Here is a 72089-nt window from a genome sequence, read left to right on the forward strand (position 1 = left end):
TGGGAAGAATCTCTTCATCTAAAACTATACCTCTAAAAGTCCATTTACTAATATTTTATAAGTTTCCCATCTTTTATTGATAGATGGTCATTTATTAAATCAATATTAGATTTAAAATAATAAATAAATCAAATATACATTGTTGGATTAAAACTATATCCAATTTCCAAAAATTCTTAATTAAATAAACTAAGCTAATCTTTAATTTAAATTATTTTAATATTACTTAAATAACTTTTAAAAAAAAAAATCTAATTAAAATTCTAATTATATAATTATTTTTAATTTATAATAAATATTTTTAAACTAAGAAAATATTTAATAATTTAAAAAATAAAAAATTATTAAAAAAAAGGGACTTACCTTTTTCCTCACGCAGTCTATGAAAAGTAGCCACGGGCTGCAACCATGTACCTCAAGGCTGATGACCATGAGGGAAGGAGGAGGGGGGGTGTGGGTAATGATTTGCCTCCCACTTTTTTATATTTAAAATTTTTATATTAAATTTTTTTTTTCACAAACAAAACAAGAAACCCCAAATTCTATTTTAATATTATTACCACATTAATAATTTATCATTGCAATAACTAATATTTTATTTATTTATTTATTTTTAAACATTTCCAATTTAGATCTGATAAGGCGAAGAATTTGAAATAGTCAAATATAATAATTAAATCTAGTATTCTTTTCCAAACCCTATCATGATTCATAATTTTACTAAATCAATCCAATTTCCCAATGAGAGTTTCTCAAACAAGGGTTTCAAATCTGATTTTTTGTTTATAAACATTTCAACAACGAAAAATAATAAATTTAACAACCAAGTTTTCAACCAAAACTATTTTTGAAAATAGGTCCATAACCAAACATGAAGCAAACAGAGAGAAATTGGAAGGGAAACTACTGTGATAAGATCAACAAAGATCCTACATTGATCTGATGCTAACTAGATGAATGCTCAGAACTCTGCAAGAATTCTCATATTCACGAAAACCCTCTTTCTCAAAATTTTGTTCCTCCAAACCTATGTCTTGAGAAATGAGCTCTAATTTCTTAATAAAGAGCTTTCTCCCTTTAGGGTTTTGGTTTTATAAACATGCAAAACCTTTTTCTTTATTATTTTAATTAATTTAATTTTCATGTGCAATTTTTTTTGCATTTTAATCAATATAAAATTTATTAGATTTATTTTCTCTCTCTTTTATTAAATCACAAGATGTCTTTAATAATATATTTATTAATTTAAATAGTAGGAATATTTAGAGTTCATTAATTAAAATGAAACTCTTCAATTAATTATTATTAAATTAAATAGATATTATTACACCCAATTAGAACTTTAATTAAATGTTTTAAAGTTAATTCTTCTATTTAATTAATTTCTCATTTAATTAAATATAGTTAAAAATTAATTTTTCTTTATTATTTTTTTGTTAAATTAAATAATTTAATATTCTCTTAATTGAATTAATTATAACTAAAATCACTATATGAACATACATGTACCATCATCGAAAGAATAATCACGAACACATGAAATGACTAAGTATCAAGTAGCTCATCAAATATATGAACTAAGTATGAAATAACATCCAATCAAATTTGGTAACCAAGTACCGCTAATCGTAAAACATAAACATAAAGTTGGCCTAAAGAATTTTGGTAATATAACATGAAAAGTAAACTAGGGCTAGGCACTACACTAGATTAGAAGTCGAGGATTGTAGAATGGGATTATAATAGCCAATCAAATCAACAATTTGCAAGATATGGTCTTTTGAAGTTGGGCCAACCAAAATTTCCAAAATAAATGTCTTAATTGATTTTAGTGAACTCTATAGGTAATTTTAGAGTTTGTCAACCTCAAGGGTTACGGTTTGATGTCTAGAAACTTCCTAGGTAGTACAAAATTGCCAATATAAGGAAGGCCCATAGATTGTCTAGGATAGCTATGGGTGATAGTTCACAGTTCTTTCTTTCAAATTACTGTAACGAAGGCATCCATGTGGGTTTGTATATTGTATTTTGAAATTCTAAAATTTTACAGTTGTGGCAATAATAAGAAGCCCATATTTTGCTCTCACAAATTATTTTTATTTATTTATTTTTCTTATGTATTTATGGTATTAAGGGGAGCACTCTTCATCAAGTGGTATTAATGTAGGAGTTTTTCACTATGTACACAGATTGTTGACTTTGAGGAAGTTTACATCACAACCATGGTTTGGGCTGATCATGTACATAGATTAATGATTGTGAGGTAGTTTTCACTAGGGTTTTAGTGAAAGTGCAAAAATGCCTCCATGAAGAGAGCATGGTGGAAGATCCATAGGTGTTATTACTGAGGGTTTTAGATTTGTCTAGAGACAAATGAAATCATTGGAAGAAAATATATTCAAAGGAATAAATATTGTCATAAGAGATGAAGGTGAGGATGAAGGAGAAGAAGAAGAAAATGTTCAAGAAGAGGATGCTCAAAACACAAAAGAAGAAAGGATTTTCAGGAAAAAGAAGAAAGCCATTTCCAAGATTGAAAAATGACCTAAGTTTGAGGTTCTCACATTTTTAAGAAATCTTAACCCAAAGGAATTGATTGATTGCATTAATGAGTTAGAGGAATACTTTGAGTATGAAGATATTCAGGATTCTAATAGGGTCAAGTTTGGGAAGGCCAAACTGAAAGGTCATGCAAATATTTTGTGGCAAGAGATTCAATTGGAGTAAATAGAAAAGAAAATGATAAAATTACAAGATGAGATTGAATGATAGATAAATTTAAGAAACATTTCATTCTCATGGGTTATGAGCTTGATTTGTTGAAAAGAATGCAAGGGCTGAAGCAGGTAGGAAGATCTGTTCAAGAGTATACCAAAAATTTCTACTAAGTTATCATCAAACCAAGCCATGTAGAAGCTAACAAGGAGAAAATTATTCATTATCTTAATTTTTTAAGGCCAAGAATTTAGGAGGAATTGAGTCTAGTTTGAATGAATAATATTGAAGAGGCATACCATTTTTCCCTAAGAGTTGAGAAAAAATTCAACTAGAAGTTTTTTAACAAGAATAGTGGTAAAGATCATCTTGGAAGATCCAACAGATGGTTCTATGGAGGCTGAAATGAAGATCAAAATAAGAAGGATGAGGCCAACAATAGATGTTAGAACCAAAGGGGAAATCATTTCAATTATTTCCATGATTAGAATAATAGAGATCAAAGAGGAAGACGAAGAGGGGCATAGGGCATTTGAGTGTCCTCAGTACCAAGGAAGGAAAGACAAAAGAATCAAAGGTCAAGACATAGTTGTACATGTTGATGAAGATGCCAGATCATTATATTCTAAAGATTTTGAAAGAGGATAAATCTTGGTTAACAAAAGCATCCTTCTTTGTGGTGAGAGTGAACTTGATTGAAGGAGGAGCCTATTTTGCATAGTACAAGTGTGAAGATGATGGTTTTGATGTGATCATTGATGTGCAAGCAATGTAAAATCTAGTATCATAATATATGGTTAGAAAGTTAAAACTTAAGAGGTATAAATAGTTGCATCCGTACCATATTTCCTAGCTGTGGGATGACCAAAAGCTCATGGTCAATGAATAATGCCTAGTGAAGTTCAAGATTGGAAGCTACTAGGATGAGGTACTATATGATATCATACCTATGGACATATCATATATTTCTCGAAAGGCTATGGAAGTTCGATAGACACTTTGTACATGATAGACATGTGAATACCTACACTCTAACAATAGATGGAATGAAACATAAGTTGAAGCCATTGAAGGATATAGATAAAATGGTATGTAGTGCTACTAGAGTATGTTTATTTAGGAAAGAAGATCTTAGAGGGTATGAGGCATGAGCATATGTGTTTTTCCGTAATTTTAAAAGATGGTAAAGAAGAAGTAGAAGAGGTACTTGCATAAGTTGTAGAATTTTTGGAAGAGTTCTAGATATTGTATTTGATAATGTACCTGATGGATTACCATGGGTAAGGAAGATTAATCACTTGAGGACTTGATTCCATGAGCTAGTTTTCCAAACAAGGCATCACGTAGGATGACACTAGTAGAAACTGAAGAGTTGAATAGGAAAGTGCATGAGTTATTGCAAAAACTATTAATTCAAGAGAGTCTAATTCCATGAGCTATACCAATAGTATTAGCACTCAAGATAGCGAAAAGTTGTGTATTTCAAAAAGATAGATTTGAAGAGTGGATACCATCATATTTAATCAGAGAAGGATGTGAATGGAAGACTACCTCCAAGATAAGACAAGGATTTTACAAGGGGTTATCCATGCCCTTTGGGCTAACCAATGCATCAAGCACTTTCATTTGGCTCATGAATGGGGTACTAAAGGAATTTCTAGGTAAGTTTGTCATTGTTTACCTAGATAATATTTTGATCTTTAGTAATTCATTGGAGGAACATATAATTAATATTTTTAAGGTGTTTTAGAAATTGAGGGAAGAAAAGTTGTTGATAAATTTGAAGTGTAGTTTTGTGAAGGAGTTGGTGTACTTGGGATTTTTAGTTTCAGTAGAAGGTCTAAAAATGGACCCTAAGAAAGTGAAGGATATCCTTGAATGGGCTATTCCAAGGAGTGCTACAAAGGTAATATCATTTCATGGAATGGCTAAATTTTACAAAAAAATTATCAAAGGTTTTATAACCATGTGTAGACCCTTGACTAAAACAATGAGAGGGGATATGAAAGAGTTTAATTGGATTGTATGAGAACATAACAAAGTTTCAATCTATTGAAATGGAAAGTTATAGAAAAACCTATTTTAGCACTTAATGGTTTTAATAAGAGCTTTAAGTAGCCTATGATTCTAGTGGTACTGCAATAGGAGTTGTTTTGAGCAAAGAAGTTAGACTTGTTCCTTATTTCAATGAGAAGTTGAATGATGCCAAAAGAAATTATATTGTTTATGATCAGGATTTTTATGTTATAGTTTAGGTATTGAAGAAGTGGAGACACTATCTTCTTCCTGAGGAGTTTTTTTTGTATACTGGTCATCAAGCTTTGCAATATTTGAATAGTCGAGGAAATTTGAACTGAAGGCATTTGAAATGGACTAAGTTTTTGTAGAGTTATACATTTTTTTGAAACACAGGAGTGTGAATTCTAACTTTGTATATGCTCTTAGAAGAAGATAAATTTTTATGATAGAGATGCAGATTGAGGTGGTTGTTTTCAAGGAAGTCAACAATCTATATCCAAAGGATCCTAATTTTGGTGAATCCTAGAAATCTTGTACAAAACCAATTACACTTGATAGGATGAAGTGGTACTATTTTATAATTTAGGATGGTATGTTGTTCAAAGGAAGTTAGTTGTGCAATCCAATAAGTCCAATGAGGGATAATCTCATCAAGGAGAAGCATAGTAGAAGATTGGATAGATATTTTGGAAGAGATAAAACCATTGCATTGGTTGCTGAGAATTATTATTGGCTATCGTTTTAGTAAGATGTCAAGAAGTTTGTACAAATTTTCAGAGTATATTAGATGGAAAAATGAGTGAAGAATAATACAAAGTTGCATCACCCATTACCTATACCAGAGAAGCTATGAGAGGATGTTAGTGTGGATTTTGATCTTAGTTTACCAAGAACTTAGGGAGGGCATGATTTGATATTTTTAGTGGTTAACAAATTTTCAAAGATGGAACATTTTATTCCCTGCAAGAAGACTAGCGATATTGCTCATACGGTAGAGATATTTTTTAGAGAAGTGGTAAGACTACATGGTCTTCCAAAGAGTATAGTTTTAGATTGAGCTACCAAGTTTGTAGAGTATTTTTTGCATACATTGTGGAAGAAGTTGAAGACAAATTTGAAGTTCATCTCATCACATCATCCAAAAATGAATGGATAAATAAAAGTTGTGAATATGAGTTTGGGGAACTTTCTAAGATATTTGGTTGGAGATAAGACAAAAGGATGGGATCTGATTTTACCATAGGTAGAATTTGCATACAATAATTGTGTCAATAGAATATTGGTAAGTCACCATTCCAGATTGTTCATAGGAGGTGTCTGATAAATGCTTTTGAATTGAGGGATTTGGATAAATAAGAGATACATGGTGATAAGTTAGTCATAAAAGTTTGGAGTATCTTAATTTTAGAGGTGGAGGCTCATCTTGGATATAATAGCTTGCGAGTTGAGGCTCGGTGCTATATCATGAGTTTTCATGAAGTTATTATGGTTTTTTTAATATAATTTTGGTATAAAAACTTTATGCTTAGGTTTGAAGGCCTCAGAAGCTCCATATGAGATCTGAAATGAGATTAACTAGAGCTTGTTCGAGTTAGATGCTATAAATCACAAGTTGAGGATTCCAAAATGGAGTTATAGAATAGCCAATAAGATCAATGGTTCACAAGTTATGGTCTTCTAAAGTTAGTCCAATTGAAATTTCCAAAACAAATATCATAATTGATTTGAACTAATTCTATATATAATTTTAAGATTGGTCAACCTCAAAGGTTAGGGTTTGATGTCTAGAAACTTTATGTGCAGTGTAAAATTGCCTATTTAAGGAAGCCTCGTACATTGTCTAGGAAAGCTCTAGGTGATAGTTTGTAGCTTTATCTTGAAAATTATTGTAAGGAAGACACCCATGTGGGATTCCATATTATATTTTAAAAATTTTTAATTCTACATTTGCGTTGAATAAGAAGACAATATTTTGTTCTAGAAAATTATTTTTATTTCTATAATTTCATTATGTATTTATGGTATTAAGGGGAGCACCCTTTATCAAGGTTTTAAACCCCAAGGTTCTGGCCTGCTAAAGAATAGATTGTCAATAGCCTTGGGTTTCTTTCCTCAACTCACCTGACTTCTAGTGCATACAAGAATGAAAGAGAATGCCAAAAGTTTATAGAAGAACTATAATATTCTTTATTTCCAAACTAGGTAAGAAAAAGGTACACTTGTCCAAGTGATGATGTAAAAGAGAATCAATAACTTTCTCCAAGGTCTCCAAGATGGCCTAAATGCCCAATGGATGAAACTTGTGAATAAGAAAAGATAAGTTGACAAGAGATAAGAATCTATAAATTTCCACAAAGTGTCCAACATAAGGGCCTAGATGCCCAATGTACAATACTTGTAAGAAAGAAAAGATAAGATAAGAAAATTAAGAGATGATGAAGAGAGTGGATACACAATACAATTTACTAACCAAGATTTGTAGACAAGTAACCCAAGTTTGCTTTCTAATAAAAGGAATTCCTAACTTCTTGTGACAAGACCAAAGGACATAAAGAGCTAACGATAATAGTGAAAAATCTATGTTTTGCAACTTTTAAGCTTAGTTTGGAAAGTTTGAACCCAAAGGGTCATTCAACTTATTGTTATGATAGTTGACTATTTTGGATAGTTTGACTTGGAGGAAAATGTTTTTCTTTTATTTATTATTTAATTTTAATTTTTTTTTTCCATTTTATGATTTTTTGGAATTTTTAATGTAAAAAATATAAAACAGATAATAATATCATGCAAAAAGTAAGATTCCTAAAACTCAATTCAATTGATGTGTTCTATTATTGTTTCAAGTGGTGAAGGTTTTAAACATGCAAGCACATCCAACACACCAACAACCTATTCAAGTTTCAACTAGGATGTAGAATCTAAACTAAGGAATGTCCTCGATATACATAAGGTACACGAGGCACAAATTTGTAGATAAAAGAGAATATTGGAAAATAGTTGGGAGAAAATGGTCACCCAATCTCCATGTTCACTTCCAAAAGGTATAAATTTCTTTGGGGCTTTGTCAAGATTGACAATATTTCTACTTCCAAGAGGTATGTCTCTAAATTATAATCCATTAGAATACAGGTGTTGAGGTTGTCCCCTAGAGTGATCACTTTTCTAGGTAGCCCCCCTAAAATTTAAAAATCAAGATCCCTTATTTTTGTTCCCCTCAAATTACTTAACAAGGATGCATGAGGAAAACATCAATAAGAAAATTTGGGGGATTGAAAGACAAAGGGATTCATTTTAAGCCTAAATTCAAATGTGAATGATTAATTTTATATCATTTTTTCAATGTAAGGAAGAAACACTAAACAAGGTAACCAAAAGAAAGAAATGGTTTGATGATAAAAAAAGAAGACAATGATCAATTTTTACAATGAAATAAAGAAGGTTTAAAATATATGCACCTTGATTTCACACTTTCCAAAAAAAAAACCATGTTTTGCTCCTTTGAGCCACAATGATGAGTTCCAAGTTGTCTTGACAAACTCCAATCAAGTGTGTGAAATCATGAAAAAGTATGAAAATTCAAAGAAAATGCATTAAATTAGTTGATAAAAACTCATAATTGATTGATTTTATCATGCATTTAACTATGTTCAAATAAGTGCAAGCTAATCACAAAACAATTTTTTTTTAAAAAAATTGCTTTTGACCTTGTCAATAAGATGTGATTTGTTTTCTATGATCTTGACCCCAAAAATAGAAATCAAAAGAAGACAGCCCTACTAAAAATTGGAGATATTTTAAAAATTGAATTAATTTCATAAATATCCCTCAATTTGTGCCTTAGAGACATATTTTATAAAAATATACTAGTTTTCATAAATTGACTTATTCATTCACGCTACTGCATCTAAATTGAAAACACAAAGAAGCAACACCTTGTAGAATTCATAGAACTTTCTAAAATTGTAAATCCTTATAAAAATTCTTTGATTTGTGACCAAAAATAATTTTCATGAAAAAATGATCAAAAAAGTCTAATTTTTGAACTGAGACATATTAGATACATCCTTAACTTGCAAAATTGGTTTTAGATGAAAATACCAAGAAATTTGGAAGTATGACCAAATCTTTCAAAAGCCTAGGTTTTTTTCCTTCAACTCAACTTGCACAAAGTTTATCCTTAAAAAAACAAAGTGAGTATCCAAGATTCACAAGTTAGCTCAATGATGGGTGCCAAAAATTTGAGCAAAGTGTGGCCACTTCTATAAACCCTTATATCCAAGAGGTCTAATGAATATGGACTCTTAGAAGGTGTCTTATATCTTCCTATTCATGATTTGAGAGAATCAATTATATGATAATAGTAGGTCTCAAATAAGTAAGATCCTTGCAAGGTGCACAATGAAATGGAATATTCAAATAGATCGCATTTAATAAGAGTGTAAATATCCAAATATATTCATGAATTCAATATAAAGTAATCTAAATGAGATGCAAGAATGCAAGTAGGATGAGAAAGAATAACTCTAAACTAACATTGGTGAATAAAATTACTATTCCATTATAATCAAGATAGATTTTCTATTCTAAATGAAAGAAAATAAATATCATTCATAAGCTAAAATGATGGTGCAAAGAACTCAAGAAACAAAATGACAAAGAAATAACATAACAATAGATGATCTCTAGATGTCTCAAGAGTGAGGAGAGAACCTACTTTTAAAGAGATTAGGAAATGAGTGGATGATCAAGGTTAAGAGGCAAAATAAAGAGAAATGGTCAAGATTAAGCCTTGGTGGATCCATGTACTCATGTCTCAAGAGGAAAAATGAGTGGCTTGGATTAAGAGGAAAAATAATGAGTAGTTGAGATAAATAGGCAAAAGGCTATTTAAAATTCAAAAGATTCCATCTAATTGGAAAGTGTACCTTGGGTGGGATTTTCTTTCATTTATTATTTTAGAAAAAGCCTTTTTCATGTGCACTTAGGATTTTTTATTTAATTAAAAGGGGTAATATTATTTTAATTATTATTTTTTTATAATAAAGTGGTCAAACTTTAGGATATAATAAAAATCTATTGTGTGATGATTTGACCAAGAATTTTCTATTAATTAACTATGAAAAAATAATTTAATGAATAATAATGGTCTAGTATTTGATTTAAAGGAGAGGGGGTTATGTTTTGCTAGACCAAAATTGGGTAACTACAACATGTGAATATGATGATGTTATTAATGGATAGATAGATATAGAAAAAATGTTCTTTAATCTTCCTATAAGGGAGATGATAGTGAAATTGGTAGAGATTTATTATGTGCTTCAACTTTCCATCCATGGGGAGTATGTTTTGATGGAACTGGCTCTTGCCCAAAAATTATGAGAGAGGTAGCCATTGAGATTTTTTCATATAATAGGTGAATCTAGAGATATAAACCTATGATTACAAGAAAAGGGATGTCTCTCACTGCTCTTCTTCTATTGCATTCTCATTATGATGGTATATAATAGTTGGACACTAATGGGTAAGGCACACATTTATATCCAATCCATGCAATAAATTGGACACTTATACATTTGAGGCTACACCATACTATCTCATTTATATTATGGTCTAATTCATTATGTATATCATGAGTTCTATATTCCACTACATGTATGATCTTAGAGGTCTAGATATTGAAGAACATCACTTACAACTAGCCAATGGGTTACCCTATCATCTAATTCCCTTCAAATCATCCTTATTCCTTATTGTGGGGTGAGTGGAGATTCATATATTTTACCAGTTAGTACTTTATTTTAGGTTACTTAGGTATGGGAGAATTTTTTTGGCACCCATACTAATAAATGGTTGTCTAAAGGATAGGAAATTTGACATGTATGAAGCATTAACGTGACTATATCACAATGTTCTACTACTAGGTTTGGATTTGAATGGGTGAAAATAGTAATCAATGGTAGAATACCATTTTTACTCCATGCACTTGGAAAAGAGGATAAGGAGACCTCAATATATAGACTCTTTTAGATGAAAACCCTATCAACACTACCTAGGATGATGTAGGAGTGCTAATGCAAGATTCACAACTAAAAATATCTACTAAAACTAATATCTCTTTTTCTATTTACCATTTAGTGTAATGATATTTGACATGAATGTAAGAAAACTACAATAAATACCTATCTAATGATAAATAGAAATATATCTAGTCTAGCATATCAAAATAATTGCTGTGAAGTAGAGAGAAGGAATATAAACTCACATTGAGGGATAATAGAGGTATCAATTTCAAATATGAATATCTCTATGATGCAGGAACATCTTGGTGTTGAAAACAAATTGGTACAAGAAGATGAAAGTTGCTGATAGAGGGAGAGATTTCAATACAAGGAATTATTTTATGTTTGGTATTCTGTTGGTCATACTGATTAAGTATGGTCAGTTTGGTTTGCCATCAATGCCAAAGAGGGATATTGTTGAAAATAGATTGATACAAGTATGATAAATGTGTTTCAATCATTGTTTTGTCACTAATGTCAAAACTGCTACTTGTTGGTAAGATAATTTCTTATATGATTTGAGTGGTAGCATTTATTTGATTGATGAAGAGGATTTGATCAAATAAGGTAACAATGGCACTTATAGGAAATATTGAGTTATGATTTGAAAAGGAGTACAAGGATTAGCTAAGATAGTGATATTATAGTGCATTGATAATCTACTTAAGGTTGCAAAGGATGGTTGCACTGATTAAGTTCAAAAGAACATGTTAAATGAAGTTTGTCTGCTAAGCTTAACATTTTTCATAGTAGGTGTCAAGAAAAGTTAGTAAAAGCTGAGCAAAAAATTAGTTGGAGTTGAGAAAATTCAATTTTAGTGTAAGCCAAGTAAAGTTTAGTTGATGTAAAGCACCAACAAACTTTAGTTTGTGCCAAGTTATTTGATAAAGGATGCCAAGAAATGTAGTATGTGCCAAGAATCAAAATCTAGTTAATGTCGAGTGTCAATATGATGAGAAAGATCAAGGATTTGATGAATATGAGCCAAAAAATTTGATTTCTTGGATTGTGTGAACCATGTGAGATAAGATTGATGAGCTGGTAGCATAGAATTCATGATGAAACATTTTGAGGTGAATTCAAAGATGATTAAAGGAGAAGTTTCTAGAAGGGAATGAAATGAGATGAGGGGGAGATTCATTGAATCTTATCTAATATGACCTAACCCTAAAATGGACAATGGAGGATGAGAAAAAAAATTTCAATTCTCTATTTATAGAAATGGCTGGTCAAAAGCAAAGGTTGTGTGCGAGAACTTAAGGAAGCCAAGGAGTCTAGGGTATTGCTTCATTATGTGACCTAAGTAAAGAGACTACATTAACAAGAAAAGCAAGAAGGCTTAAGGGTATGGATGCCTGAAGGGTGAACAAGCTCTCAGAGATGAAGTGTATGAAAGCCAAGTAGAATGGAGGACTGAAACAAAGATTTGTAATCTACAAGTTTGTTTTAAGTTTTTATCAGATCAAGCCTTACTATTACTTTCTAATCATTGTATCACTCTAGGGTAAATCCTTTGGATTAAGATTGACCTAATAGTCATTTGTAAATCCTTTAACCTAGTGACATTCCAAGTGAATGATCTAGAGTCCTCTAACAAAGCTCACTTCTAATAGGGTGATTAAAATTCTTTAACCAGGTCACATTTAACAATGTGCACTATAACCTTTAACATGGTTGGCCTCTCATAGGGCATCGCTTCAGAAGAGTGAGAATGAGTAGCATGTTACTGGTAGTTTTTCCCAAATTGGATTTCTATGTTAAATCATTGTGTCAAATGTGTTATTGAATCTATTATGTTTCATGTTTACATTCCTGCAAAGTTGATTTGACAGTAACCTCCAAGTTTAAGTGATTGCATAATCTAATGGATGCATGCATGATGAATATGTTTCATGGATATGGGTTCATTAAGATGTGAAAAGTTTTAATTGAATATCTGGACCTTGGATAACTCATTCAACCACACCCCCCCACCCCAGAATTATTCTAAATAATTCCAACACTTGGGTGAATGAGCAATCTTGCATAGCACAAAAACATTTATTGTTTTATGTACATGGTTTTTGTTTGTGATGTAGTTGTTTCCACCTTGATTTTTGGGTTGTGGATAGTTGGAATATTGTTGAGGGCCTATTTACAGTTCTTACCCTAATAGCACAATGTTGATGTGTCATATTTCTCAAGTTTTGTGTTGTTCCCTATTTCCTATTGTTTGCATCTAGTGAAACATGTTGTTTCTTTTGGCACAATTTTCTATAATGATGTGACATCTTATGCAACTAGGAGAAAAATCCTAATGTGTGTGTGGAACTATTCTTAAGAATGCATGAAAAATTTATTCCCATTTCTTGGGTTATGGTTTATATTTCCAAGACTAGACCTATATTTTAATTAAATGTTCAATTGGTTGACTTGTGGATTAGTTGGCTATATAAGAACTTGGATCTGATGTAAGAAAGAATTAGGATGATGAATGTAGAGAAGTACTATGATTCGTAAGGACTGTATATTTGGAATTTTCTATTATAATTCATCGTATAAGGTCGCAACCCTAAAGGCCTCACAATCAGGCATGTTGGTTATTGTTATCCTATCAAATTAATTAATAAATCTATGAATTATGTGGTATATTTTTTGTAATTATATGTTTGGATTATTTTTGTACTCTAAGTAGGGTGTTAATAGTTTTAAGTTGAGTTTTTTCAACATGGAGCTCTGAGCCCTCCCCTATGTCAGGTTGTAATAGAGTCAAGTTCTTTCTTGTGGGTTGGACCATGGAGACTATTAATTGGATTGGTTGTAGGAAGGAAGATCTAAAATATGACCTATAACTTGTAGAAGCTTATGATCTTGCAAAAACTATTATCAAAATGGTTTGAGGAAGATTAAATTTAGACAATGCTAAAATGGACATGTTGAGGTGAATTACAATGAAACTTGAAGTTGTTGAGACAACCCTGCGAAGAGGTGTACATCTTGAGAATGTTTGTGATGATGAAGAAGCAATACCAAATCCTAATATTGAACCTAAGGTATAAAAAGATGAGGAAAGATTTCTTAGAGTCTTGTCTAGGGAAAATTCTAGATATGTTGTTGAATTTTCTTGCTATGATGGAAGACTTGAGACTAGTGTAGTATTGGATTGGATCTTTGAGATGGGTAAGTACTTTGTGTATGAAAGCACTCTTGATAACATGAAGGTAAAAATTATAGTCACATAGTTGAAGGGTCATGGGTCACTTTGGTGGGATCACTTGTAGACTAAAAGATTATAAATAGAAAAAGGAAATATCAAGACATGGGTGAAGATGATTGGGAAAATGAAGAACAAGTTCCATCTTATAGATTACCAAGTTAACACATTGAGTAGAATCTAGAATCTAAGAAAAAGGGACATGATTGTGAAGTTATATACTAAGGAATTTTACAAATTGGATATCAGATCTAGACATGTTGATGATGAAGTTGAAAAAGTAGCTAGATACCTAAATGGTTTGAGGACGTCAATTCAAGATGAGATCAATTATGTTAATATGGATAGTGTGGAGGAAGCATACAAATACACCTTGAAAATATTTAAATTTTGTCATAAAAATCCTTATGAAAGTATTTACTATAAATATGATCTTAATTTATCATACTTACCATGCAAGTGGGGTGAATAAGGGTACTATGAAAAGGAAGACTAGTAACCCTAGCGACAATGTAGGGAGGACCATTAGGTGCCTTAATTGTTTCAACATGATTAAAAGTAATACAACTTTGGGATTGAAGTTTAGGTTTAGGCTTAGGTTGGAATTAAGGTTGAACATTATCAACATTATTAACAAAATGGTTAGAAATTTCAAATTTCTCATGATAATCAATTTATATAGAAGAAGAAGTTTGGTCAATATTGTTGGTTGAGTGAGATGGTAAAGGATCATTGCATATTTCCAAATTATAATTAGGAGGTAAAATTTATATGTTCCCTTGGTTAATGTAAAAATTAATAGATATATAATTAGAGTCAATAAGGATTTGTATCACATGTTTCAAAGAATAACACATCTCTGTATCATGACCAATTTGATGGTTATATTAATAAAAAGATAGGATCAACAATTGAGAAAGAGGCTTAGAATGGCCAATTGGTTTAATAGGAAGAAGATTAATCATATTTTTATTCATTAGCTTCAACAAATCATAGTATGAAAATATGAATTTGAAACTCAATTAAAATTACAATAAAGTTGATAGGAAAAAGGATCCACACCTTTAGATGTTGTTGTCACTTGGTCATCTATTATATTGGAGGATTTTTTTATCTTGACATAGTTGTAGGACTTATTATATGTTTTGAAATGAAATGTGGTATCATGCTTATGAATGAGAAAAAAATTCATTGGAGTGTTTCTCTCAAATTAGCTCATTTGAAGTTGATAATGATGAAGCATGATACATACTCATGAGAAGGAAGAGAATTCAATAAGTAGAATCTTATCTATAATATGTTTTTGAAAATTTGAAACAAAATTAAGTAGTATAACAACATTAGGCCTAGAATAATAAATATGAGCATGTAAATTCTAATATCTACCAATAAAGTCAGTAATATTTTTTAATACCTTGTTTACAATGAATCAGATTGGTCAAAGAATTTTGAGGACTAATGTTATTTTTAATTTTTGAATGAAATAATTAGCAAAATTTTGAAAATAATCAATGTAATAAGGAGGAAAATAGCTATGTCATTTCAAGGATATTTCATGAAATTTTATGATGAACAACTTACTTATGAACCTATAATCATAAGAAAAATCACTATACAAGGTTTGGAAAGTTTTAACTTGATTCACACAATCACCCTTACCATTATAAGTCTCAAGATGTGGAATATCCATAGTTTGTGGGATAAAGACTTGAACAATGTCAAGGGACAACGGACTAGAAATATCAGAAGTAGGAATATTGAACTTGGATTGAGTCAAAGAAGAAAGTTGTTTTTGCAAAGAAGAAATGGTTTAAGCTAAGCCATTAGTGGAAGAATCAGTAGAAGAAATTAAATAAGAGGTAGTATTGGATTGTTGTGTGAAGAAAAAAGAATGGTTGAATAATTATGAATAATATTAGGAGGACTAGGTAAAGGAAGATTAGAATATGAAAAGGGAACACTATTGTATATGTGAAAAAGTATCATATTGGGATAGAGATCAAACAAGAAAAATAAGTTGAACAAACATATGCATATATCAACATCTAAGAATATTCAAATAAGCTAAATATTAGAGTTTTAAATAAAATGAACCCAAAAATAAATTTCTTCACACAACCTAACAAGTGCACTCAATAGAGTTTTTGGTTTACTTGACAAGAGGTTTGTGGATGTGTTCTCCAAAAACACAATATTGAGTCCCATAAACTTATGGTTATTTCATATGAATGCAAAGTGCAAAAAGATACTAGAATTAATAATGAATGATTAAATGATTCATGAGGTAGTTATTCAAAAAATACTCTTAAGCATTCAATTCATATGAAATGGAAACACATATGAAGATCTAATTTCAATATGAAACTAGTATTTAATCTACTAATGCAAAATAGGAGTTAACTATCAAATGAATGAAAACATACCAAAAGAAGGTTAGCTCAATAAAATATTTAAGAACCATAAATTATCTAAAATGAAACTATCATAGTAACTCTAATGCAAATGAGAGATGGATAATTCTTGAGACAAGGTCTCTATTTTAGTATTTTTTTGGGGAGGCTTGAGGAGGTGACATCTATGTGGCATCCCCACAAGGGATACACATAAACCATGCAAAGTTCAAGGTATTCTCACACATGTGTAAGAAAATTAGGATGTTGATCGGTTAAGTGTACTCTAAGTACACATGTGTAAGTGTGTGTAAGAGATGTGTACTTGAAGATGTCAACTTTCACATTTTTAGAATGTGTAAGAGGTGTAAGAAGGTTTTAGAGTACGTTTTTTGGAGCAAACAAGGTAAGTTGATGGAAAAGGTCATATTTGAATTTTTTAATCACATGTTGGAGAAAATAATTAGGACTAATTTATTCTAGGAAGATAAAAATTAGCCTAATTAACCTTAGTTAATTAGTGGGTAGGGTTATGAGATAGAAAGGAATTATGTTTGTAGGGTAGGATCTAGGGATTAATTATGTTTAAAAAATTATTTAATTTAATAATAGTTTAGGAAGAATCTTTTAGAATATTTAGAATATTAAATGAGGAGGGGAAGGGGGGTGAATCAATTATCCTTGGGTCTAGCTGTGCCAATTCAGCATTTAACAACTTTAAACAATTTAAAAAAATTCATTAATCAACTCAGTCTGTATAGCTTCTCATTAACAATTTATCATAATGTTAGTACTTAACTCTCTATTCTATGTATGTGTCAACCAATAGTAAAATAAACAACTGTAAAACTAGCTTGACATTCACACAAGTAAATGACACTAGGATTTAACATGAAAACCCAATTTGGGAAAATCACCAGTAACATGCTACCAACTTTTCACTCTTCTAAAGTGAGCTTGGTTAAGAGCCAACCTTGTCAAAGGTTACAGAACACACTATTAGTTTTGACCTTGTTAAAGGATTTAATCACCCTATTAGGAGTGGCTTGGTTAGAGGATTTTGGATCATTCGATTAGAATGTGACCTTGATTAAAGGATTTTGACTACCACAATGGTTAGAAAGTAACAATAGGTTTTATCTGTAAAACAAAATTCACTTTGAAAATTCTAATCTCCATTTGGCTCATGATGGTCCATTGACTAACCTCCATCATGTTATCCTTCTTTGATCTTCTTGGAAACCCTTAAAGAAATCACACTACATCAATCTTCAAGCTCTTTGTTTACCAAAAAATTCCTTCATCTCATATATAGTGCCCAATATACACAAATTGTGTAGTGCCTTCTGCCTTATCATTTCATATTTTTCTAAGGATAAGAGTCTTCTTACATCTAACTTATCATATGATTTATCTAGAATGCTACTTTTAATTTCTAGCAAGTTTCTCTTGAAGTTCAATAAATACCTAATGACTAAATATTCAAGTAACATATGATTAGTTTTTATTTGAGTAACTGCCAATGTTCCTCTTTGGGGTTTATGACATGGCTTAAATACCTTCTATTTTCTATATGTATAGTGGTTGTATCAGGCATTAAAAGGTCAATCTTTTGGTGTAATGAAAACTCTAGCTTATAACAAATGGTATAAGAGCTTAGTTATAGCTTTTCATCTCCTTAGGTAATATTGAGGGGGGGATTGTTGGACTAACTACCAATATTTCTCTTTGGAGCTCATGAAATGGTTTAACCGCTTCTTGTGTTTTATAATTCTAGTGGTTCTATCAAGCATTGATAGGTCAACCTTTTGGTGCAATGACAACTCTAACTTGTAACCATTTGTTCATTCCTGACATTGTATTTCCCCAACTAGTCTATCTTGCCTTAATTATATATTTTCTTCAACATCTTCTTCATAAAATCTTCCATTTCTTCATTTATTTTCTCAACAACCTCTAGTTTTTCTTTGGGTTTTTCTATTTCCTTGGGTTTGACAATATCTTCCTTCTTAGGACTAGGTCCTTGCACTTTATCCTTCTACCTTTTAGTCTTCACTAATGTAGGCTTATCAAGTTTCTCTACCTATAAGCTTTTAGATTCACATATCAGAAAAGATGTGAGACTTTTTTTAAAAGTGCACTTTAATGGAAGGAGAACCTAAAAGGTAAAATAACTAATCCTTTGAAGAGAGGTGTAAACTCTATTTACATTCAATAACTATATAGGAATAAACTCATTTTTAATATGTATACGTCACAAGGAAACCATTAATACCTAATGGTATCAGACCATTAGATCTTAGAAGATTTTTTTGTAAACCTAAAGTATTATGTTCAACTTTGATTAAAGATTTACCAAAGTTCTATGGAAGGTGGCAATAATTAGAAGAGAATCAATTGAATGATTTCTATAAATTCATAAGTAATAATCAGATATACCATGAATGCAATATAATGATCTTGTTTGCAAAATCATTGAGAGTCAATGTTAGAAATGAGTATGAATCTTTTGTCTCTAGGTGTATTTCATCTTGGGAGTAGTTTGAAGATTGGTTTTTATACACCTTTCAAAGTACCATGAAACATTGGGATCATGAAAAGAATGTCTTAGATGGTTATAAGCCTAAACAAACACAAGAGAGGTTCATGGGAGAAAAGGATTAAAATATCAATAAGGATGAAATTTCAAATTGGTTAGAGGAAGAATATGAGAAGAATGTCTTGATGAATATCACTATTTTTCTTTAATGGAAGATATAATATATGATGAGATAATTTATTACAGTGAAAAGGAAGATGATTCTATTTTATATGTTAGTGATCTAGTGTATGATGAGATTGAATCAGATAGTGATAGCACAAAAAAACATATAGAGGAGTATCAGTTTTCAAATTTCCCAAGGATTGAGAATAATAAAAAAACAAAAAACATGGAAGATCATTGCACTAATTAGAGTGACCAAAAGTCAGAGTCTAAGAAAATATTTTTGAAACAATCTAAACATGATATTGAGAAGATTGTTTCTTCGTGCAAGCAATACCTAGAATACCTTTCATATCTAAAATTTATTTGTGATAGAGAGAAAATTGAAGTAAAATATATATTATCAAAAGAAGACATAAAGATGTTGAAAGTTCTTCAAATGTATGTTGAAATAAGCTAAAATGATTTTCCTAACAATTGAACCTTACTCATGAAATATATCAAGAAAAGACACACACATATTATATTCAAAAAAGGAACAATGCTACACAAACAACAAAAAACATTTGACTAACAAAAATTCAAAGATTGTGGTTTGCTCCTCTAGATGATAACTGGGATCTCATCATGACTCAAATAGACATGTGTCCCAAGAAAGAGCTAGTGGTAGACCTTAAAAAATCCATTTACAAAATTCTAATTCTAATTCTTTTCACCATTTCAAAATAGATAAGTTGATCAATCAATGAAATAGAGAAATATCATAATATCAAGTAAGATAGAACAAAATGTTTTTAGAATTGTGATTTCACTAATGATTGAAGGAAGTGGTACAAAATTCATGATTTCAATGATGGAAGATTTAGAAGTTGTCAAAAGTACAATTTTGACAAAGATGCAGAATCCAATATTTGGTCATGGTTAAAATGACTTAAGAAGATTTCAAAGATCACAATTGTGGAAATGATTTTATAAAAAGGATGTGAGAGAGTGAAAAGAAAAACTATTAAATTAATGGTATGAAGTACAAACCAAGTACTTAATTGATGGGGAACATGGATAATTTGTGAAGTGGCTATATGTACATAAATTCATGAGCCATAAATGTGGAATAGGAGCTAGCGAGGAAAATTTAGGAGCACTCAAGGAGTTTGCAAAAATAGTAAGTTTGAGCTCTTTTATTTTCCTAGTTACTACTCATTTGATGAAAATGTCTATTAAAAAGGATATTGAAGAGTCTAAAGAGGTTCCTATTAAGAAGCATGCATAGAAAATGTTGTTAGATATCTTTCCTAATTCCTCACTCAGTGGTCAAAAGTCAGTTTTCCTAAATGAATTTTAGGAGTGTAGAGATTCCAACATTTTATTGCATGGTTGAGACTTGTTCTAGTGTTTTTATGCAAATAGTGATAAAAAGGAGCCTAGAAATAACCCACTAAGGCTTGATTTAGAAAAGATTGTGGTCCCAAATAGTATTGTAGATACTAAGTTAATAGATGTTGTAGCAAATAATTATGAGCCAACCACTATGAATTTAAGGAAAATTGATGGAATATGTTTGCTACTTATCACAAAGTCCTGTATTGAGAAATGTTTTGGACTGTGCACCCAAACCTTGACAAAAATTGATAGGGAACATTTCAAATTTGAGTATTAGAAGATATGAAGTTTAGAAAGTTCAAAGAAATTGCACATTTCATGTATATAGAGCATAAGAATAGGATTATGTGTGTAGATCATATGGGTCATCATTGAGTTGATTCCTTTATGGATTTTTTCAAGTACACATTTTATGCTTGGCTTCAATTATTTGGAGAGGATGAACAACATAAAATCCCTCTGGATTACATGTACATGTGCATGAAAATATAGAACCCTCGTATGTATTTGGAGTTTGATTTTGCTAGTGAAATTGAGAAGAATCTTCACATTCAATTAATTAAGTGGAATGTTGCCAAGTCTTTCAACAACTATTCCCTATTATGTTATTTAATTCTTCATCAAAATGTTAATCTGTTCAAAAATTCCATGAAGTTGGCCACAACTAATGAGGAAGGCATGTTAGTTTGGGATTTTTTAGAGTCATCATTTATTTGGTTTCTTTCTCTAATTCTCTCCTACTTTCAATGTTTAATTTGAACCATTGGTTTTGTCATTTGTTAGTCTAGTATTTTGAGATGCAATAAACAATTCCCAATGACCTATTAGTGAACCTTTTCCTAACAATACCTCTCTCTCTCTCTCTCTCTCTCTCTCTCTCTCTCTCTCTCTCTCTCTCTCTCTCTCTCTCTCTCTCTCTCTCTCTCTCTCTCTCTCTCAGCCTATTGTTGACTAAGTTTGACCTGTAAAGCCTTCATGGAAAATGTATTTTTTAATCATATTGAAAGGTTTAAAGTTTCTTGAAGTAATATTGAACCATTCTTAAATGGTATGAAGTAGTTCTAGACCTCTTTGTACCCCTTGAACCAGGTTCAATGGTTCAATGGTTCCTTTGGTTCAACTTATCTTTGGGTCTCATGCAACACTTTCTAGTGGGTCCTCACTATATGTGCTATGAAGTTCAAGGGAAAAATTGCATTATAGCTACATGACATTCTGGAACTGACACAATCATGTATAATTTGATCATTTGTGGAAATGTGATGAATAATTAGTACTTTGAGATAGGGTCATCCTTAATAATCATACCAATGTGCTAATTAAGAGAGTAAGAGTACAGATTTGGCTTGTGTAGGGGAAAAATATCACTTGATTTTCTTTCCTTGTAATTAATGTTTGACATCATAGTAGTCTCATCATCTCTTTTCTCATGGCATTTAAGGATTCATTATGCTCATCTCATAATTAATACCTTGTTCCTTGTTTTGAAGCCTATATGAGGTAGGACATCCCTTGTAAAGAAAGCATAAGTTTCCTTGGGTGATTTAAACACTAGCTATAGAATTTTGGATTGAGAATCAACTTTCATAGTTTCTCTCGTTGTTGTTTAGCAGGTATTTTTTGTATTTTCCAACTCCTTTTTCCTTTCATCTTTAATAGAAAGGGTGGTAACTACTTCTTTCATTTCCAAAGAAGAGATTATGAGTCATGAGGTCTACCCTGCATACATTTGGAAATACTCATAGCTTGTATAGTAAGTCACCCATCATATGAGATACAAACCTCCTAGGAGTTGGTTTCGAGGGAATAATAGAGAGGTTATGTGAGAGGCTTTCAGAAACCTTTTCCACTAAATTCTTGGATTATAATTTTCTATTGACTTCCACTTTCCCACTAGCATATTCCTATCCATAATTGATTCAAAAATGTATTCAAAAGTATGATGTACCCAACAAGAGTATTTTGAGGAAGGATGGGAGTGTATTGCTAAGCATCACTAGAGAATCTGTATTTAAATTTTTCTGTCTTAAAGAACAAGATTTTTATAACTTGACTCCTACCTCATCTTTGGTGAAGTTTTTAGGAACTTCAAACATCTATAGGAATGCCATTGCAAAGAGTTAGACTGTGTCATTTTACAAAGGTGGTTCTAGGTTATCAAAAACCCTTACAAAAGATCATATGTCTCCATGAGTGCATGATATAATTTTTTGCTACATAGAATATGTGGTTCTCTAGATGTGATGTTATTTGAAGATTGGATGTATTTTAATATCTAGATAGTGTTGTAAGGGTCACAGTTTTTAGACTAGGCTAAGTTAATTTCCAACTCTTTGAGGGATAGGCTTAAGTGGGCCTTGAACTTAAAGAAAGATTTTTATATATCCTCATATTTGATATATACATTAGCTAGTACCCAAGATTTACAATCTTTACCTCATAAAACCTGGACTGAAAACATCACTGTGTATAATTATTGTCATGTTTTGTGTAAGGATAAAGCTTTGAAAATTTTCAAAATGGTCCATGATATTTTCTTTGAGAAGCTATATTTTGAAATGATATGCTCTCATCATCGTAGATTCTATTTTGGGTCTCAGAAACCTTTTCAATCTTATGGAAGCATATACATTCAGTATCCTAAATTTTCTTATTCATATATAGGAGGCCTTGATGATGAATCCATATGACTTCCTAGATACACCCTTGATTTTTTTACCCTAGCAAAAATTTCTTGCCAACTAATTACTGTCATAAACAAGTTTTTCATTGAAGAAGCATCATATGTTATCTTCCCACTTAAATTAGGAGAATTAACTTAGAGGAGCATGAAAGATGCCATATGTATAGGTTCATATTTAGTCAACTTCTATTTTGGCTTTTATCAGGCTAGACCAGATTTTGATAGCAAGGAGATTTTTCATAACTTGTTTGTTGAAGACTTTTGGGAGGATTGTGCAAATGAGATGGAAGTATGGAGAAGATAATCTTCTAGGTTTACCATTTTTCAAATTAAGCTATATTAGTTGAGTATGGAAGTGGACACCATAGGTATTTAGGAAGATAAATCAAATCTTATTGACACTCAAGCAACTGAATCTTTGGCCTCCAAACAAGTTATAAATTGGGATTCTAAAGAGGAAGATAAAATTCTTGAAAATAAAAGGTTCTCTTTGAAAGAAAAAATTATTGGCTAAAGATGAAAAATAGAAAACATTTTAAAAAATCAACTGATCTCAAATGTTCTAATGATGCCCTTAAACTTGCAGGTGATAGGATATCTTCAAGAATTAGTAGTGTGAGAGTTCCTAATACTTCCTTAGTATGGAAACCCCATTCCAAGAGTAAAGCTAGGATGTCAACACCAACATTATCTAATGAAGTCATTCAGGGTGACAATGAACTTGACAAAGAACAAGTTGGTAAATTTATTGACAATTGATAAGTAGGAGGTAATTTCCATAGCAAGTCAAATTTTGATATTATATTAGGATTTAATTGTGTGATTTTGAGTCAAACTCATTGACCCATGTTTCATGAGTAGTGATTCAACATGAATCCATCTCATATGAGTCCAAATGAGAGCGGGCACATCTCCTCAGAGAATAGAAATTATGAATACTCTAGCCAAGAGAAATGAACCTCAAAAAGATGTAGCTTCCACTCCAAATTGGTTAGTTTCTCCAATAAATAAGAAAAAAATCTTAGTACCTATTTTATTTCCTATAGATGATATTGATAGCAAGTACACTACTGGGGCTCCAAAACCTAAGAGAACTAAGGGCACAACCAAGATAGTGTTTGACAATGTGATGGGAAAATAAATTGTTGAAGTGGTTACACATAATCACAATGAGGGTACAGATGATCCTGATCTGAGAAACTCTGAAGTTACTGACATGAACCTAGGAGTAATCAACCATGAAACAAAAGAACACTAGGTGGGAGAATCGACTAAGAATTTTTTTTTGCAATCTCAAAAAGATGGAATTGAGAAGAAAAAGATGAAGGCAAAAATAAATGCAATGATTGAATGCATAAGTTCATCGAAAGGAAAAATTTTGACATCCAATGATAAAAAATGACTCATATTTGATCCAAGTTCACTTGAGAATCAAAAATTGATGTATGATTTGAAAAAGGGGAAAGCTATGATCATTGTTGTCTATAATTGGATTTATCAAGTGATAAACCTGATTACTAAGTTCATATGATATTTGTACCAAATCTTCACTCTTGCTAAGGTCATTCTTAATGAATCTTGTCTCCAAGTGACAATCTAGAAAGTAGAAGTTGAAAGGTTATCATTCATGGTCACTTAATTGGTAGAGGTGGAAGAATATGGCTCAAAAAAATTCCTAGAGCAGAATCCATTGCAACATGTTGATGCAGGGTTGATTCATGTTTTGCAAAAAAATATAGCTTGGAGGGTGTCTAATAATGGTTCATCCTTCTCTCATGTGTAATATTTTGAGAAAGAGTTGAAAACTACAATAGAAAGTGTGAACAGGGACTTTCAGATAATCAATTCAATCTATTTTGCACCTTTCAAAGAAGGAGGTCCTAATGTTGAGACATTAATCAAGCAATATAAAGAACCCTTGAACCTAATTAAAAATAATGTTGATTTGACCATATCCAATCTTACTAAAGTAGCCAAGGTTGAGGCAATGATAGACATGTGCAGACAACAACTTCTTGAGTACCTAGACATTATGACCAAGATGAAACAAGATAAGGACACATGGAAGAACTGGCTTCAAAGTATAAAGAGGGTAAATACAAATACAATGTATGAGTTCATGAGCATGTTCAAGGGATGGAAACTGACAAGAGGACCACTCAACACAGAAGATGATGAAGATGAAGAAGAGCCACTTAAGAAATAAATAAATGATTAGCTTTTAAACATTTATTGCTTGATTTTTTTTGAGTTAAACCCTTGATAGTTAGTTTTTGGGTATATGTACCCATGGATTTGTTATTTCAATTATGTTCTTAAAATTTTTGAGAATTCAACTTTAATGGAGATTCTTAGACAATGTTCTATATATGAATGAAACTTAGTAGTAGTAGGGTTTAGCAATTTTTGATTTATATCAAACTAAAAACTTTAGTTTGGTATTCACTTTTTGTCTGTCTGCAAGTGTTGTGAATCCTCAGTAACATATGCAAATAGAATGATTCTTGCATTAGTGAAAGATTCATAAACTATTTAAAGATTTAATTCTTTGGGTTATTCTTTGTTGGTTTATTCTTAAATCAATACTACATTGTGAGGTTATTTTCTATTATTGGATTCATAAATATTACAGATTCTTTGTATATCTTGTTGATCTGTTATTGTTCCTCTTGAAAGCATGTGTTGAAGGAAAAATTGTGTATTTCCATTTTTATATGTATCAATCATTTTACTTCATTTTTATTTATTTGATTTCTCCCTCTATCCAAGAATAGATGGGATGACTTATTTCTTTCTAGTTAAAAGTAATTCACATTTAAAAATACTTCTTCTGAACATCTGATAAGGGAGCTAAACTTTAGTAACATTTAAGGAAGAATTAGTGAATAACAATTCTTCAACTATTGGAAAGTTGATTTTGTCTTGAGAATTGGGCATAAAGAGTTTTAATAGTTAATTTTATAGGAAAGAAAAATCCATTTACCAAGGTAGTAGACAACTTGTTCAACTATGGTATCCACTGTGGGATACACATACTAAGCATGGGGATTTCATTACTTTCAAATATGCATTTATTCAATGGATAATGAGAGAACTTGGGGGAACCCTCACCGATATACCACAATAAATCAAGAATATGTTGAGATCTAAAGAATTTTTGGGTTATGAATACAACCTAGGTGACTAGTATTGGAAATACAATAGGAAAGGTAAATTCTAGGGGGAAGGTGAATCAGTGCTTCAAACTTTTACCCATAAAAACATTCATCATACATCCATCTCAAAATTTAACAAGTAAACTGAAATACCATATAAAGCATATACATCTAAAGTATGTAAATAAGTAATCATTCACACATGTATGACACAAAATATGATTACCCATAAACCCTCCAATGAGAAGGTAAAACTGGGGTCAGGATGACATCCCAAAATCTTCACTACTACAATAATAAAGTGTATCCAATGAAGGTTAAAATGTTTGATCATGAAACATGATCTACCCTATGAAAGGTATGCCCAATTAAAAGCTTACAAAGAATTTTAGGTCTTACCTTGCAATAGGATTTCAACACCCTGTTAGAAGTGTGCCTAATTAAAGGACTTTAACTCACAATTAAGTAGGCACCTTGTTAGAGGATTTCAATATAGCTTGTTAGGACTACTCTATTAAGATATTTAACTGATTCACATGTTAAAATGTATCAGCAATGATCTTGTGATTAGCACTATATTGCTTGATGTTAGATCACCTCTATAGTAATGTGTACTTAATCTTTTTTTATCAGATGTCTCTCTACTCTCCACTATTTCCTTTCCTTTATTCTCCTTTAACTAATTTTTCAATGTAACTCAAATCATAATACCTTGGTCACCATGAATGTCCTAATTGCTCATGCAAAACTCTCCTTCTTTTCTCTTCTCTCTATCTTGAATATTTAGGGTTTGTCCTCCTCTAAGAAGACCTAGATGTCCTAGAATTAGGTATGAATCAACAGTTGTGATACATCCATATTGCCACTTAAACCTTCCCTTTTCTTGATTGGATGCATGTAGTACATAGTGTTGGGTGGTCATTTTGCACAAGGTCAACAACAAGAATCCATTACGCAATTCCTCTCTTGAAAAGCTAATCTTTTGGGGATCAACTCCAAGGTTTAGTATTTGTCTTGCGACATACCAAAATCTACTCACTGGAAATGTGATTGTTCACGAGGAGACCTTTGCTGGTTCTATTATAATCTTAGAATGAAGTAAATCTATTTTTTGTCTCAAAATAACACACAAAGAACAAGATTTTTGTATTTTCTAATTTTTTCAATGAATGCAATTCTAACAATGCAAATAAAATGAGCTCCTATTCTAACAAGGGGTTAGCAAAGAAAATAATGAAACTGAAAGCAAATAAGAAGAAATTAAAATCCTAAAGGAACATAAGCTATAGAACACAACACACTGAAAGTTAAACTTTTGAAGAAATTAGTAGGAAACCAATGAAAATAGGAGCAACACTTCCTAGAATCCACTGATGCAATCGTTGGTGAGAAACTTTAACAATCGTATGATATTTCACCTTTCATCAAATCACAAGGCCATGAAAAGTGCACTAATGAGGGACGAAAAGCTATGTAGGCACAATTTGATGATCTCCTTTCAAGCTTGTTATGTTAGCAGAATTCTCAAATCTATAGCAAACACTAGAACTAAAAGATTACACAACCAAAAACAATGTAATAAACCTTTGGCTCAATCACAATTCCATGAACAAAATTCACAAAACAATGACACATTCAGGCAAGAATCATTACACTCTGAATGCTTGCACCAAAAGCATAATTTTATTGCATAATAACAGTAGCCCTTGTTATATTTTACAATGGGGTATTTATAATAAATTCTCTCCTCAATTTGTGTTGAGTAAGAGATATCTTCATGCAATAAAATGATTTTAAAAAATTAAAACAAACTAAATATATACAAACTAACAACTAATCTAGTGCTTAGAGGGACTCCATCCATATTTTATTCATTAATTAGATGTAGGAGCCCTTTACATGTCAAAAATAGAGAAAGCATGAGACAAAAATTAGGAGGAAGCCATCAGTCAAAATGGAAGTGCATGGAGGTACCAAAAATAGAAGTTGGTCCTTCACTATGCGTGCATCGAAGTTAAACTATTGTTAGAATGCATTCTCGATGCATGGAAGGTGCTATTTTTGGAACAAGAAGTTAAATGTTAGCACACCTCTGAATTATGGAGCTACGAACTTGTGGAGCTGTGGAGCTATGTACTTATGAAGCTATGTACCTGCAGACCTTGACAAGGTCAAAAAAATCAAAATTTTACTAAGTGTCAAAATTGAAATTCTGACATCTAGGTTTTTTTCTTGTTCATCCCAAAGCTATGTTTGGCTATTTGCCCTTGAATTTCTCTATCATCTCAGTTATCTTAGCTACATCTAGAAAATCTAAAGCCTCATATTTATCCTTTACCTTCTATTTGTAGTTGTTCACCTCAATTCAAGTCTCTACAAAATCTCTAAGTTTGGTGTCCACCTCTAATAGTGCTTCCTCTATCTTGAAGGCTTGCCTAATATCTTCATCATTGGATGCTTCCTCTAATGTCTTCTTGAAATTCTCTACTACTACCTCAATTGGAAATAGCTTCTCTCATTCTTCATCGTCAAAAATCTCCAAGCATGCATCACTATTTCCAAAATTTGTTCTTGAGCTTGGTCCTTGAGCCGATGGATCTCCTCGTGTAATGTTTCCATTACTTTATTTCCATTTGCTATCTTGTCTAACCAATCATCAATCATGTCTATCTCTTCTCTGGTATATACATCTATCAAGGTGTAGTACCTTTGCCCTTTTATTGCTTGTAGAGTCTACAAGTTCTTTCTCCATGCCCATACCTCATCCATGATACTTAAGTCTGGCCTCGAAATTGCTATGATCTTATTCACATTCTCCTACATAGCATGCAGTAACTTCAAATTCCCTATGATTATAGTGACACCTCTATCTTTAAGGTTTTCTTGCCACTCTTAACAAGATTTGAAAAATGGATTGAGCCGTACACCTTCCCCTTCTCTAAGAATGGTATTTAGAGTCTGCTCGGGGTACTAAAGATCAAGAGGATAGATATCCCTTTAGGATCTCAAATTGCCTTTGAAGTGTTTAGAGTTAAATCTCATCTTGTTCCATGTGCTTGAGAACCTCTTTGACTCCCATAGTCATCATCTGTCGGGCTGAATCCCATGTACACCTTCGTAACATAATATCCTTTACTTCATAGTCCTCAAGACTAACAGATTCTACATCTATACCTTTAGGAGGGAGAGCCACTTGTGCAAATAAATCTTGGTTCTGTATGGTAGTGACAAACATGAATGTCATTGCATCATGTAATGGAGACTCAAGTTTTTTCAAGATCTCTATAATATCACAAATGTCATCCTTTGAAGCATGGAATTGAGGCTTAACACTCCTCATTATATCCTTTCAAAACCATGTAGGAATTTTTTTCTCTATGACCTTGGCCCTTGATGATGAAGGGGTGTGTTCAACTACCTCCTTCCCTTTATCACTCTTTCTTAGAGTCATCCTATAGCTTGCTCCTTAGCATCTTGGGAAGGTTTTTGTTCATATTCTACCATCTATCGCTCCTTTGACACTTCATTAGTAGCCCTCATCTTTGGTTTCTCCTTTGATGATGGTTCCTTTTGAACATGTTCCTCTTCTAAACTTGAAAGTGGGGGAGTTGTTGAACCCTTATCTAACAGCATAATCTATGATGGAGAGGGAGGAGTGAGATCAGGACCCTATATTTTTGGAGGCATCTGTGTCCAGTCTTTCTATTGGAGTTCACCTGTAGGGGTATCTTTGATCTTATCCCCGACCAACATTGTACCCATGGGCATAAAATCAAAATTTTTCATGGACAAAACATCATCACTTCCTTCCCTTTACTCATTCACCCACTATTCCACTTCATCTTCCAAAGAAGAGAGTTCTAATGGTTCTACTTGGATGGATGGCAGGGTACTCGTGGCACTCTTTCTTCTTTCCAACTCTGTGGCTTTTGCAAGCCAAGTCCTCCCTTGTATGTGTACCTATTCCTTATCCTCTTCTAATTCTATTTCTTCCTCATCTTCTTCTTCCTCTAGAATGGTTCTGGGAATAGATGGATTAGGCGCTAATTTTAAACTGATCCTTTGCCTTTTCTTCATCTTAATCTTAATCCTCTTATGTTTTTTTGGGATAGAAGGAGAAGGGGGCTCTTCTTATATAGGAGGAATGGAGGCTTCTAGGATTTCTCCCTCTTCTGGTTGGCTTGACACAATAAGGGGCTCCTGTTCTATCTGAATCCTCTAAGGAGAGGTCCTCTTTATTTTGTTCTTTCCCTTCCTTTCTAAAGGGTGATAATATCCTACCGAGTGATCAAGCTAGTAGACTATGTCTAGCCTAATAGGAGACTGGAGCGCAAAGGTGGGAATTGTGACTTTCCTTCATTTACCCCTTTTTAGATGAGCATGTGCATGGAAGATTATAGTATTAGGAATTGGATCAACTTGAAAAGTTTTCTTGATCCAATCCTTTGTCATTCTGATGACATGTCTCGCTCAATGATTAATGTCATCCCTTTCTTCCCTGTCAACCTTTGCATTTAGAATAGGTTTTTCACCAATTTTATCTACATTCAATAGGGGGTCTAATAACTCCTTTGAATCCTATTGCTTTATCTCCTCATGGATGTTCAACTAGAGAGCCTTCTCTGCAAGATACAAAGTCATCCTACAATAGTCCCTAATACAGACATTGTAGTCATTTGTGAAATTCATCCAGTGATCTTCAATAGCATCCTAATGATGGAAGTCCTTTCCTACTAGACTCTCCACTTTCCCAACACTATCAAAATATGGTCGGGGAGAGTTGTATTCTTCAAGAGGATAGTTCTCCTAATCCCACTCAAAGGATAGAATATCCTATTTCTACTTCACCTGATATGACCTAATGACCAATGGCCATTCCTAGCAAGGTCTCCATTACCTCTTTATCTTCTCTTAAGCTGACTCAATTTTTTGAGAAATATCTAATAGTACCAACTTGTCACTAGGATATCTCAGGAGCTTCTTAGGATTGATGGATGCACCAGCTATTTGTATATAGGTGAATGTTTTGAACTGGATGAAGTAGGCTCCAAGAGCTATGAACTATGCTTTGGTTTCAATGGATAACCTCATTCCATAATCACCCTTGATAAATCAAATGATCACAAATATGAACACATTATTCACAATTTTGTATTCTTTTCTCTACCCTAAGAGCTTTTTCTTCACCAACTGAGGATAAACTATGTATGGCTAAGCATTGGGGTCTTACATATTGCCTCTCCTATACAAACTGGGATAGTTTTTCACCCTCACTACAAGCATGTACACCAAGTAGGAAGTCATGTAAAATTTCTTCTTGTCCTTCACCATCCTTAGTTTCTCACAAATTTTTTCACTTAGTGTGGTGGTCTAGTGTAATGGTATCTTCACTTGTCTGATAGTCTCAATGAAGTTGACCATGAGTGTGTTGAGGTGATCTACTATGGGTAAACCCATGACTCTACTTAGGAGAATAATGGAGTATCCAATGTCTTCCTTCATGTATCTTTGAGTCATATCCACTTTTCTAGTTATCCTTCCCCAAGGAGGCTTCTCAATCAGGTACAAGGATTGTATGACATCAATGGCCTCTTGCTGATGCTCCCTATACCATCTCTCAGTTGCTTCATATGGAAATCTGATGAACTAATTTTCTCTTGGAAGATGAAAGACCCTCTCAATGTTGTTGGGTTGTAGATCCAACACAACCTCTCTAGTGACACTCTTGACTACTCTTTCATCAGGAACAAAATGTTGTGACAAGGCCATGATTTACTCAGCTGATTGTATCAACATAGGATGTGACGCTGCATTCACCAATCTTGAACAGATGAATGCAAACACCAAAGTTGACCTCTCTATTTTCTTATTGCTAATTCTCAAGAATTCACCTAGATCTGTGTGCTCGAGATCAGTATCTCTGATCTTAGTGTAATTTTCATAGAATCTTGACTTTGAAGGTACACCTTAGAACTGGAAGACTATTGGTTTGGATGCTACTCCAGACATGGATGCCATTTAAATATCTGCACATTATGAGAAAAAATAAATTTATTAGTCCAAAAAAAATGTAAACATTATGAATTAAAATAAAAATAAAGAAAAGAAAAAAAAGCCCCCATTTAGACACTTTATTTATTTTCATTTATTTTTATTATTTTCTTCTTCTTTTATTATGAATATTTTTTTAAATTTTATCATTTATTATTATTTTTTTTATGAAAAATATAAAAAATTTATAATAATTAAAAGAAAGTGCAGGGAAGAGCAAAGCGTGTGCACCTAAGGTTTTAAGGCATGTGGCCAAGCTAGTGGTGCGCGACCACAAAATGCATGCAAAATTATTGTCAATGTGCAAGATTTCTCAAGTGTGGGCAAGGAGCACCACTACATGAATGTATTGAGAGCACAGGCATTGAGGGCACCACTCAAGTGTTTTTGGAGCATAGGTGCAAAGAGCCACTGTGCAATGCTTTGTATATGACATGGGCGCTTCCATCACTATGTGGGTGCTTTGAGAGTGTGGGCGCAACCACTGCTACACAAGGGTTTGTATATGGCGTAGGCCTTGCAGCCACCACACAAATGCTTTGAGAATGTGGGTGCAACCACCACCACACAAGGTTTTGTATATGGCATAGGTGTTGCTACCACCATGCAAATGCTTTGAGAGCGCGAGCATAACCACTGTCACACAAGAGTTTGTATATGGTGCAGACACTACCGCCACCATGCAAATGCTTTGAGTATGACATAATGAGTATTTCCTTGTGTAGTGATGAAAAAACCTTCAAACAAACTCTTGAAACAAATGTTTAAGTTGAGCCCGCATAGGGGTTTTATAACCCCTGGCAAAGTGGGGGTGCACAGTGTGCATTCCTGCCCACATGTGCATGCGATTTAATAAAACTTATTTTTTATTTTTTATTTAATCTAATTAATTTTTTTTTTCAATTTTGTGATTTTTCAATTTTTGACTCTAAAATTCTAACTCTGACAAAACTTTCTTCTCCTGACTCTCAAACTGTGAGTCCGGGAGTCGAAAAAAGTAGGGGTTCCCCTTTCCTAGTGAGGAATGGGGTGTGTGTTGTGGATACCACAAAAAATAGCCCCCAAAAAAGGAAGAAATGACCAAAGCATTACTTCATCAGCAAACATTCTTCTAATGTGTGTCAGACACCAACTAGGCTTTGAATAGCTCCCGGGCATCTTTCATATGACTTTATAGTCAAAGTCCTAGAATTTAAGACCTTCAAATTTAGTGTGTGTGTGTTGTAGATTCATTCCCCTTCGACATGTTAGAATGAAGTCAATCAAAGTTTTTTGATAACTCGAAATAATCTTCCATTGCTCCTAGCTCATTCATTTAGAATCTCCATGAAGGCTTTTTATCAATCAATGGGTCGACCAGATGAGAAAATCATTTCAATGGATCTTGATGGGATGCCACATTCTTTTGATTTTTGGCTTTTGAATAATTGCTCCATGTCCTTTAGAACATTACTTTTGATGAAACAATGCTTGGAATACCAGATGCTTATTTTGAGAATGTATCTTTTGCCATTTCATATCTTTAGAATCCTTCAGACTTAACATCGTATTTTTGCTTTTCTTTTTTTGTTAAATTTTTTCAAATATTATTATTATTATTATTCTGTACCCTGACTATGCTTAGGATATGTAGTCAGGACATCAGTGTCATTTCTTGGATTCGATCTCTTGTGAACATCCTTTGTGTTCCTCTTTTAAAACTTTTTAGAAACTCTCATGCTAAACAATGACCTTAACAACCTTTCAAGGATGCCCCTCTTTTTTGAACCAAATGAAGTTTGGATCATCCCTTGTCATCTTTGGATTCAATTCAACAACACCTAAAACAATCAAAATTCTTAAATTTGCAGAGTGTTAATTACTTGTTGATCTAGGCTTCTAATTTTTAGATAGAAAGTCCCCTATTTCCACAAGAAATGTTAATTACTTGGTTGGTATAAGACACACAATTGTCTAAATGTTTTGACAGAAAAATACCTCTTCCTAAAATTGGAATCAAATAGTGGTTAATGAAATCTTAAGAGAAAATCTCAAGTACACCTTACCCCCCAGGACTAACACAACTTTGAAAGGAAACACATGATTGAAAGCAAACACACTTGCAAAAATAAACACACTTGCAAGAATGAAAATCTAAGCTAAATGCAGAAATAAAATCTAACTAATTTTTTTTGTCTTTTAGGATTCAAAATAATGCTTCAAAAACTACCCATTTAGGGACAAGGGAAGAAATTCCCCCTGTAAGGAACTGAGCCTAAAAGTGTTTTCTCCAAGAATTTTTGCAATCTAATAAGGGCCCTTCCACAAGCATTGAAACTTGGTATCGCTACTTGGCTTTTCTTTTGCCTTGTCCTAGAGTAAAACAAGGTCAAAAATCCTAAATGATTTGATCATGGCTCTCTTGTCAAACCATCTTTTCATAATAGCTTGATGTTTAGCCGTGTGCTCCAATGCAACTATTCATTTCTCATCCATCTCCAAAAGATTCATCAATCTAATTTGTACTTTTTCAGCATCTTCAACATACCCACTCATGCATTTCAAAATAGGAATTTTGAGGTTGAGTAGAAACATTTTCTCTTTTCTGTAGACAAGAAAATATGGAGAATTTCCCAAAGCATTTTTGACTCTCACTCAATCTATCCATAAGGCATATTTTAGTTGTGTATGCCAATCCCTAGGATTCTCCTTCAACAATTGTCTTATCACTATGATCAAGTTCTTGTTTTTAGATTTTGCTACCCCATTTCCTTGCAGGTAGTAATTTGAAGAGAACTTGATAATGACTTGATTTTCAAATGCTCACTGGGTTAAGAATACAGATGTGAAAGCAGACCCGTTATCACACATAGGACGGAATGGCATCCCAAACCTAGTAACAATATGTTCTTCCAAGAATTTTTTCACCACCTTAGTAGTGTAACTTTGAAGGTTTCTACTTCTATCCATTGTGTGCAGTAATTCGTAGCAATAAGAATAAATGCATGTCTAGTTGATGATGGTGGGTTCACCAAACCAATGAAACCTAGCCCCCACTTTGCAAAGGGGCATATATCATACATAGGCTATAAGGACATTATCGAATTCCTTTCTTTGTTGGCACTAGTTTGACATATATGACAAGAGCGTACATGCTTGAGAGTGTCTTTGAATATCGAGGGCCAAAAATAACTCAATCTTAGAATCAGGTGGGTCGTTGCTTCTGTCAAACCATGTCCTGTACCATACTTATCATGAAATTATTCCATGACTTCCTTTGCTTCGTCATGGCCTAAACTCTTCAAATAAATCCCTTCATAGTTTCTCGTGTACAACTTATTATCATGTAGAATATAAGATTCACACTTCATCTTAAGTCCCCTACTTTGTGAACTATTCATCAACTTTGGGCATTGGTCTTGTAGGAGATGATAAACAATGTCTTGATACCAAACATCTATCACCACTCCTTGATTAATGTCAACTTGTGATACAACTATCTTCTTTTGACCATCCTTATCCATTTCATTGTCAAACTTGAATTCCTTTTCATTTCCATCCTGGTTATCAGCTATCATTTTTGACAACCCTTGACCTTTGACTAATCTCATAGGTTGAATTTTGAGATCAAATTCTTGAATTATGGCCATCCACTTTCCTCTCCTTTCACCAAGTTCATTCTACATCAAAAGTTTCTTTACTGCTAGATCAAGTACAATTGCATACACCTTACTTCTTAGTATGTAGTGACAGAACTTCTTTACTGCCTTGATCAATGCAAAGGATTATTTATCAAGGTTTGAATAATTCAACTCTACATTCTTCAAAGGAAAACTCATAAAAGTAATTGGTCTCTCATCTTCCTTTTCCCTTTTCTATGTCAAGATCCCTGCACAAGAATGTTCAGAAGCAAAGGAATAGATCTTGAAAGGTAACTCGTAATCTAGACTCACCAAAACTAGGGCTATTGAAATGGCAACCTTGATATCTTCAAATGAATTTTTTTTTATCTTAGGCACCCATCCCATCTTAGCCCCCTTTTTGAGTAAATCATTAAGAGGATGAACTATCTCTGCAAATCCACTTATGAATTTTTGCACAAAGTTTATCTTTCTGAAGAAAGACTTCAATTCCTTTCGACTATGTGGAGGTGTTAACTTCAGAATGGATTCGACTCTATTTGGATCAATGAAAATTTTGGCTTCAATAATAATATGCCCTAGGAGTTTTCCTTTAGTAATGCCAAATGAGCATTTCTTGTGATTGAGAGATATGTCATATTTACGACATTTGTTGAATACCCGTCTTAGATCAGCAATATGGTACTTTGATCTTTTGAAAAGATAGTCAAGTCATCCATGTAGATGACTATACATCTATTAATCAATCTTGTGAAGGCTTCATCCATCACTTGTTGAAATGTATCTCCCATGTTAATCAGTCCAAAGGGAATCCTTCTATAGGCAAAAGTTCCCCACTTTGTTGTGAAAGTCATCCTTAGCCTATCTTCTTCATCAACCATCACCTAATTATACCTTGAATATCCATATAAGAATGACATCATTTTTGAACCATTAACAATTTGAAAAACCTCATCCAATGAGGATAGAGGATAGTTATCCTTTTGAGATGCTAGATTCAAGTTGCGAAAGTCAGCACAAAGACAAATCTCTCCTATCTTCTTCTCCACGGGAACCAAATTTTCCACCCATGTAGAATGGAAAATAAGAAATGTGATCTTAGAATCTAGTAACTTCTTTACTTCTTTCATGATTAGTGGTTCAATAAGAGGATTTATAGGTCTTTTTCTTTGTCAAAATGGTTTAACATTGGGCTTTAGCAAGATGTCATGTGTGATAATCTTAGGATCATAAGTCTCCAACTCTTCATAGCTCCAAGCAATGACATCCTTGTACTCGATGAGTAATTTGAGCATGTCTTCCCTTTCTCATGAGTTGCATGTTTCTTCTATCTATACCATTCTTAGTTCTTCATCAGTACCCAAATTGTAAGAGTCACATTCTTTGATTCCTTTTTCTCGAGTTTCCCTTCTATTGAGTGTTGATTCATCATGACCAAATATGCATTCTAGTTCAACCATTCCTTTTGGAATAGTGTTAGTCTTTAAATTAAGAATCCCATCTTCATCTTCAAGCCCATCATCTTCAAGTCTATCATTTGGTGTATCATCAATCTCATGTCCCTCAAAATGGCAACTACACATGATAAACTCAAGTATATGTTGATCATCTTGAAAGACCTGAAAGTTGGTGATATTATTGGGAATGGATTGAATAGAAACCAATTCTACTAAAAATATTTTCAACTTGGTTGCTTCAACTAGTTGTAAAGCACTTGTTGAGATGGCGAGAGCATCTACTACTATATTCTTTCTTCTTGGATGGATTTGATGTTTAAGGCTTCAAAGTCATCCAATATATCGCATACCCTTTTTCTGTAAGCAAGTAATCTTTTATCATTGCAAGAGTATATGGATTTTACTTGTCATATGACCAATTGAGAATCCCCTTTGATTTTAAGAGCTATGACTCCTTTCTCTAGTGCAAAGAGAAGTCCTTGAATTAATGCTTCATATTCTACAGCATTGTTAGTACATCTAAACTGTAACCGATATGTGGCATAGAAAGACCTACCTTTTGGGTTGACCAATTTGATACCAACATCAGCTCCCATCTTGAGCCTGGAACCATCAAAGTAGAGTGTCAAAATCACATTTTCCTTGGGTTTTCTAACTTTACCCTTATTAATCCTTAACTTCTCTTTCACTTGAGCCTTGAATGACTGTTTCTTAGGAACCCATTGTAACTTTCTGTAGATAGAGGAAGTGCATGTTTTTCTTGTTTATCCTAAATCTCCCCTATCAGCTCTTTGATTTCCTCAACTTTAGGTTCAAGATGAATGACTATGAAAGTCCATCCTTTACCTTTCACATATCGTATTCTTCTTTGGGCTTTAATCATCCCTGGAGGAGGAGAAGACAAACCTCCACCATTTGAAGAGGTATCACTGTATGACACATTCAAATCTTCAATTTCTTCTTCAATATTTTCAATAAGGTTGGATAAGTTCACTAAATTTTGGCTTTCTATGAGTTCATCTATTGAGGTGCTTTTATCCTTGTTTTCCATCATGTGTGTTAGTACTTTCACTACTACTTCTTGGCAAGACAAGAATTCAAACTTAGAGTGACTAACTTTGTGTAACCAAAAAAATCCTAGAAAGAGGATGCTAGGATCAGCTTCCTCTCCTAAACATTGTAAATTAGTCACCATATTGTCTATGAATTGTGTCATGGTTTCACTTTTGGGTACTGGCACCTTAGGTTCTTCTTTCTAATCTTGAGGTGTATAGGATGGAACCATATCCAATACCATTACTTTGTATGAACCTAGTTCCAATTGTAAGAAAGCTATCTCATTCAGGGAATTATAATCCATGATCATTGTTTTCAATTTGGACTCAGCATCTATCTTGATTTGATTGTTCAATCCTTTCCATGGCAACCACAATTGAGTGAAGTCTATACAAAACCATCCTCTTAGATACTTCATCCATTCTCTGCTTAAGAGCAACTCATATGTTTCTAGGATATCTACCACATGTATGTCGATAACATTCTAAATTTGAGGGTCAACTGTCAACTATATTTGCACATCTTTCAATATGCTAATGAACTTTACCTCTATTTTATTCAATTGTATCACCACTTGATTAGAGGGCTGAGGGCTAACTCCCAACCTTTGAGATATTGATAATGGTAGTATGTTACATGAAGCTCCTAAATCAATGAGGCAATTGTGAAGATTCTTCCCATATATCTTGATGCTAAGTAGAAATGGGGGTACCTCAACTTTGTCTTTGAACATAGTGGGTATTGTTTCTACAACATTCACTTGTTGAAATACTATCTTTTGAGGGACAACATTAGTATTTTGGGAGACCTTTGTATTATCCATTATCTTCATGAGTGCTTCTCTTTGTTTTGGACAATTATGTAACATGTCAAATGTGGATATATTGGCTTTAGTCCTTTTCAAATCCTCTACCGTAGTGTACTTCTCAGTGGACCAAGTGAGATTCTTTAGTATCATTGGTTTTTTTACTTGATTCTAATTCTGTTGTCTTCCCTGCACTAGTCTCACTGGTGGTGGATTATTACTTGCTCTTGGATTAGGTAGAGTTGGTTGTAAACTAGGAGGAATCCTATCTTTCAAGGGGTCCTTTCTATTTCTGAGATTGTATGTGTTCCAATTATCATTGCGAAAGGAAAACATCTCATCATGCTGAATATCAGGTTCCTAACTAAATGGGAATGAGAATTCCTCACTTGCTAGTTGTTCCACTCATGTATTCTATGTAGAATCATAGGATTCTAATAGCATAGCATTGAATTGTATAGGAGGAGGATTGTTATTTACCTATGAATTTTGATTCATCTCTTGATTTCCATTATAGTAAGAACCATCATTCTATCATCATACTGATTGATATCAACATATTGAACGTTGTCATTTTTTTTATCATCAGGAATGCTTCCATTATTCGGTTGAGTGTTCCATTGTCAGTTCTATGTTTGGAAGCCATTGTTGTGATTAGGAGGATTGAAGTTGTTTCCTCCATTGTTGTTTCCTGGATTGTTGTTGTTATTGTTCCGATTAGAGTTCTTGTTGTAATTCTGACCAAAATTATTGTTGCAAGGGCCAGCATTGTTTGTTTGGAAGTTGTTATTTTTTCCTTGTGACAATCTAAGACATGTCAATTCATTGTTCATCTGTGACATAGTCTTCTTCATTTGACCAACTTCTAAAGTGAGGTTATTGTCTATTTCCACGAGAACTGTAGCCTTCTATTCAAAGAAAGTTATTTTTGGAGGCTCATACCCTAGATATGTTATCACTTGAGTTTGTAGAGTGGGTGCCTACTATAATGGAACTAGGTTCATAGGTATGAACTGGCTAGGCACTGTGGGTGCTCCACAAGGTATGTTGGTATTGTAGGGACTGCTTGTGCTAGAAGCATCATTCCTCCTCCATTAGGATTGGCTTGCTTCATGAACATGATTGCTTCTATAAAGACTTTATCCAATGTGTCAATATTTGCTACAGGAAGTCTTCTTAGAAAGATCAGAGTAAGATGGTCCATAGCATTCAGATAAATCTAAATAGTGGCTTCAACCAATATGGTGTATGACATTTCCAACTTGTGGTAGGCCATATTAAAGTGATGGTTGAAGTGGGAAACTATATTAGCTAGATCCCTTTTAATTGATATGAATTGTTGATGTATCATAGCTAGATTGATGAATGTTTTGAATTGTTCCAAGAACAATTTTTTGAATGTATCCCAATATCTAATGCATTTGGGTGGCAAATTAATGTACCAATTGAAGGAAATTTCTCCCAAAGAGTAGGGAAATAAATGAAGAACCACATCCTCATTAGCAACCTACTTTTGGTTGCAAATATCCTTGAAAACCTTGACATGATCTTTAGTAGTTTGAGTCTCACCATAGATGAATCTGGGGAAAAACTTCTAGAGATTCTTAAGGAGGTCATGGAGTGTGCCTCTCAAGTTTATTGGTGAGTCCATGGCATTTTTTAAAAAGGCCATTGGAGGGTTTGGTGGGCCTAATGATGGTTGTTGATGAGCAGCTATTGGAATGTGTGGTGGTCCACTAGGTTGTTGGAGTGGAGGTGAAGTTGAAGAAGATGATGAAAGCTCAAAGGGAAGCAATTGAATTCAGGATGTTCCCTTGCCACTACATGGTTTACAGAAGTGGGTGAGCTCAAGAAACTCATGTGTACTTGGTGTAGACCTTAATGCTCATTGAAATGGTGATTTTGGGTCAATATCCTCCAGCTTGTATCAACTCTTGGAAAAAATGAACCTCTGTAGAAGTACACTTTCTCAGCTTTCTAAATTTTGTGCACCACAGAGTTCTATGCACCTATGTACTTGCAAAGCTACAGACCTGTGGACCTGTGTAGTTGCAGACCTATGGAGCTATGAATCTAAATTTGTCAAAAACTCAAGAAAATTTTCTAAACTTTTAGTAAAGCATAGATTATTGTAGAAGTGCAAAATTTTGAAACTTAGAAAAGTTTTCTTCCTTTCCAAGATTCTAAAGGGCCCCTCCTTCTAGCACCACTTTTGTTGGGCGATCATTTTGCACAAGGTCAATGGCAAGAATCCATTGCACAATTCCTCTCTTAAAAAGCTAATCTTTTGGGGATCAACTCCAATGTTTAGTATTTGTCTTGTGATGTACCAAAATATGCTCAGTTGAAGATAAATTTCATTATTCACAAGGAGGCCTTTGTTGGTTTTATTATAATCTTGGAATGAATTAAATCTATTTTTTTCCTCAAAATAACACACAAAGAATAATATTTTTGTATTTTTTGGTTTTTTCAATGAATGCAATTCTAATAGTGCAACTAAAATGAGCTCCTATTCTAACAAGGGGTTAGAAAAGAAAATAATGAAACTGAAAGAAAATAACACAAAATTGAAATAACTTGAAATTGAAATCCTAAATGGACATAAGCTATAGAACACAACACACTGCAAGTTAAACTTTTGAAGAAATTGGTAGGAAACCAATGAAAACAAGAGCAGTGCTTCCTAGAATCCATTGATGCAATCATCGATGAGAAACTTTAACAATCATATGGTATTTCACCTTTCATCAAATTGCAAGGCCATAGAAAGTGCGCTTATGTGAGACAAAAGGCTACATAGGCACAATTTGATGATCTCTTCTCAAGCTCATTACGTTAGAAAAATTCGTAAATTTGTAGCAAACACCAGAACTAAAAGATTGCACAATCAGAAACAATACAATAAACCTTTGGATCAATCATAATTCCATGAACAAAATTCACAAAACAATGACACATTTAAGCAAGAATCACTACACTCTAAAATGTGAGCACCAAAAGCATAGTTTTATTGCATAATAATGACAACCCTTATTACATTTTACAATGGGGTATTTATAAGAAATCATCTCCTCAATTAGTGTTGAGAGTGAGAGATATATTCATGTAATAAAATGCTTTAAAAACATTAAAACAAACTAAATATATACAAACTGACAACTAATCTGGTGCTTAGAGGGACTCCATCCATATTTTATTCATTAATTGGATGTACGAGCACTTTACATGTCAAAAACAAAGAAAGCATGAGAGAGAAAGTAGGATGAAGCCATCAGTCAAAGTGGAAGTGCATGGAGGCACCAAAAATAGAAGCTTGTCCTTCACTATGCCTGTGTCAAAGTTAAATTGTTGTCAAAATGCATTCTCGATGCATGGAAAGTGCTATTTTTAGAACAAGAACTTAACTTTTGGCACACTTCTAAATTGTAGAGTTGTGGACCTACGGAATTGTGAAGCTATAGAGTTGTGGAGCTATGTACCTACAGAGTTAGATACCTATGAAGTTGGGGACATCGATAGGGTCAAAAAACTCAAAATTTTACTAAGTGTCAAAATTTAAATTCTATCATTTGGGTTTTGTTCTTCTTCATCCCAAAGATATGTTTAGATGTTTGCCCTTGAATTTCTCTATCATCTTAGTTATCATAGCTGCATCTAGAAGATCTAAAGCCTCATATTTATCCTTTACCTTCTGTCTACAGTTGTCCACCTCAATTTGAGTCTCTACAAAATCTCTGAGTTTGGTGTCCAAATCTAACAATGCTTCCTCTATCCTAAAAGCTTTCCTAATATCTTCATACTAGATGCTTCCTCTAATGTCTTCTTGAAATTCTTTACTACTACCTCAACTAGAAATAGCTTCTCTCATTCTTCATCTTCAAAAATGTCCAAGCATGCATCACTGTACAACTTTTTTGCTTCCAAAATTTTCTCTTGGGCTTGGTCCTTGAGCCAATGGATCTCCTTGTGTAATGTTTCTATTACTTTATTTCCATCTACTATCTTCTCTATCCAATCATCAATCATGTCTAGTTCTTCTCTAGTATATACATCTATCAAAGTGTGGTACCTTTTCCCTTTTATGGCTTGTAGAGTATGCAAGTCCTTGCTCCATGCCCGTACCTCATCCACAATATTGAAGTCCTGCCTTAAAATTGCTATGATCTTATTCACATTCTCCTATGTAGCATGTAGTAACTTCAAATTCCTTGTGATTTTAGTGAAACCTCTATCTTCAAGGCTTTCTCGCCACTCCTAAAAAGATTTCAAAAATGGATTGAGTCATACACCTTTCCCTTCTCTAAGAATGCTATTTAGAGTCTACTCGAGGTGCTCAAGATCAAGAGGACCAACAACTTTGGCTAGATATCCCTTTAGGATCTCATCTTGTTCCATGTGCCTGAGAACCTCTTTGACTCCCATAGTCATCATCTTTCGGGTGGAATCCTATGTAGGCCTTCCTAACATAACATCCTTTACTTCATAGTCCTAAAGACTAATGACTCCTACATCTGTACCTTTAGGAGGGAAAGCCACTTGTGCAAATAAATCCTAGTTCCATATAGTAGTGACAAATGTGAATGGAATTGCATCATGTAATGGAGACTCAGGTTTGTTCAAGATCTTTACAATATCACAAATGTCATCTTCCAAAGCATAGAACTGGGGCTTAACACTCCTCATTATCTCCTTTTAGAACTATCTCAGAATGTGTTTCTCTATGACCTAGGCCCTTGATGATGAAGGGTTGTGTTCGACTACCTCATTCCCTTTATCACTCTTACTTGGAGTTGTCTCCTATTGTGAGACTCTACTTCTATAGCTTCAGTCTCCATAGATCCTATAGGTTGCTCCTCAGCATCTTGGGAAGGTTGTTGTGCATATTCTACCATTTGTCCCTTCTTTGGCACTTCATTAGTCACTTGGCTCCGGTTGCTCCTATGATGATGGTTCCTTTTGAACCTATTCCTCTTCTAAACTCGGAGGTGGGGGAGTTGTTGAACCCTTATCTACCACCATAATCTACGGTGGAGAGGGAGGAGTGAGATCAGGACCCCATGTTTCTAGAGGCATCTACATCCAGTCTTCCTATTGGAGTTCACCTATAAGGGTATCCCTAATCTTATCCCCAACCAACTTTGTACCTATGGGCATGAAATCAAAATCTATCATGGAGAAAACTTCACCATCTCCTTCCCTTTGCTCATTCACCTACTGCTACACTTCATCTTCTAAAGAAGAGAGTTCCAATGGTTCTACTTGGGTGGATGGTAGGGTACTCGTGGCACTCTTTCTTCTTTCCAACTCTACAACTTTTGCTAGTCAAATCCTCCCTTGTAGGGGTTCTTGTTCCTCCTCTTCTAATTCTATTTCTTCCTCATCTTCTTCTTCCTTTGGAATGGTTTTGAGAACAAATGGATTAGGCACTAATCTTCTATTGATCCTTTGCCTTTTCTTCATCTTAATCTTGATCCTCTTATGTTTCTTTGGGATAGATGGAGAAGGGGGCTCTTCCTTTATAGGAGGAATGGAGGCTTCTATGATTTCTCTCTCTTCTGGTTGGCTTGACACAGTAGGGGGAAACTAAGGTTCATCATGGACTTGGGTAGCTCCAATATCTTGAGACCCTTGTGGACTTTTTTCCTGTTGCTGGGGAGGCACCTATTCTATTTGAATCCTCTAAGGGGAGGTCCTCTTTCCTTTTTTCTTTACTGTTCTTTCCAGAGGGTGATAATATCCTTCTAGGAGATCAAGCTAGTAGATTGTCTCTTGCTTGATAGGACATTGGAATTGAATCAAGTGGAAAAGGTTTCTTGATTCAATCCTTTGTCATTTTGATGACATGTCTTGCTTGATGATTAATTTCATCCCTTTCTTCCTTGTTAACCTTTGCATTTAGAAGAGGTCTTGCACCAATTTTATCCACATTGAATAGGGTGTCCAGTAACTCCTTTGAATCCTATTGCTTGATCTCCTCAGGGATGTTCAAGTAGAGAGCCTTCTCTGCAAGATACAAAGTCATCCTACAATAGCCCCTAATATAGACATCATAGTCATTTGTGACATTCATCTAGTGATCTTCAACAACATCCTCATGATGAAAGTCCTTTCCTATCAGACTCTGCACTTTCCCAACATTGTCAAAATGTGGCCAAGTAGAGTTGTATTCTTCAAGAGGATAGCTCTCCCACTCCCACTCAAAGGATAGAATATCCTATTTCCACTTCATTTGATATTTTCCCAATAACTAATGGCCATTCCTAGCATGGTCTCCATTTCCTCTTTATCTTCTCATACACTAACTCAATTTGCCAAGAAATCTCCAATAGTACCAACTTTTCACTAGGATATCTCAGGAGCTTCTTAGGATTGATGGATGCACCAACTACTTGTAGATAGGTGAATGTTTTGAATTGGATGAAGTAGGCTCCAAGAGCTGTGATCTATGCTTTGGCTTTGTTAGATAACCTCTTTCCATAATCACCCTTGATGAATTGAATGATCCCAAAGATGAACTCATCATTTACAATTCTATATTCTTTGCTCTGCCCTAAGAGCTTCTTCTTCACCAATTGAGGATAAACTATGTATGGCCAAGCATTGGGATCTTGCATATTGCCTCTCCTATACAAACTGGGATAGTTTTTTGCCCTAACTACAAGTAGGTACACTAGGTAGGAAGTCATGTAAAACTTCTTCTTTTCCTTCACTGTCCTTAGTTGCTGACACAAGTTTTCACTTAGTGTGGTGGCCCAGTCCAATGGTATCTTCACTTGTCTGATGGTCTCAGTGAAGTTGACCATGAATGTGCTAAGGTGACCTACTACGACTAAACCCATGACTCTACTTAGGAGAATAATGGATTATCCAATGTCCTCCTTCATGTATCCCTGAGTCATCTCCACTTTTTTGGTTATCCTTCCCTAAGGAGGCTTCTTAATCAAGTATAAGGATTGTATAATATCAATGGCCTCTAGCTGATGCTTCCTATACCATCTCTTAGCTACTTCAAATGAAAATCTAATGAATTAATCCACTCTTGGAAGATGAAACACCCTCTCAATGTTTTTAGGTCGTAGATCCAACACAACCTCTCTGGTGACACTCTTGACTAATCTTTCATCAAGAACAAAATGTTGTAACAGGGCCATGATTAACTCAGCTGATTGTATCAACACAACATGTGACACTGCATTCACCAATCCTAAATGGATCAATGTAGACACCAAAGTTAACCTCTCTATTGGCTTGTTGCAAATTCTCAAGAATTCACCTAGATTTTTGTACCTGAGGTCAGTATCTTTGATCTTAGTATAATTGTCGTGGAATCTTGACTTTGAAGGTACACCTTGGAACTTGAAGACTATTGGTTTGGGTGCTACTCCAGACATAGATGCCATTTAAATATCTGCACATTATGAGAAAAAAAAAATTATTAGTCCAAAAAAAACATAAACATTATGAACTAAAATAAAAATAAAGAAAAGAAAAAAAATGTCCCCATTTAGACACTTTATTTATTTTTAGTATTTTCTTCTTCTTCTTTTTTAATTTTATCATTTTTTATTTTTTTAATGAAAAATATTGAAAAATTATAATAATTAAAATAAAGTGTGGGGAGGAGAAAAGCATGCTCGCCTAGGGTTTTGAGGTGTGTAGCCAAGCTAGCGACGTGCAAGCGCAAAATGCATGCAAACTTATTTTCAATGCACAAGGTTTCTCAAGCATGGGTAGGGAGTGTCACCACATGAGTGTATTGAGAGTGTAGGTGCTGAGGCTACCACTTGAGTGTTTTGGGAGCGCGAGCACAAAGTGCCACTATTCAATGGTTTGTATAGGGCATAGGCACTGCCACCACCTTGTGAGTGCTTTGAGAGCGTAGGCACAACCATCGCCATGCAAGGGTTTGTATATGGCACAAGCACTGCTGCCACCACACAAACGCTTTTAGAGCATGCTCACAACTACTATTGTGCAAGGGTTTGCATATGGTGTAGGCACTACCACCACTATGCAAACGCTTTGAGAGTGTGGGCATAACCACCGCCATGCAAGGGTTTTTATATGGTGCAAGCACTGTTGCCACTGCACAAATGCTTTGAGTATGGCACGGTGAGTATTACCTTGCACGGTGATGAAAAAACCTTCAAAAAAACTCTTGAAACAAATGTTTAAGTTGAGCCTATCCAGGGGTTCTATAACCCCTAGCCGAGTGGGGGTGCATGTTGCACCTTGGTGCATGCACCAATGCGAAATGTGAATTCCCGCCCATGCGTGCATGCACATTAATAAAAAAATTAATATTTTTTATTTAATTTTTTATTTTTCAATTTTGTGATTTTTCAATTTTCAACTCTAAAATTGTAACTCTGACAAAACTTTCTTCTCTCGACTCTCAAACTTTGAGTCCTAGAGTCAAAAAAAGTAGGGGGTCCCATTCCTAGTGAGGAATGGGGCTTGTGTTGTGGATACCACAACACATATGGATTCATACATAAGATTCATTCTTATAAACAAAAGATCATAAATCAATCCTTAAGTTAGCTTTAAAATGGTTTACATAGTAGTTTGTGTTGATACAAACAACTATGTCAAAACTATGTTACTCAACATCTAAAGTCCTTGGTGCTTGGCACTAACTATGACATCAATGTTGTTACTCAATATTTGAATCACTAGGCATGCACTACTTTTTTGACATTTAAATCACTCGACACATACTATCTACTCGACACTTGAATGACTCGACACATGAGTGACTTGACACACATTGTTTACTTGGCATGCTCTAACTTATATGTTGTTCTCAGCATATGTTACTTATTTATAATGAACTAAGTAAATAACTTAAGTGTATAGACACTCACTTATCAAAACCATTATGAGATTAACAATCCTTGCCTTTGAAATGAGTGTAAAAAACACTTGGTCATGCGTTAATGATCTTATCCTTACAAGCATAACATAGATATTTATTCAACTTCTATACAAAATTTCAAAATATCCAAAAATTTCAACACGTGACTTATACCTCAAAATTTCATAACTCTCCTTGAGTTAATTGTTCTATTCTATATGTTGTATCTGACTCAAAATTTTCTCCTACTAAATAGATTTTCATAAACTGATACTCTTTCTCTGTTCATGTCTAAACTAAGTTTTACATTCTATTATTTTGTTCTCTTATTTCTCTTACTCCACCATTCTTCTTTGTCTCATACTCCCCCTTGGGTTTAGATATCTCTTGCTCTGCTTGCCTACTCTATTTTTTCTCCCATTATTCTTACTCCCCCTTTTTGACACTTATGTCAATGGGTTATACACTAATAGTGTATTTTTTTGAAAAATATTTATGGACCTCAAGTATAATCTTTAGAGTTGTATCCCAATTATCACAAGATACCTCTAAAGACTTGATTTGGATGACCATCTTGGCAACAAGGTGTACCAATCCATCCAATGTAGAAAGATTAGGGTCTTTTTACATAAGATTTTCTACATAGCCTATTTCCTTGTGTAACATCTCCATGTGAGGAGTCAATGTTGACTGGATGTTGATTAGTTTAGCCCTGATGTTGGCTTCATTTGTTTGTAATGATGCTAACTAAATTTTAGATTGTAAGAGCTATCTAAAATGTTTCTCACTTTGAGTTAGAGACTTGGGAAAAGTAGCACCAGATGACTACATATGGTTCTCCAAACTCAAGATGTGATTCCTTAATTCTTGTATGAAGAGTGTAGGATTACACAGTTTGGGGTTCAAAGAGAAAATGTTCTCTAGTACCTTCTTTAAAATCTCTATCTTGGTTGCTAGCTCAACCTATGTTAGTGTAATACCACTTGATATCTTCTCATTCACCTTGGTTTGAAAATTTTTTTCAGACCATTCTAAGAGTTTTACATTAGTATCCAAGTCTGTGTGACTAGCCTTTTCCACTATATTGGTTAGTTGTTCAATGATGGTCTTGCTTTCATCTAGAGTTGGAAGAATAAATGAATCTAAGAAAATATCTTTGATGTCTATCAAAGCTTTCTTCTACCTATGCTCCCTTCTGAGCAATTCTTGATTTTTCTTCCTTACTTGGGCCTCTTTTAATATACCCATCTGCTCAATTGTGATTATTGCCAAATCAAATTTAGGCAATACAATCTCTTCATCTAGGTTGACATCACCATATGTAGTTACCTCTTCTTCCTTAGATGATCTAGGACTTGGCCTTGAGAATTTCAATGGTGTAGCATTTGTGCTCATCCTCTAAAGAGATTAACTATGAGTACCAAATTCTAGCAATCTCACTACTGCTTGTATAGCAAGTAGCTCCTTTGACTTGGATGTCAAACTTGACTCTTCAGTCTTGTCCTTTTCTCCCTTCGTAGTTCTAGTTGCATCTTGATCTTATGTTGGAAGTGCAAGTATATCTACCTAATCTGTTTGGCCTTGAGTGCTTTCATTCTTTGGTGTTCCTACTTTATCTTCTCTAACTGTCTCAAGCTTATCTTTTCTAGTTTCTTGCACATTCACTAAGACTAGAGTGTCTTGCATAAGTTTACTAATAGTCAATTTTTTTTTCTCTTTCCTTTGATATACCACTATAGGTTGTGAAGGTTGTACACTTGTGACTTGAGTAGTGAATATAGATGTGTCTGTTGTTTTCACTTCCTCCCCTGTAGTTATTGTTTATGTCTTCTGAATTTCATCTACACTCAGTAGTACAAGGTTGTCACATAGTTTGGCCTGGAGAGTGGTCTTGACAAGTATCCTTTTCAAACCATCCTCTATAAGGGGATTGATGACTTGAGAAATAGTCTTAAGAACATCCTTTACTTTTACAATTTCAATATTTGCACTTGTCTCCTATGGAGGGCTGACACTTGGCATTTGTGTATCTTGTACACTCTATTTTTTTTGTTGCTCTTCTTCAGTTGGTACCTAGGTGTCAATTTTTATATTTGTGCCTCCCTCAACTGTGCCTTGTTCAGTGTCATCTTCTTCATCCTCACCTACCTCAATAAGTGACTGCTCAACTTCCCTAGATGTTGATAGTCCCTATGTTATCTTCCACATTTTCTTGGACTTCTATACAACATCCTCTATGTAATTTTGTAATATGTTGAATTTTTTGTATTTTGGCATAAATCTTATAGAATACTTCTTAATGGCTTTAGACATGTTGGCCTTACTAAGTTGTAGCATAACATGAGAAAGCTCTGTCTGCCTAATTTTCTTTTTAGTGTCTAAACAATAATGCCATTTTTGGCCAACTCTATCATATAAACTCTTAGGTATGGAGTTAGCAAGTTCTAAAGGAGTCTCTTTGAATATAGACATCATGGCATATACTATCTCTTCGACTTGGTTCTTTTCAATCTTCCCAAGATTGTCAAACTCAATGTGAGATAATCCTAATAAATTGACATTATTCCTAATATTCTCACATAAATTGTCTAAATTTGAAGAGGGACTATGACTTACCACTTGAAATTAGCTATTTCCATCTAATTTAGTCTTCTCTTCATTAGATTTAGCTCGAGCAACATACTTCCTCCTTGGTCTCTTCTATGTTTTAGCTTTCTTCTCCTTAGGCTTGGCTAATTCTTTAGCCCTTTGTGCAGTGACTCCAGTGCTAGCCCTTTTGGTAGATTTTGTAGGTTTAGAATGATTAGGTTTAGCAACCTTCTTTTTTTTGTTCACTACATGTGTATTTTCTTTTCTCTTTTCCTAAGTAGTTGTAGCTGCTTCATTGACTTCTTCTTCCTTGACACCTTCTGCAATTTCTACTTCCTTTTCTTTTTGGTCTTCTTCCTGACCTTGTGTCAATACCAATGGTGCTTGAGCTTGTGTTTCCTCTTCTTCTTCATCATATCCTTTGCCAAATATTTCTCTCAATTTCTTTACCAATTTTTTCTTCTTTCTAATCATTGAAGCAACTTCAATTCCATTGTTATCTTTGATTTGTCCAAGTCATAATTTCCAAATGTTGTAGCTTCTTTATCTACTTCTTATGAAATTATTTTTGTGATTGTTGTAAAGGCATCATCAAAATTTATTTCATATCCTAATGGTCTTATCCATCTCACCCTAGGAATTTTTTCCTATACATATGTGAAATCAGTATCAACTAGGAAGAAAGCATCATTAAAATGTTTCTCCACTAGTGAGACTGGTATCCTTAGCCTTTTCTTCATAGATTTTTTGAAATATTCAAAATAACTTGACATGATAGATTCAAAGTTATCACCTAGTTTCTCAATAAATTCACCTATTTGAATTGCAATAGGTCTATTCACCATCCATGCAACCTTGCCAAATGTAGGAAATGTATTATGCACATAAAGAAAATTCATACAAGAATAGATCTAAATTTACATTGTGCATTTTTGGTCTTCCTTATAGCTCCCAAATTCTCAATCAATTATTACAACTACAACTTGACAAGATCATAATTATGATCCTTCTTCACTATTTTATAACCCATATCAGCTGCAATACAAAGTACACTATTTAATCTACTAGATTGATAAAACTTGTGTGTTATAACCCTCACTACAAAAGGTATCAGGGGATCTATGATGGTATCAATTGTCATTCCTCTTTTATTCCACATAGCCCCTATTTTCTTCTCAATTATTTCCTTGGCTTCACTTCTCATTATTTTCTATTGATCTAGGGCTGGATACCTTGTCACACTATGAACAATCTTCTTAGTGATTTTTACTAGCCCATTTTCCAACCATACAGAGTTGTCATGAATTCTACTCAAAACAATTTTTATCCACTTTGTCTTGAATATGTTGGGGAAACTTAGGGCATGAGTTAACCCTTTCTTCTCAACAATTTTAAATACTTCCTTGAAGGATTCATTATCACATAGTTTTCCACATGTTTCCTTGATTTCCATATCACAATGCTTCCAATTTTTCATGTGTAACAATTTTTGACATCTTGAATCATCAAAACTTGCAATAGTATCATGGATAATGCACTGGAGGGATCCTATTTGAAAGCTATATCTGGGATAGCCCTAAAAGTAGGTTGTTTGATTTCATTACTTATCAATTGAACATTTAAGACCTCTTTACCCTCTACACCTTTGGCTCCTGAAGAACTAGACACCATTACATGAAACTAGGGTTTGTGAAATTTAAAACTACATAGCTTGGCATATGATAAATACCTTGTGAATCCTATGGGAATGGTATCAAACAACCTTTTAAATATCTTGAAAATGATCACATCAAATTCTCTAGATTATCTTTAGCTCTTCATGTTTTTCTTCAAATTTGAATGATGTTAAATGAGTAGAAATTGATCAAATAGCCCTTAAAATACTACATTTAATGCTAAGTGCTTACACAGTTGTAAGCTCAACCTAAATTGAATTTCTGGCTCACTCAGCATCCATTTGTTTTTCCCTACACTCAAAAACCACTATGAGATTAGTCTTTAGTAACAACCTTTCTTAGCTCACCATCCACTAGCATTTAACTCAACAACCATAGTGAAACTTTTCATGCTTGGTAGTAACATGACAACTCACAAAACTTAAAGATTTATTCTTGATTTCTAAAAATATTTTGCATCTTTATTCATGCATATGTAATCTTTTCAAAACTAAATCCTTGGAGCTGATGTATAGTATATCCTTTTAAATATCAGTCCCACATACCTCTTGATGCTTAACTTGATGAGGTGTGATCACCTGACCCATTGGGTGAACAGATCCCATCTACACTTAATGTGTTATAATCTTCCTTTCTCCTCCATGTCTTGTTCATCTCATCTTTGAAATTCTTAACATATACCTTTCCTTTTCCTTTTTTGAACTCACAACTTGGTGCCTTTGACCTTGTTGGACAATATATGCTTATGTGACCAGTCTTTAAATAGCTAAAACATGTGGTTTGACTCAACCACCTTTTTTAATCACTTCTAAAACGTGTTCTAATAAAATTCTCAAGAATATGTCCATACTCTTGACAATAATGACAACTATACCTTGTATTATAATCCCAATTATAAGAGTTGTCATTGTTCTTTACCTTTATTTGCTTGTTTGATAACCACTTAGGTTTGGATCTGCACTCAAAATCTCTATGTCCATACTTCTGATAGTTATAGCAGTATCTTTCAAATCTTTGAGTGTGCATGGTCTTGGTTCTACATTCATATTCCTAATGACCTTGTTTGTTACACTTGTGGTAGTGACCCATATTCTTCTACTTAACATTCTGATTTATAGACTTGCTCTTGCAAACATTAGTAGTATGACCTATCTTACCACAATTATGACAAGTAGGTTTGGACTTCTTACCTTTTTTATTTATTTCTTCACCACATTTGGATGATTCTCCTTCTTCAATACTCATGTATCCCAATCTATATATATCATTATTAGATTTAGGGGATCTCATCAATTTTTCAAAGTAGTTCTTGGCTTCACTAGTTTTATTGAAACTTTCATCAAACTCCTTTTCCCTTTTCTAAATCATTTTTCAACTATTCATTCTAACACTTCAGCGTTGTGATCTCAATATTTTTACTATTTATTTCATGATTAGAAATCATGACTTGATTCATTATTTCCAATTGCATGTGAGCAATCCTATTTATCTCTAATGATTTTTCTTCCAGTTTGTTAGTCAAAACTCTTTTGTCATCTTCAATCATGACTTTTTCTTCCATAGCTTTCTTTTTTTGTCTAGTCACCTCACATAGTAATATGGCTTGTGATTATTTCTCTATCTTTTAGCTAGGGTTATGTTATTTTCTATTAGATCTGTAACTATTGCATCAAATTCATTAGAGTTTCCATTTGAAAATAGTTTAGTAGTGTTTGTCTCTTGGTATTGTGTGTCATTCTCCTCAATAGAAATTTCCTTCCTTCTCAATAATTTCTTTAGATCTTCTCTTGCTTCATTCAACTGATGTAGAATGAGTTGTATTTCAATCTCCTGGTTCTCAATAATCTTTCCCAACATGTAGAGTTTCATTTCCAAGATCTTTCCTCAAAGCTACAAAGCTTTACTTTTAGAGGACAAAGCTTTGATACTAATTATTGGAAATACAATAGGAAAGGTAAAATCTGAGAGGGTTGGGTAGGGTGGGGGGTGAATTAGTGCTTCAAACTTTTACCTATAAAAAAATTCACCATACATCCATCTCACAATTTAACAAGTAAACTAAAATAACATATAAAGCATATACATCTAAAGTATGTAAATAAGTAAGCATTCACACATGTATGACACAAGATATGATTACCTAAAAACCCTCCACTATAAGGATAAAATTGGGGTGGGGATGACACCCACAAATATTCACTACTACAATAATAAATTGTATCTAATGAAGGTTACAATGTTTAATCATGAAACATGATCTACCCTGTGAAAGGTCTTCCTTGTTAAAAGCTTACAAAGACTATTAGATCTTACCTTGTTAGAGGATTTCAACACCCTGTTAGAAGTGTGCTTGATTAAAGGACTTTAACTCACAATTAAGAAATCACCTTGTTAGAGTATTTCAATATAGCCTGTTAGGACTACATTATTAAGATATTTAACTGATTCACTTGTTAGAATATATAAAAAATGATCCTGTAATTAGCACTCTATTGTTTTATGTTAGATCACCTCTATATTGATGTTTACTTGATCTTTTTTGATCAAATGTCTCTTTTTTGTCCATAGTTTCCTTTCCTTTGTTCTCCTTTAATTGATTTTGCAATGTAACTCAAATCATAATACCATGGTCACCATAAATGTCCTATTTGCACATGCAAAACTCTCCTTTTCTCTTCTCTCTATCTTGAACATTTAGGGTTTGTCCTCCTTTAAGAAGACCTAGGTGACTTAGGGTTAGGTATGAATCAATAGCTATTATTCATCCATATTGCCTCTTAAACCTTCCCAATTCCTAATTGGATGCATGTAATACATAGGAATTTGTACTTAAGATTCATCCTTATAAAAAAATCATAAATCAACCCTTAATTTTGGCTTTAAAATGGTTTACATAGTAGTTTATGCCAATACAAACAACTATGTCAAAACTATGTTGCTCGGCATCTAAAGTCCTTGGTGCTTGGCACTAACTATTACTTCAATATTTTCACTCAGCATCTAAATGACTCATCATGCACTGCTTGCTCAACATCTGAATCACTCAGCACATACTATCTACTTAGAACTTGAATGACTCAGCACACATTGTTTACTCAACATGCTCTAACTTATATATTGTGCTTAGCATATGTTATTGTGGGAAATATAAGATAGGCTAAGTTACTGAGGGGGAGGGGTGAATTAGTAACCAATAAATTTTAATCTTAATTCATAAATTAATCCTTCACATGAATTCTAATCTAATGAAATATTAGAAGCATTAAAACATTAATAAAACTTTGACACACAATACGGTAACCTAGAAACCTTCCAAATAGAAAGTAAAATTGGGGTGGGGATGATAGCCACAACCTTTAGTACAACAATATAGAGTTGGCCTATTAAGGATTATAATGATCACTTCTAATGATCTTCCCTATTAGGAGCAATAACAGTTGCTAGGTCCACCTTGCAAAAGGATTTACAAACATACAATGAAGTATGTACTCTATAAAGAGATTTACAAAAGATTGTTATGTCTACCTTGTGAAAGGATTTAACTGTTTCACCTATTAGGATGAAACAGTGGTTGATCTCTAATCTACAACTTTGATTTGCTAAATGAATTCCTTTGGAGTGTAATGATCACATTGCTATGATACATAAATATTTTTTGCTCCTTATACTACTCATAGCCTTCTTACTTTGCTCTTTCTACTCTTAGTGTGTCTTCTTAATATTACATATACATATTTTGATGTGATACAATACATTAAATATATACCAATCTAATTTATAATTCATTAAGGTTGGCTATAATAAAAGTTTCGCCAAAATACACAAAGTCAGTCCAACTATAGGTACTCAGGTTCTGAAGATAAACTTAGTGAGGTTCTGACACTTGACAACCATTGCCAATGCTTGACATCACCATGAACTTGATAGACATATAAGCTTAGTTCATACTAATCACTTCCAAGTAGTTTGAAATTGGTTTCACTGGTGACTTGGTGGACACTATGAAACTTGACATATAAACTAAATCACCTCGTTGATATTGCATAGCTCAGTCAACACTATTACTATGATCTTAGTATAAACTGAGTCACTTGGTTGACACTGTATAGCTCAGTCAACACTAGATTCACATTGTTGAAGCTATGAAATTAATAAGCACTATAAAGCTTGGTTTGCACTAAGAGACTCAATAAACACTATGAAACTCAGTTTACATTGATAATCACCAACTTGGTAGATATTGTTTGGTGCGAGCTGAATATTGTTCCTAGAACTAAGTAGCAACTATAGAACTTGATATAGCTTGAATTACTTGGTTAACAATATAAATTGTACTATAAGCTCGGTAGCTACTAACCATCTAATTAAGTGTGTGTGTCACTAATAAACAAACTTGGCTATAATGTCAACAATCTCCCCCTTTGGCATTAGTGACAAAAACACTTATAAATTAAAATTGAATTCAAAAAGTTTTAAAATAATCTTTAGTCTCCATCCCATGTCTTCAACTCGGTAACATACTTTGTTTTTGAGATTTTGCAAAATTGCTTTTGTGAGATATGTTTATCTAAATATCTATACATGTATATGTGTAATATTATGATGCTCCCCCATACTTATATATTCAATATACATTGCACATTATATAAATATTCTTCATCTTCTCCCCTTTTATTGCATTCTCCTATTTTACATATTCTCTACCTTTTTGACACAAATGCCAAAGGTGCATGTTATACAATTATTCCAAAATGTGACAAGAAGTCAGAATGTACTTTTAAAATCAGTGACATTATCTTGTCCCAATTTTTTTGCAACACCTTGCTTGCATGCAATGCAATTTAAAATTATGCTGATAATTCCATCATGTGATTAGCTATGGAGAATTTGTTATGATGGGTGAGAGTTTTGGTATGTGTAATGTGTTTCTTCAATGCATCCATGTTTGGAAGAATTATTCCTTGTATGTCTACAAGTGTAGCCCTTATCCTGGCTTCTTCCCTTAGTAATTTTTCTTACATATTAGTTAGAAATATGATCTTTATGTAATAATAAGAGTTGTAGCTTGGATCAAGAGACTACTAGTGTGCACTTTCCTTTAGATCTTCATCTATCTTGGAGAGTTTATCTTTTATTTCTTACATGAAGATAGATGTATCACATAGTTTACTAAATAGAGAAGTGACATTTTTGGCAGAGGTTTCCAATGAGCTATGAATAGTAGACAAGTGTACTTGATATATTCCAATCTTCTGTGCAACTAGCTCCAATACTTTTTTTTCAAATTTATTTTCTCTTTGCAACAATTTTTCTTGCCCATTCAAATCCTCATTAAATTTTTGGACCACTTTTTCTAATTGATCCAAAATAGGTTGAGAGGTATCAACCTTAGTGTTAAGTGCATCTGCAAGAATGTTCTTTGCATCTTCTAGCACTTGATTTTCTCTATTTCTCTCCTCTCTAAGCCTCTTTTGCTTAACTTTCTTCTGTAAAAGCTCACCTACTATATGCATTTGATCACAATTTAGAGTAGAGATATCCCAATTTGGGATAACTATATCCTTATCAAGATTAATTTCTTCTTCCTTATCTTTACCTTTGCTAGAAACTTTAGTACTTAGTTGAGGCTTTCTCTTAATTGTGTTTGTACTAATTATTTTCATACTTGGAATAGTAACAATGGTGGAAATGGAAGAAATAGAAACAAAAGTAGATATTTCACTGATTGAAGAAATACCTTATTGCTGAGTAGCCAAAATTGATGAAGGAGGAATCACTGACTACTCAGTAGACAAAGTGTTGATCACTTCAGTCAATGAAGTACTGAGCTAAAAAGGTGTAGAGATTGGTTGAGTACTTAGATTTGTAGTGTTTTTCAAACCAACTTGGTAGTAGCTTTCTCAAAGCTTGATGGCTTTAAAGCTTTGCTTAGGGAGTGAGGAAGCAAGGTCATAACTGCTACTACAATCTTTTTAGGGTATGTTTCCTCAATGTTCTAAATCTTAGAGAGATTCTCCTCAGTAGTTTCCTATTTTTGTTCCTCATCATCTATATTATCATAATTTGTTTCTTCTTCATCAACATTGTCCTTTTCTTCCTTATCATCTTCATCATCATCTTTATCACTGACATGAACAAAAAAATCATTTTTTTGGTGAATATTGTAGATATTCTTCCATGTATTAGTGGCATTCCTCACCACATGTTCAATGTCATTAACTAGTATCAAGAAGGTGTTAAATTTCAAAGTGAGTTTTATTTCATTCTACTTCATGGAGTCTTTTACTTCTTGGTCATTAAGACTCAACATGATTTTCCTTAGATTCTACTCATATATGTCCTTCATAGTTTGCTTGGCATGTTCCCATCTTGTCTTTGATTCTTTCCATCAATTCATTGGGAATTTTTTGTACAAGTTGGTCAGGTGAATATTTCCATTTACCTAGTTTATACATAACCATGGCTTCAACTTGCTTCTTCTCTTTTGCATTTCTAGTCTCATATATTAATGATTTAAAAAATTTCATGTCATCTCCAAAGTCAATCTCTTTCAATTTTTCTTGAAATGTAGGTGGAGGTCATTTGAAAATAACATCCTCTACTTCTTCACCCAATATCAATTTCTTTCTAAATGTTCTTCTTATAAATAGTGTAGTAGATGACTTGGTAGTTTTCATTATGATAACCTTACCTTTCTTCTTGACTAGATATTCTTTTTTCTAATTTTGTTTTATCTACCTATCCTTCTATATCATCTTCTATTACATCATCTCCTTTACCTTTAGTTAATAGGATAGTAGAACTAGTTTGTCTCAATTTTGCTATCATTTTCTTTCCTTTGCTAATAGCCTAAGGAAGTTTTATCTCTAGTTCAATTCTGGCTTTGGTTTCATCATATGTACCAAAATATGTGGCCTTGGGATCCATAGGTTTGTTTAAAAATGCCTCAATGATATCCCTAGCATCATCAATATTAACCTCATAGCCTAGAGGCTTGACCCATACCACTCTAGGTTTGACTGCTTGTATGTACACTTTGTCATAGTCTACCATAAAACAAATATCATCCTTGTAATCTTCTACACATTTCTTTGGAATTATGAATCTATTATTCATTTTTTCTTTAAATGAATCAAAATAATTTTCCATGATACTGACATAATTTTCATCCATTTTTGTTATATATTCATTGATTTGATAAAGTACAGGCACATATTTTCTCCATACAACTATACCTTTTGAAGGGAAAAACTTTTGTACAAAGAAGAATAAATAGGTTAAAAGTGAATCAAACTTACATTGGTTATTCTTTGATGTTCTGATGCTTTCCATGTTTTTTTTTGAATTGGTTCAAAATCAGCTCGACAAGGTTGAAGGATATGTTGTTCTTCACCACCTTGAAAGTGAGATCCACTACCTCACATGATATGTTGTTGAGATGACTGGAGCTATATATTTTGTGTGCAAATATATGAATTCCAAACTTCAACTATATGTTAGCTACATAGCTGATCTTTATACCTCTTCCATCCCATTCAACAAGAGTTTTATTTTCCAGTTCTACCTGACTTAGGGTTTTGGTGGTTTTTTCCTTGGCCAACATTGCGAGCCCATGATTTGATGAATAATTTTCTTTGTTATGAGAATAGGCTACTCCAACCATTGTTTCTCATTATGTAAATGGCTAAGGATAAACATTATCTATTTTATCTAAAATTCTTGGGGCATGTGTGGAATGTGGGTTAAACCCTTGGTTTCTAAGTATTGATGCTCATGTTTTAATGCACCATTCATAAAAAATTTCCAAAGTTTCATCCATTTCAAGGGTTCCTATGTGTTGAGTTGAACAACAAAAATGTGAAAGAATATCATTAACCAGTAATACCTTAGGTGGAATCTGTGACTGAGCTCTGATAGGATCAAGTGTTTTCGCAATTGTTAGACTCAATTTGAAGTCAGGTGCTTTCCACTCAACTCCTTGGACTAACATCTTAGATCCCTTCTTGGTTTTTCTACTGGAAAATGTCATTACTTGGTAGGGTTTATAGATAAAATTCAACAAAAAATCACACAGATAGCTTGGATGCACATAAATTTCTCTTTGCACGAGCTCTTGAAAGTTCACAGTGACAAATGAATTCAATTTCACCCTTGTTAACAAATTCTGCTTTCGAATCACCATAAATGCTTGGTACATTTTCTTGCTTGATGATAGACTGTCTTCCACTTAGTTTGAATTAGAGCCATTTATTACTTAGTATCCACACAATGACTTAGTTACTCCCAACCTTTCTTAGCAGGTCTTGTAACCTAACCTAACTTGGTAATGTCCAAAATTTCTTTAGACACTTGGTGATCCCTTTGTATCTTAAATGTCGATATGGATGTTTCCTTCTATTTGACTGGAATTGATGTAGGATGTCTTCTTTAGAGTATTATTTCCAATTTTCCTTATGGGAGATCAAGTAGAAATGCTCGAGTCACCCAATTCTTGAGTGACCTGTGCTTCATTTCTTGGACTTGCATTCTTAGAAGATTTTAGAATCCAATGTTTTATAATCTATTTTCTAATGTTGTCAACCTTTGCTTTCTTTTCATCTTCAATTCTTCTAGTGTTCATATAGTTCTTGGCAAGGTGTCCAAGTTCTATACAAATGAAACATCTTCTAGTAGTGTCTCTTGTCCTCATGTGATGGTTTACATAGTTTATTCCAATGTGTTCAAATTCTCCACAGTAGTGACATCTACACCAAGTGTTGCAGTCCCAACCAAATATAGCTTTTACAATCTATTCTGCTAGGTTCAATATCTTAGTTTTGCATTAAGAAGATTTGTTCCCATGCTTCTTCCATTTGTGACATTTGCCTTCAAATTTAAGTTTCTCTTTACATTCATTAGCTCTATGACCATGCTTATTGCAATTGTGACATTTTCCATTGAATTTAGCTTTACCATTACTCCAAAATTTGTTTGATGTATGACCTAGCTTACCATAATCATTGCAAGTAGGTATTTGATTCTTTTTAGCTTCTTGCTTGGATGATTCACCTTCTTCTATATATCCAATTCTTTCTTTGCCTTTTTATATTTATTGAATTTTCTCATTTTATTGATTCATGTTTTCTTGATATTTCATCATCCTCTCATTGGTTTTCTTTTTAATGTTTAGATCATTCTATAATCTTTCATTTTCTGATCTTAGATTCATAATTTCTTCTTTTGTATTAGTAAATTGATCAATGAAGTCTTCCTATTGAATGTATAGATGCTAAATTTCATTATTCTTTCCTTCTAATTCTTCTTTTATCTTGTTTTTCTCTTCCATGACTTCACACAATCTTACTGACTGAATTTCTTGTTCTCTTTTCAATTTCCTTACTTCTTCTTGAAGTATATCATTCTTTTCCAATAGTTCTCTGATTGCTTCATTAGCTTCATCTAAATTAATTTTTGAATGGATATCTTCAATTCTTTCTCTAGTGTAGAGATTTTCATTCATATGTATTGCAATATTTTTTCTTCTTTTTAGGGATTGAGAGAGTTGTTCCTTTTCTTTCTTAAGCTGCCCAATAGCCAATTCCAAATCTAGCTTTTCATTATCAATAGCCTTATCAAGTCTGAATACTTCCATTTCCTCTGATCTTTTCTCAAGTTGTTAAACTTTTTCTTTGAGAACCATAGTCTCTGATACCAATTTTTGGAAATATAAGATAGGCTAGGTTACTAAGAGGGGAGGGGTGAATTAGTAACCAATAAAATTTAATCTTAATTCACCAATTAATCCTTCACATGTATTATGATCTAATGAAAAATTGAAAGCATTAAAACATTCATAACACTTTGACACACAATATGGTAACCCATAAACCTTCCAAATAGAAAGTAAAACTATGGTAGGGATGAAACCCACATGCTTTAGTACTATAGTATAAAGTTGGCTTGTTAAGGCTTACAATGATCAATTATAATGATCTGCCCTATTAGGTGAAATAAGGACTACTAGCTCCACCTTGCAAAAGGATTTACAAACATACAATGAAGTATGCACTTGGTAAAGAGATTTATAAAAGATTGTTAAGTCTACCTTGTGAAAGGATTTAATTGTTCCACATATTAGGATGAACCAGTGGCTAATCTTTGATCTGCAACTTTGATTTGTTGAATGAGACTCCTTTGGAGTGTAATGATCACCTTGCTATGATGGATAAATCTTTGTTGCTCCTTATACTTCTTGTAGTCTTCTTACTTCACTCCTTTTTCTCTTAATGTGTCTTCTTTATATATATATATATATATATATATATATATATAATTTACAATTCATCAAAATTGGATACAATACAAGTTTCACCAAAATATACAAAGTTAGCCCAACTACAGGTAATCGTGTTCTTAAGACAAACTCAATGAAGTTTTGACACTTGACAACCATTGTCAACACTCAACATCATCATGCACTTGGTAGATGTAGAAGCTCAATTCATACTAATCACTTCCAAGTAGTCTAAACTCAATCTGCATTGGTGACTTAGTGACACTATGAAACTCAACATCTAAACTAAATCATTGGGTTGACACTACATAGCTCGGCCAACACTATCACTGAAATCTTGGTATAAATTGAATCACTTGGTTGAAATTGTATAGCTCAATCAACACTAGATTCATATTGTTGTAGTTTTGAACTTGGTAAGCACTAGAAAAATTGGTTTGCACTAAGAGACTTAGCAAACACTATGAAACTTGGTTTACATTGATAATCACCAACTTGGTAGATACTACTTGGTGTGAACTGAATATTATTCATGGAACTCAATAGCAACTGTAGAACCCAGTATAGCCTAAATTACTTTGTTAACACTATAAACTATACTATAAGCTTGATAGATACTAACCATTTGATTAAGTGTGTTTGTCACTAATGAAAAAACTTGACTATAATGTCAATAGTTACTTGTTTAGCATGATCTAAGGAAATAACTTAAGTGTATAGACATTCACTTATCAAAACCAATATGAGATTAACAACTAGATTCTTAAGCAAAAATATTCTTTGAGAATATTATATGGATGTAGACAACCACCTCACATGCTCCCTCTATTTCTCTCAAGAAGATTGGGTTTCTTGGAAATCATATGGCAGTTTTTGTGGGTCAAGAAGGAATACATTGAGCTAAGAAAGAAGGGAAAAATGATGCCTATTTTTCTAAGGTTTGATGGGTATGTGATTGGAGCTCATAAGATTCAAGATGTACAAGAATCCCTTATGAACAAATTCTGATTGACTAGTGAAAAAACTAGAGATTATGACCTTGAAGGGAATTTTAGGGCTATAAAGGCTAGATATTCCCATCATTTAAATATGGATAATGAACTTATAAATAATTGCAATGATGTACATGATATAACTCAAAGAATCAAAAAAATGGAATATTTTGATAAAAATAGAAAATCAAAGATTAAGTGAAAGCTTGCCTTGCTTTCATATTGAAGAGGAAATTGAAGTTTTGAGAAATGAAAAATGTATGCATGATTTTGAAAGTTTGTATAAATAATATGTTTAGAAAGATTTGGGTAAGGAGTTAGAGCATGCATCTCCTTCACCTCCTCAAGAAAATAAAAGTAGGATGAGTCAAGCAAGTTTAAGTGTTACTCAACCAGTAGTAACTCCTCAAAAGAAGGATGAAGCAAGGACTCCCTGGTATCTTATGAGGATTTAGAAGATGAGAGCTTAGTAGGAATTTACAATGTTCTTAGGAAGATGAAAGAGACTTCTAAGACATCTGAGCCACCTCCTCGATATTCTGAGGAACAATATGGTTATTATGCTCAGACTATGCCAAGAGATATTCTGATAGATATTGATGATGAGAGGGAAGCCATATCCCTTAGATTTATTGAACAAGATAATTGCACCCAAACACAAGATTTTAAAGATTTTTGTATCAAATACAAAATGAACAATTTTGAAAAGAGAAAGAAGCAGAGGCTTGAGGGTGTTGATGAATCTCAGTATGCCTCAGTTGTGTAGCAAATGATAGATGAGTTGAATTTGGATAATATTTCATGTACCAAATAAGAAGAAAAAGAGATAGTAAAGAATAATGATATCCTGAATCTTCTAAGTTTGACATTGAATGAATTGTTCTTAATTGACCAAGGAACATGTGTATCAAAATTTGAAACTTTATACAAAGTGGAAGGAATAGGTTATGACCCTAAGACAAAAATACTCACCACTTGGGTATTATTCAAAGGAAATAAGCCAAGGATAATTGATATATTAAATGGGGAAGATGGGATAGCTTTGATATAAATAGTGGACAAAACTGTCCTCATGCTTGATGTAGTCATGCTGACACATGAGTCAATGTTTAATCAGGCCCAGATTAAATGACTAATAAAAACTATTGTGGAATTACAAAGAAGAGAAATGGAAATAAATTTGATATAAAAAAGATGCATGTGAAGAAAAGAAGGTTAGGGAATGAATTACATGGATCAAAACTTGAAAAGTCTCAAGCTATTGTGGTTTGTAAGCCTATAGATGTAGAAACTAAAAATAAGAAAATTGAGGAGGCTACAAGTGTTAATCATAAGGAATGTATTTTCAAAATTCTAGAAGAGATTTTTGTTTATAGGATGAATATTATTTTATGTAAGTGTGATGAAGTGTATGAAGGATTCAATAACATTGTAAATATGTTGGAATTCTTTGAGAAAGGAAAAGATAAGATTTTTGAGATAGAGAGAAAATGGGTACACTCCGAGCATGAATTAAGAAAATGTTTTCAAGTCACAAAGAGAGATTTTGATGCCCCTATACAAAAAAAGGCCACTATCAATCTTATTGATGTTGTTTCAAAAAACCTAAGCTACATAAGATAGAAACATCCAAAATTGGAAGAAAACTTGAATCAACTTGCCTCTATTGATCATTCCTTCATACCTATTAAGAATGAGAATGAAAAAGTTAAACAATTGGAGGAATGGAGGTTAGATTTCATAAGATTTTATGAGGGATTAGTAGCCAAATTCAAAGAGGAATAGGATTTTCAGATGGTTTTATTCCATAATTTATTAAATAAAATAATCACAATAGAGGCAAAGTTTGGAAAATTCATAACATAAGTGAATATTGAACAAGGGAAAAGGTGGGTGGACCTATTGGATAAAATTATCTAATTGTGTATTATCTTTGATATTACAAAAATGTCATATCAATAGTTAGTCTATACTTACCAAGCTCACATGGTCAACAAGATAGTTTTCTTGTCTATCGAGCATTCCTGGAGATTACTCTGTGAAGATAGTGTCTATTGAGCTCACTTGAGTGTCAAAGGAAATTATGGTAGAAAGTAGAGTTAATTGAGTTCTCATGGTTAACAAAGGAAAGTTGGCTAGAGTCAATGTTCACTGAGATCACTCAATTGCCAAAGGATTTTGCAAATTCACAGTGTTAACCAAGCATTTGTTGGTCAACACAAGAAATCATTTTAGGATCAGTTTTTACTAAGCTGGGTCGAATGAAAAAGGATTTTATTGGTTTTGGTTATGAAGTTTAATTATTTCAAGTATTGACTCTGGTCGACTGTAGTAATGATTATTGGTCATTGTAATTTGTAATAAAGCTAACTTGATAATTTGGATGGTATATATGAAAGGTCAAGATGAGATTCTAGTGTGTGTGAGTATGCAAGTATATTGATTGAAAAGTAAAGTGTGTGTGCAAGTATGAAAGTCTATTGATTTAAAATGAAAGTGTGTGTGTGAGTATGCAAGTCTATTGATTGAAAATGAAAGTGTGTGAGCTAATTTGAAGGATGGTCAGATATCCTTGTGGAGTAGCAAAGTAATATTCAATTAGGAAGTATCAAAATTTCATGAACAGAATAGAGATTTGGATTCAACAATTTAGTTGCATCTCAAATAGGTCATTTCATTGTTACTTTCTTACCATTGTAGCAATGATCCAAAATCTCTTAATAGAGTTGGTTTAACAACCAGTTGTAAATCCTCTAACAAGGTGATAGCTCTATTGAATTATTTTAAGACCTCTTGTAAGACAACTCCTAACAAGGTGATTAAACCCTCTAACAAGGTCACACCTAATGGTGTGTTTTGTAACCTTTAATTAGGTTGGCTCCTAATCGGGCTCACTTTAGAAGAGTAAAAAATAGTAACTAGTTACATTGGTGGTTTTTCCCATATTGGGTTTCAACATTTTTCCATATGTTTACTGAGTGACAGCAGTAATTAGTTTTATTAGACATCTAAAGCATTTGTGAGAAATGTTTTTATGCTAACTGATTCACCCCCCCACCCCCACTCCCCCCTCAGTTACTCCATCTACATTTCCAATAATTGGTATCAAAGCTTTTGGAGCTTGCAAGAAAGGTTTCAAGGACCTAAGCTAAAGATCAAGATGTCTTACAAGAGAGAAATTCCAAAGCTCAATAGAGAAAACTTCTCATCGTGGTATGGACTTATTAGACATCATCTAGCTTCCATTGGTGATTCAAGATGCAAATATCTTGATGAAGAATAAATAACTCCTGTTGGTACATTATCTATTGGAGTGTTGAGAAAAAGAATCATAACACCATGATGATAGATATTGCATTTTCTCTTATCTATGAGGAATTTGATAATATCAAGGACTACAAAACCACTTTTGAAATGTGGAATAAGCTAAAGGACATCTATGGTGGTGATGAAAATGTGAGGAGAGCCAAAGTTGAAAGCCTTAGAGGATAGTTTGATCAGATGAGAATGAGAGAAGATGAAAATGTTGCCAAATATGTGGAAAGAATCAAAGCCAGTGTTAGTGCAATCAAAGCATCTAGGGGAGAAATCAAGGAAGAAATTTTTGTAAGTAAAGTTCTCAGAACATTTCTTCCTATCTATGCAATTAGAGTATCTACTATTCAAGAAAGGAGATGTGAGAGAAATCATAAGATAACTTTGGATAATTTAGTAGGAAGATTGATAGCCTTTGAGGTAGACAATTATGACAATTATGTTCCAACTTTCGAGAATATTGAATCTGCATTTGAGGCCAAACTTTCACTTAAGGAGAAAGGCAAGAAAATAAATGAAATTCAGTTAGAAAGTGAAGAAGAATCAAAGGAAAGTTCTAATATTGACCTTGAAGTTGTTGAAGCTCTACTTGCAAAGAAATATTCTAGAGGTAGAGGAAAATACAAAGGTAAAGTTCCCTTAATCTATTTTTCATGTAAAGAGGTTGGTCATATTGCTGCCAGGTGCCCAAATAAAGATAAGGATGAAAAAAAAAAGTCACAAGTACAATGGCAAGAAGGATTTCAAAAATCATAAATCATTCAAAGACAAAGGTAAGAAGACTTTTTTTATGTCTAAGGATTATGATAATAATGAAGATGAAATAGTATACATTGCTGTGAAAGATGAATGTAATGATGAAGAAGATAAGATGGCACTTATCTCTCATGTGAGCAAAAATGATACATGGATCATAGATAGTGGATGTTCACATCATATGATTGGTGACAAAACAAAGTTTGAACATTTTGAAGATTATGATGGCGGTAGTGTAAGGTTTAGAAACAATGAACCTTGTTGCATAAAAGGGAGAGGCCAAATCTCATTAACCAAAGAACTTGTATGTGATAATGCCTATTGGATTGAAGGACTAAAACATAATTTTCTGAGTGTGGCATAGCTAATCAATATTGGATTCAAAGTGGAATTCATGCATGGAAAGGCAAGACTATTAGATGACAAAGAAAAATTGATCGGATCAGACAAACAAACAAAAGGTAACCTATTTTATCTTGATCTTGGTGATTGCTCATATTTTATTACTCAAGTTGAAGAAAGTTGGCTATGGCACAGAAGGTTATGTCATGTAAATTTTGATAACATGGTGAAAATAAGAAAATTTAGGAAAGTAAGAGGCATTCCTAGTTTGAAGAAACCATATGTAGGTTTATGTAAGAATTGTCAAATTGGCAAAATGGGAAAGACTAGTTTTAAAAGAAAAATCTATCAGTCTGAAGATATCTTGGAAATTGTGCATACTGATTTGTGTGGAGCTATTGGAATAGAAAGCTATAGTGGAGAGAAATTTTTTATTCTTTTTGTTGATGACTACTCTAGATTGATGACTGTTATGTATTTAAGAAAATAGTTTGAAGCATTTGAGAACTTCAAATGGTATTTGGCAAGAGTGGAGAAAGAAATAGGGAAAACACTAAAATGCTTAAGATTAGACAGAGGTGGTTAATTCATTTCCAATGAATTCAATAACTTTTGCATTGAAAGAGGAATCAAAAGACAGGTATTAGCCCGTGGAACTCTCGAGTAGAATGGAATAGCTAAAAGGAGAAATAGATCTATCATGGATTGTGCGAGGACTCTAATGATTGAAAAGAACATTGCTATCAAATACTAGAAGGAAGCTATCAGCACTGTAGTTCATACCTTAAACCAAGTACGATTGAAGAAAGACTCATATAAAACTCCCTATGAATTATGGTATGGCTATAAACCCAATGTAAGTTACCTAAAAGTATTTGGAAGTAAATGTTATATCTTGAAAGAATCTAGAAAAGAAAAATTTGATGTGAAAGGTGATGAAAATATATACTTAGGATATTCTTGTAGAAGTAAGGCATATAGATGTTTGAATTTTTCTACTCATAAAATCATAGAAAGTGCACATGTGAGAATTGATGAGTTTGTAGAAAGGACTGAAGAAGAAAGTGAAAAGGAACCAAAAGATTACAAGAGATTTGTTTACATTGAACCTAATACATTGCCAAAAACATCTATCAATAAGGAGATTTCTACTCCCGAGTCTTCCTCAGTCACTTAGTTGGAAGAAGTTCAAATCGAGTCACAAGGACCCGATTCATAGTCTAAAGCTACCGAGCCAATGCCTACCAAGTCTGAAGGACCCAAGCCACAAATAGAACAACTAGAGCTAGAAGTTGAAATCCAAAATGAAGATAGTAGAATTCATTTGAAAGGTAAAGAACCTATATTAGCCAAATATGTCAGGAGACATCATGCACTAGACAAGATTATTGGAGATAATTTAGAAAGTACTATGACAAGAAGTAAGCTAAAAGGTACATGTTTACTTGTTGATTTTGAACCTAGAATTGTTAAAGATATATTGGAAAATGAAAGTTGGATTGAGGCTATGAATGAAGAAACAGAGAAAATAGAGAAGAACAAAAGTTGGACTCTTGTACCTAGGCCTAAGGATAAAAATGTGATTGGAACAAAGTGGGTATTTAGGAATAAGTTGAATGAAGATGGTAAGGTATCAAGAAACAAAGCTAGATTGGTATGTAAAGGCTATTCTCAAGAAGAAGGAATTGATTATGGTGAGACTTTTGCTCCTATTTGCAAGATTGGAAGCTGTTAGGACCTTACTTGCATATGCAACACATAAAGGATTTAAGGTTTATTAGATGGATGTTAAATTTGCATTTCTCAATAGTATTCTTGATGAAGAAGTCTACATTGAACAACTAGAAGGTTTAGTTGATCTAGACAGAAGGGACATGGTCTGAAAATTACACAAAGCATTGTATGATTTGAAACAAGCTCCTAGAGCATGTTATGAGAGGTTGCACAACTACTTTATATAGATTAGTTTCCAAAGAACTAATGATAACAATAGTTTGTACATCAAGGAAGGACCAGATAACAAGATTGTATTGGCAAAAATATTTGTGGATGACACTCTATTTATAGGGAATGATGATCTATGCAAAGAATTTTTAGAGCAAATAAACAAAGGGTTTGAAATGTCTATGTTTGGTAAAAATTAAGTTCTTTTTTGGATTGTAGATACAACAAAGAAAGAATGGTATCTACATTACTCAGTCTAAGTACATCAAGGAGATACTCAAGAAGTTTGGTATGGAAGATTCAAAACTAGTTGGAACCCCCATGTATACTAGACTAAAGCTTACAAAAGATGATGATTCAAAAGAGGTAGATTAGACTTTATATAGATCAATGATTGGAAAATTATAGTAAGTAGTTCATACAAGGCATGCTATTGCTCTTGCAGTTGGTATAGTGGCAAGATTCTCAACAAAACTCAGAGAAAACCATATGATGGAAATCAAAAGAATCTTAAGATATTTGAAAGGTACTAAAGACTATGGTCTATGGTATAAACTTGGACGAAATCTAGACCTAAAAGTGTTTATTGATGTTGATTGGGTAGAAAATATTGATGACAGAAAGAGTACAAGTGGTGGAGCATTCTTTCTTGGCAAAAGATTGGTATCTTGGACAAGTAAAAAGCAAAATTGCACATCCCAATCCATAGCTAAAGTAGAATATGTTGCAACAAAAATGAATTTTTCTAATATCATTTGGTTTAAACAATTGTTGGAAGGCATGAAGGTTGAGATCAAAGAACTAGTTGTCATATTTTGTGATAATACAAGTGCAACTAACATATCTAAGAATCTAGTGATGCATTCCAAAATCGAGCATATTGCTATAAAATATCATTTTGTCAAAGAATTGGTGTAGGACAAAGAAATAAAATTGCAATCTATGCATACAAAAGAATAGATTGCAGACATATTTACCAAGTGATTACCTAAGGATGCATTTTTGTATCTACGAGATAAGTTAAGAGTCATTCCCCTATCTGAAGCTCACTAAGTAAAGTTTTAGTGATGCATCAATAGGAACCTAGTTGAAGATCTATTAGTTGATGCAGTATAATCAAGAGAACATTACATATGAATCAGTACTCAAGGTAGATTGATACTCATTTGGTATGTCTTTTCTTTGACATGTGTTGTCAAAGAGGGAGAGTTTACTATCATATCTTTCTAAAATTTGTTTTGAGAAAGAAGCTATGCAATTCCTTCATAGAGGGAGATTACTGCATGAAAGAAAAAGAAGCTTGTGGTATAAAAATCTTAGAGGGAGAAACTTTCTATTAGAAAAAGTCTTGTTTTTAAATTTTATTGTGCTATGACATGTTGTGTTTCCATCAATGCCAAAGAGGGAGATTGTTGGATACAATTGTCTAATTGTGTGTTGTCTTTGATGTTACACAAATGTCATAATAGTTTTTAGTCTGTGCTTACCAAGCTCACCTTGTTAGCAAGATAGTTTTCTTATCTACCGAGCATTTCTAAAGATTACTTTGCAAAGACAGTATCTACCAAGCTCACTTGGGCATCGAAGGAAATTATGGCAGAAAGTAGTGTTAACTAATCTCTCATGGTTAACGAAGGAAATTTGGTCAAAGTTGTAAGGAAACTAGGCAATAAAGAATATAACTATTTCCACATAACCCATCATAAATCTGAAATAAATAAGCAATTAAAATCTACATGCAAGAGAATAGACAACATACCCACAAAAAATATGACACAAGATATACCTTGGAAAACCCTCATTGAGGAAAAAAAACCCAACCTCCGAAGGCATCCATCACCATGTATTATTCAACAAAAATACCATTGCAATACAACCATGGAAGCCTTCATGGCCATAGCCACAACCGATAAAACTATGTGAACAAGCATGAATCCACACATCCCATGCCATGCTTCCAACTTTCACAAATGCTCCCTTGGCTAACCTGTCAAGCCTTGTCCCACTCGACTCTTGCCTTTCTCACTCTTACTCTTACTCTCTACAACAACTACC

The sequence above is a fragment of the Cupressus sempervirens genome, chromosome 1, assembly GCF_028749045.1.
Source record: "Cupressus sempervirens isolate cs-2001-9-10 chromosome 1, ASM2874904v1, whole genome shotgun sequence".
Lineage (NCBI taxonomy): Eukaryota > Viridiplantae > Streptophyta > Pinopsida > Cupressales > Cupressaceae > Cupressus > Cupressus sempervirens.